The sequence below is a fragment of the Martes martes genome (genome assembly GCF_963455335.1).
Source record: "Martes martes genome assembly, chromosome: 6".
In the NCBI taxonomy this organism is placed as follows: Eukaryota; Metazoa; Chordata; class Mammalia; order Carnivora; family Mustelidae; genus Martes; species Martes martes.
In genome coordinates, this window is record NC_137893.1 from 126,805,624 (window position 1) to 126,866,571 (window position 60,948).

General features: G+C 37.6%; 2 protein-coding genes across 6 annotated transcripts; one reads left to right on the top strand and one right to left on the bottom strand.

The window, feature by feature from the left end:
* Positions 1-9,843: 9,843 nt before the first annotated feature.
* PRP4K (pre-mRNA processing factor kinase PRP4K) lies at positions 9,844-48,445 on the top strand. 5 transcript variants are annotated; one of them, XR_013966979.1, is made up of 21 exons: positions 9,891-10,033; positions 17,863-19,062; positions 21,204-21,380; positions 25,109-25,264; positions 26,863-26,944; positions 28,325-28,535; positions 32,333-32,406; positions 34,326-34,416; positions 35,069-35,216; positions 36,154-36,291; positions 36,911-37,064; positions 40,139-40,253; positions 40,834-40,985; positions 42,337-42,423; positions 43,798-44,075; positions 44,405-44,539; positions 45,046-45,091; positions 45,613-45,698; positions 45,956-46,028; positions 46,477-46,522; positions 48,268-48,441. XR_013966979.1 is itself a non-coding variant. In XM_080805845.1 (15 exons), exons 1-15 carry the CDS (start codon positions 9,894-9,896, stop codon positions 43,999-44,001), a joined length of 3,129 nt encoding a protein of 1,042 aa, XP_080661971.1. In that variant the 5' UTR covers positions 9,844-9,893; the 3' UTR covers positions 44,002-45,296. The 5 variants fall into 5 exon arrangements, 1 of the variants encoding a protein (XP_080661971.1); XR_013966977.1 differs by having other exon boundaries at positions 43,798-44,539; positions 48,268-48,443; XR_013966978.1 differs by lacking the exon at positions 45,956-46,028 and having other exon boundaries at positions 48,268-48,443.
* Positions 48,446-52,500: 4,055 nt separating this feature from the next.
* Positions 52,501-59,664, bottom strand: FAM217A (family with sequence similarity 217 member A; the record flags this gene model as incomplete). The annotated part of the gene is made up of 6 exons (XM_080806879.1): positions 52,501-53,701; positions 56,192-56,259; positions 56,341-56,415; positions 57,032-57,045; positions 57,204-57,288; positions 59,602-59,664. 6 exons carry the CDS (start codon positions 59,662-59,664, stop codon positions 52,501-52,503), a joined length of 1,506 nt encoding a protein of 501 aa, XP_080663005.1.
* Positions 59,665-60,948: the final 1,284 nt, after the last annotated feature.

The following is a 60,948-nucleotide window of genomic DNA, read 5'->3' on the forward strand; positions in this document are numbered from 1 at the left end:
TGTGCTCTGGTAAACTGGCAAAGCTTGCACCAAATATTTAACTAAAGTATTTCAACCAGTCACAACTTGAACTTCAAGTCCTTCCCTAGGGAAGAAAAAGGATTGGGCATTATGATTTCCTCTGATAACTGTCAGGATCTCATGAAATTTACTAGAATTTAAATTTGAACTCATTAACAACACAGACCTACAAATAGAAGAAAAAAAAAACAGAGAAAAAAATGTATGATAAGGCATTTTAAAAGACTGGTATTAAATTCTCTTGTTCTCACAGTTTTATTGAGATACAATTAACATACAAAAGGGCTAATGTTAAATGTAGTAGAGACTACAAGGCATAAAATTTAAAAAATGATCTATTGTGTGAGGCGCCTGGGTGGCTCAGTCAGTTAAGCGTCCAACTCTTGATTTCAGCTCAGATCATGATCTCAGAGTCATGAGATTGAGACCCGTTAGGTTCCGCACTCCGTGCAGAGTCTGCTTGAGATTCTCTCCTTCTCCCTCTGCCCTTCCCCTGCTTGCATGCCCTCTCTCACTCTCATAAATAAATAAATAAATAAATAAATAAATAAATAAATTCTTCTAAAAATTATCTATTATGAATGTGAAGGGAATAATGTTGCTAAAATGACATCTTGTCATCTGTGATTCCACCAACACAATGCTACACTTATATACAGGTCTACCTCACAAATTTGCTAGTTGAGGGCTTTTTTAATAGATTTATTTTTTTAGATCACTTTAGGGTTACAGAAAAACTTAACAGAAAGTACACTATCACCATATACAGTAGTCTCTCCTTATCTGCAAAGAATATGTTCCAAGACCAACAGCAGATGCCTGTAACCTCAGATAGTACTGAACTGTGTGTATACTGTTTTTTCCTATACAAACATTCCTATGATAAAATTTAATTCATAAATTAACACAGTAAGAAATTAACAATAATAATACACTGTAATAAAAGCTATATGTATGTGGTCTCTCTCTCAAAATATTTTATTGCACTGGACTCATCCTTCTTCTTGTGATGATTATAGGATGATAAAACATCTATGTGATGAGAGGAAGTGAGATGACTGATGAAGGCATTGTGATGTAGCGCTAGGCTACTAGTGACCTTCTGAAGATACAGCCGAAGGAGGATCATCTGTTTCTGAACCATGGTTGACCATAGGTAACTGAAACTGTAGAAAGTGAAACCATGAATGGGGGTGGGGAGGACTACTGTACTCTCTCCCCCACCCCACCCTGTTTCCCCTATTATTAACATCTTGCATTGGTGTGGTACAGTGTTCACAATTAATGAACCAATATTGATGAATTATTATTAACTAAAGTCCCTGGTTTCCATTAGGCTTCACTCTCAGTGTTGTACATTCTTATAGGTATGAACAAATGTATAATGACATGTATACATCACTATAGTATCATACTATGCTATAACTTCTTTCATATACTAAGATTTCTTTCACTTAGCAATGTGCATGTAATATTCCTCCATGTCTTTTCATAGCTTGATAGTTCATTTCTTTCTATCACTGAATAGTATGCCATTGTATGGATGTACCACAGTTTGTTTATCCATTTACCTACTTAAAAACATAGCCAAAGAAGAACGTAGGCTACTGAAGACTATTGCATACAGTACACACAGTTGTCTATTTCGTAAATTGCTGCAAATAAAAAAAAATTTTAAATATAAAGTGCTTTAAATTCTAGGCAAATTTATAGAATTTTAAAAATTTTACTGAAATGAAATTTAATGAATGAAATGAATTTAATGAAAAATTAAATCACAATATATTATTGAGTCTGTAACACATGGAAATGTAACATATTTGCTAAGGAGGTGGGTAGGAGCAAAGCTGTACTGGGCTAAAGAAATTATTTCAAATGGTAACATGAACCCACAAGGACAAGAAATGAAGAGAACCAGAAATCATAAATAAGAAGGTCAAGGTCAGGGGTGCCTGATTGGCTCAGTTGATAAAGCATTTGACTCTTGATCTTGGGGTTGTAAGTTGAGCCCCACATTGGTAGAGGTAACTTAAAAATAAAATCTTTTTTAAAAAAAGTCAAGGTCAATATAATAAAAGCTATAAATATGTACTTGCTCTCTTTCTGCTTCTTTAAAAGATATAAAGTAATCATTATAACAATGTATTGTTGGGTTTGTCACAACAATATATAAAATATGTATAACAATTATACCACAAAAAAAAGAGGGAGATATGGAATAAAACTAATTTAGAGTGAGGTTTTTAATCTCATTGGAATTACGTTAGCACAAATCTAAAGCTGAGTCTAGTAAATTATGATGTTTATGGTAAGCCCTAGAGCAACCACTAAAAAAATGTTTTTAAAAAGAGTAAAAAAAAAAAAAAAACAACCCTATGAATAAACTTAACCAAGGAGGTGAAAGATTTGTACTCTGAAAACTAAAATACATTGGTGAAAGAAATTAAAGATGACACAAATAAAAAGAAAGGTCTTCTGTTCTCATGGATTATAAGAACCAATATAGTTAAAATGTTCATATGATCCAAAGCAAACTCAATACAATTCCTATCAAAACACCAATAGCATTTTTCACAGAACTAGAACAAATAATACTAACACCTGTGTGGAAACACAAATGATCCCAAATAGCCAGAGCAACCTGAGAACGAACAAAGCTAAAGGTGTCATAATTCCAGAATCTCAAGTTATACTACAAAGCTATGTAATCAAAACAGTATGCTACTATCACAAAAACAGACACATAGATCAATAAAACAAAATAGCCCAGAAATAAACCCAGGCTTATATCATAAGTTAACCTATGGCAGAGGAGGTAAGAATATACAATGGAGAAAAGAAAGTCTCTTTAACAAATGGTGCTGGGGAAACTGGACATGAAAAAGAATGAGACTGGATGACTATCTTACACCCTACACAAAAATAAATTCAAAACGGATTAAAGACCTAAATGTGAGACATGAAGCCATAAAACTCCTAGAAGAAAACATAGGGAGTAATTTCTTTGACATCAGCCACCAAAAAATTTGCTAAATATGTGTCTTTAAGCAACAAAAACAAAAGTAAAAATAAACTATTGAGACTATACAAAAAAAAAACAAAAAACAAAAAAAAACCAACAACTTTTGCACCTCAAAGGAAACCATCAACAAAATGACAAGGCAACCTAGTGAATGGGAGAAGATATTTGCAAATGATATGTCTGGTAAGGAGTTAATACCCATAATATATAAAGAACTCATATAGCTCAACAACAAAACAAAACAAAACAAATAATCTGATTAAAAATGCACAGAATATCTGAATAGATATTTTTCCAAAAAAGAAACACAAATGGCCAATAGACACATGAAAAGATACTCAACATTACTAATCACTAGGAAAATGCAAATCAAAACTGCAATGAGATATCACCTTACACCTGTTAGAATGGCTAGAATCAAAAAGACAAGAAATAGTAAGTGTTGGTAAGGATGTGGAGAAAAAGAAATGTTTGTACACTGCTGGTAAGGATGCATATTGTTGTGGCCACGTAGAAAACATTACAGAGCTTCCTCATAAGCTTAAAAATTACAAATAGAATGATCCAGCAATTCCACTACTGAGTATTTACCCAAAGAAAATTAAAACACTAATTTAAAAAGATATATGCAGGGCACCTGGGTGGTTCGGTCAGTTAAGCATTCAACTCTTGGTTTTGGCTCAGGTCATGATCTCACAGGTGGTGAGATCAAGCCTAGCAACAGGCTGCACATTTAGCAGGATATCTGAGTGATACTTTTTCCCCCTCTCCCTCTCTCTTTCTAAAATAAATACATCTTTAAAAAAAAAAGATACATGCACCCCTACACATTATTTACAATAGCCAAGATATGGAAGCAATATAAGTGTCCATCCATAGATGAATAGAGAAAGAGGTTGTGATATATATATATACATATATAAAATGGAATACCATTCAGCCATATAAAAGGATGAGATCTTGCCATTTGCAACAACATGAATGGACCTAAAGAGTAAAATGCTAAGTGAAATAAGTCAGACAGAGACGAATACTGTATGATTTCATTCATATGCAAATTTAAGAAACAAAACAAATTTTAAAAGAGACAAAGAAAAAAATAGACCCTTAAATACAGAGAAAAACTGGTGGTTGCCAGTTTCGGTGGTTGCCAGTATGTTAATTATACTTCAATTTTTTTTAAAAAAAAGGAGACAAAGTGAACAAATATCATTAAAGTAACTGCTCCATTAGGAAATATTCACCTGATGCAAAATAAAGCAGTAAAAGAGGGACAGAAGAACAAAAAACACATTAGACATATAGGGAAGAAAGTAGCATGGCAGACATAATCCAACTTTATGAATAACATTGAATGCAAATGAATTAATCATTCTAATCAAAAGGCAGAGGTCATTAGACGAGATTAAAAAAGTAAGATACAACTATGTGCTATCTATAGGAGACACTACAACAGTGATCTATCATGCAAGCAGCAACCACAAAAGGGACATTTTGTAATGACAAAACTGTCAATCCAAATGGAAAAGATTTATAAAAATGAATGCACCTAATAAGAGAAGTGAAAGGAGAAACAACTCAACAATAATTGAAGTTTATAAGACCTCACTTCTAATAAGACACCAAAGTGTGATCTGACTAAAACAGAACCCTTCTTTCCCACTTAAAATCTGTTCCTCCTTCAGCCTCTATCTCTGTAAGCAGTAACTGCATCCATCCAATTGCTCAAGCCACACACCTCTAAGTCGCTGTCTCTTGAGCCCCACATCCAAAGAATCACTGAATTCTATAGCTTGCCCTTCCAAAATATATCCAGAACCCAGCCATTTTTTTCCATTTCCACCCTACTTGAAACCAGTACCATCACTCAGGAGGATTACTGAATTACACTCCTAAGTGGCTTCCATCTTTCCTTTTCTGGTGCCCTGCTGTCTATCTCCACACAGCAGCCAAATGAACCCTCCAAAACAAATTAAATCAGGTCATTCCTCAACCCTAAACTTATTTTATACATTTGAAATGAAATCTAAATTCTACTACCTCCCCTTCTGGCTTTTTTCCTATTCTTTAATCACTGCGCTTTCTTCACACTGAACACTTTGTTTATAATGCAATTCTTAAAAATAACAATGTATGTATGTACATATTAAAGGTGAGAAAGAATAGGCTGTACCATAAAATGTGAAAAATTATTTATAAATTATAGTCAAATATAACTTTTATTGCAAAAAAAGTATTTCTTACTTAAGTTTTCATGAATAATTCATGTAGTAAAGTATATAAAAAGCCTATGTAGAAAAACCCTTAGACACAAAGTGGTGATAGTATTTAACCATATACCAAATCTGGGAATAAACCATGCATGTTACCAAAAAAATCATAACAAAAGAAATTTAAAAATACAAAAATCGAAAAAATTTTACATGTAGAAATAGTGTTTACTAATATATGATCCATGCACTTTCACATTCATTGTTTCAGTTAATTCCCATAAAAACCATTTGTGATGAGAACCATTACCCTCATGTTACTGATGTGTAAAATGAGGCACAGAAAGGTTAAATAAATTGCTTGAAGTGGCAGAGTGGTGAAGCCCAGGTCAACTCCCCTTGAATGGTCATGTTCTAAATACAACTCTAAATAGCGCTTCATCATGGTCATATACAATAGCGCAAAACTGAAATGACATACACATCCACCAACAAAGGAAAAAAGAGACGTCACCTAGTTATAAACATGTTTACTGAAACCAGAATTATGTAAAAATAGGTGGGTGTGTTACATGAGAAAGCGAACTATAGCGTTCTACTCATGAGTGCAAGAAAACTTAGTATTTCATATGGAAATTGGCCAAAATAAGCCAATATGTTAATGTTGGTTCAGTTTGAACAATAGAACTCTGGGTGGTTTTGTTTTGTTTTGTTTTGTTTTGCTTTTTGGATTTTCCAGATTTTCGTGAATGCATCAGAACTGTTTTTAAAACAAAACAAAAAACTAAATTTCATGGAACAAAAGTAAAAGTTTTTGTTTAGTAATAAAAAAAAAAAAATCAGCCTTCAGTGTCTTCCCAGCTACGGATTCCGAGTCTAGATCTAAACTAGATAAAACCTTAAGTATTATCTAAAAGGGATCTACATTTTTTTAACTGACATCTGAGAACTCTCCTCGGAGCAGGAGTTTTCTTCAAAGGATTTTATGATACACTTTTTATTCTGTCGGTAGCCTACGCTAAGACGAGCCAGTTAAGAGCCCATCAGGATTGATGACTGTGCAGCTAAGGCGGTCCAAACGTAATAATCTCTTTCCAAGGAAGGAACATAATTCAGAAGCACTTTCAAACTACCCCTGGAGTGTGTATCTTGAACGAAAATAATAATACTTAAAAGGAACCAAAGATGGTAAGAAAAAAAAAAAAAGTCAAGAACATGCGTGTTCCCAAAACCTTGTCTCTGGGGCAGAACACTTTGTGGTATTGTTTGGTAGCGGGGATCCAAGCGCTGTGGGTTTTACGCTCCCTGTCTGCAAAACACAGTCAACGTCCGCATTTTTTAGTTCGGCCTTCGCGGGGGTCAGCAAAGCCTGCTGGGTCCCCTGGGCCCTAAACCGCGGCTCTCGGACCTACTCACAACCAATCGGATCGGCCCCGTAGCTCCGGAAAACCGTCCTGGCTGGAAAGGTACCAAGAGCGGCGAGGCTGACGGGGGCAAAAGAGCGCAGGCTCAGGGCCCAGGGAAACGCCGCAGAGGTTGGGCGGTTTCTCCAGGCGCGACGAAAACGTACTGATCCGAAAAAAACAGCTCTCCCCCTAGAGCCGCGGATACCGGGCGGGAAGTACTGGGGACCGCGGGCCACTACCACCCTCTGGCACGCCCACCCCTTTCGCCAGACGCACGCACGCACGCACGTACGCACGCACGCGCGCTCTTCCCTAGGCGCGCGGACGGAGTGCCCACGGTCGGGAAGCGCGTGCTCGCCGCACCCCCGCCTCTTCAGGGACTTCCGGCCAGTGGGTTCGGCCGCTACGCTCTCCCTCCTGCGCAGGCAGGGTCTAGCTGTGTCTGCACGTTTTCGGTGCGGCCGTCCCCGAACTCTGGGAGGAAAAGCAGAAGAGTGAAAACTTGGACTTAACATTGTCTCTTAATAAACGTTTGCTGACTTATTAAAGTAGTAAGTGATGTTTGCCTTAATTTTAACTCCGCCTTCTCTAAACCCCATTCTTCCAAAACTACAACACAATTTCGGGAGCACTCTTGACAAATCCCTCTTAGTGCGGTAGTAACCTACTAACTGGTAGTAACTACTAACTGGTAGTAACCGTGTAAGAGAAAGCGAATTGGCGAGAAAATTCTAAAGGAAATTTGCCAGCATCATTTTCTGAAGTGTTTTGGTTTTGCTTTTACTATGCTCTTTTTTAAAAATTTGAAGGGTTTGTCCAAATCTAGGTTTGAACCAGTCATAATGTGGCTTCAAACCTGAACAGCTTAGCGTCTATTCTCCCTACCTGTTCTCCCTTACCCACACTGGTACATCATGGTGAGCATTGTCGGATCACTCTGTTACACATTTGAAACTAATTAAACATTGCATGTCAGTTACACTTACATTAAGAAATTTTTTAGTTGGTGAGTGCAATGTGTAAACCTGACGATTCACAAGACCTGAACCCCTGGGGCAAGTAATACATTATAATGTTAATAAAAATAATAAAAAATATATTTTAAGAATCATACAGCAGAGGTGACAAGGCAGATAATACTGTGGTTGAGGAAATTGAGATTTGCCTATGAGCTCTCAGTAATAAGCTACTCAGCAATAAGGAAGACGCTATAGCCTTGGGACCCAGGGAAAACAAGATATCCGGATGCCCATCCAGTGCTCTTTCCATTACTTTTAACTCAAAACATTTGAATATCAAAGAGTTGTGGGGAGGGGGGTGCTCAACAAGTAGATGCTAAACACATGACATTTCTGTGGGAAGCAGCAGGGTAAGAAAGGGGAACGACGGGAATTAGATTTCACTTCATATCCTAGCTTCACACTTGGGAACTAAGTCATCATAAGTTACCTTACCTCCTGGTGACAGTGTGCTAGGCTTCTTTTGCCTTAAGGTATATTCTACTTTATATCCAAGATGAGATCTCTTACAGATTTGCACTTACTACCAAGAATAAATCTGAAATAGGTTTGCACATACATATACTATGTTCATCTATTTTAATTTTAAAATTTATTTTTAAATAATTTTTTGTTATTTTAATAAAATCTGAGCCAATCTGGATACAATATCACATGGCCTTGCCCTCATGGGGGTTGGGGCAGAGAATATAATAAACCATAAATGTAAGACTGAATTCATGCTACTTTTGAAAAGATATATAGGGATAAGAATTTAGAGGCAGAAAACAATTAGAACTCTGAAATCCCAACCTACACACTATTAGTACATAAATAGACATATGGTTGAATATATAAACCATCTTCAACATATTTCTGAAAACTTTTTCCTATGAAAAATGTCTTCCAAGTTATACCTGAGTCTCATTGTTAAGGAGAAAGAAAAATCCTTCCCAAAGAAAGCAATATAATTAAGGACCATATAAAGAAATGCTACAGTTGGGGCACCTGGGTTAAAGCCTCTGCCTTCAGCTCAGGTCATGATCCCAGGGTCATAGGCTCGAGGCCCTCATCGGGCTCTCTGCTCAGGGAGGAGCCTGCTTCCCTTCCTCTCTCTCTCCCTGCCTCTGCCTACTTGTGATCTCTGTCAAATAAATAAATAAATAAAATCTTAAAAAAGAAAAGAAAAGAAATGCTACAGTGGAGGCAGGGAGGAGAGGGAATCCACAAAAATCAGTACTTATCCAAGGATTAGTGTCCCATATTAATAGAGTCCACGAAGGTAAAACGTCTAACATTTTGAACACGTTTAGGTGTAAGCCAATGAGGGACTCATTTTGTACAAACATTTGTAAATCTTCCCTTCTGAAAACCAAGATATATAACAAGCCCAGATATTCTGAGGTCAAATTTCTATGGTGAAATCAAACTCAGTTGATTACAAGAATAAAAGCGATCGTCACCCTGATTTTGGGCTCCAGAGTATAAAGAAAGATATTTTTGAAGAGAAAGAATATAGAAATGAACGTGGTGTTAAAAGCTCTCCAAGAGCTAGTAAATATTTTCTCATAAAATGTTCCATTTAATCGATTACTGTAGAACTCATTATAGAAAAAAATGACATTAAGTGATTTGGATAAAAAATACTACTGAACCAGCAAACCTAACGATTCCCGAATTGCTACCCCCAAATTAAGCAAAAGCTGAAAGGAAATGCAAAAATGTTTCAAATAAATGTATTAATAATAATTCCATATTAAAAGACATTTACATTCTAGATACAATCCTAACCTCCCAGTATTCTCAAAATGTCTTTCTACAAACTTTCCCTTAATTCCATTTGAGATTGGATTATCTAGCCAGTAACAAGGCATTTACTATGCCCCACGCAACCCAGCAGCAAAATCATTTTGTTTGCCCTCGTTTGAGAATTAACTCGTGGGCCCCTCACTGAAACTTGCTCTCGAGCCCGCACACGAAATACTGATATCCGACTCCCTCTCTCCATTATATAGCAAGTTATCAGAACCAAATGTCCGGTGCCAGTACTGACAAGCGGGTAAGCCTAAATCACTCACCCCTAAACCCTTAGCAGGTGCCGCCTATACCTCCTCACGCCCAACCCCCGTCCCGGAAGTTGCGTCATGGCGCTCGTGCGCCATGTCCCCGGATGCACTTCTATATCCGGATTCTTAGAGCGGAATCAGAGCTCCGAGGTTCCCTTCGCGGTTAGCACATGCGCGAGGGCTCTGCTCCCTCTTCCTCCACTTCCACTAGCTTCTACCGTCCGGGAAGCCGCCGCCGCCGCCGCCGCCTAGGAGTCAGGAAGTTCAAGATGGCCGCCGCGGAGACTCTGTCGCTGCGGGAACAGCCAGAGTAAGTAGTCTCCGCGAGCGGTGCGGAAGGCCGGCGCCCGGGAGACTGCCGAGTGGGAAACCGCGGAGAACTGCATGGGCGGGCGGGAAAGTTAAGGCCTAACGGCGAGAGCCAAACTTTGCCTTTCCCCGCGCGATACGTTGTTGGGCGGGAGGCGTGGGGGGCGGACGGCCTTCGAGCTTCGCTCTCCCGGAGGCCGCGGCTGTTGGGTCGAAGGCGGCCGCGGCCTGCCGCGCGTCGTTGCCCTGGGAGGCGTACGCGCGAGCGGCCTCTACAGGTCCCGTGCGCGAGGCGGCTGCCGCGACTGTGCGGTCGCGCCTTAGTATTCCTTCCTCTGGGACCGAGCGGAGCTCCCTGGCTGCAGCACTCAGTGGCATCGGTGTTGGGCACCCGAGGAGCAGTGGCGGGAGAGGGGCAATCCACAAGACTTTGCGAGTCTTAAGACGTCCTGCCGTCGTCCCGCTGCTGGTGTCCTGAAGGACTTGAAAACAGGAAAAAGGGATGCTAGGGCCACCCTCTTTGACCCTCCTAGAGCTATATAATAGTTTGTCGCTAGCGGGATACTTCATGGCCCCTCCCCTGTGCTTTTACTCCAGCATCATTCGTTAATATTTTTTTTTCCTCTTTTGCCTATTGGCAGCTTATTTGCCAACTTCCAAACTTGAGGCAAAGTAAGATCAAGTTCTTGGTTTTGAGGCCTGACATTTTTGGCCTGAGTTTGTAGGGCTTCTTTGGGAGTGCAAGAGGAAGAAGTAGTAGCTATTTCCAAACCCAAGCACTTTATGTCTATAATTAAGCTAACGTAAGAATCGATGTGGCCAAGTGAAAACATAACTTGTATATGCTGCAAAGTCTAATCGTTGCTTAAAAGTAGTAGTTTGTTCTGTTCATGTTGGGAAAACTCAAACAAGAACCGAAAACAGAGTGGATTTTAAAACAATTCATAGAGGGGTCGTTTTGTGCATTAGCATTATCTGATTTCTTTTAATCCATTTTAGGAAAGAGGTAGATACAGACTCCCAGCAACTAGGGGCTGGGAGGAGAAATTTTTACTACCAGGTGCCCCAACATTTCATTGCTATACATTCTGTTCTAGACTCCTCAATCATTTGCTTTACTCAGAGAATTATACTAAGTTTTTCATTAAGGGCTTTTGAAGATTGCTCTGTTATCTTCACAAATTGACTTAGAAGAGAGCAGATGGATTCTAAAGTTTTAATGAAACTTCACCTTTTTGTTTCTCATTGAGTGCACAGTGTGTCACGTTCCAGTATTTATGCCAATACAGTACAGATGTTATGCAGCTGTTTTTTTCTAGCAACCTCTTCAAAGTTCTGTAGTATCATGTCCATTTATTTGATTTCAGGGACCATTCAGATTTTTTTGAGGAGTGCTTGAGTCATATTTTATATGCATATTCAAATTCTAGACTTAATAATTAGCATTTATTTATGCGTCTGCAGTATGAGTGCCCCTGAAATAAATAGTCCTTAATTCCACCTCGCCTCCCCCACAGAACTCTTGGTATAAATGGAGTATTTGGTCTGTAAGTGTCCCATTTAGTTGGAAATGTTTAACAAATAAAATAAATTTTGTATGAAAGCAAGTCCTGTTGTGTGCTCCTTATAGTGAATGCTGGAATATAGTGTCTAAACAGTTCTTTTAGAGGACACCAAGTAGTTTACAATTGTATGAACTCTGTTCGAAGTGGAACATTTGGGAAGAAATAAAAAATTTTAAGTAATTGAAGGCCTTTTACGTTTGTCCATCTCTTTAGCTCAGCCTCTTTGATGGTTTTAAACATTTAAATTTTTATCTGCATTCACTTATTTGCACTTACCGAGTACCAAATACTGTTCAAAGCACTGAACAAATATCCTTATAACGACCCTATGGACGTAGTTGCTGTTTTACAAATGATTAAACTAAAGCACAGAGAAATTAAGTTAACTTGCCCAAGGTCACATTAAGTGACAGATCCAGGATTTAAATCCAGGTAGTCGAATTCTAGAGCCCTGCTCCTAACTATTCTGTTGTCTAGGCATCCACTATACACTGTGGCTCCTTTTTAAAAACAGCCTTTAAGGTTTGAAATCCTTTTTATTGACTTCCAGTGTCCCAGAAAAGGTCCATTTTATTTTGATGTGACAGCTCTAATTCTTTGAAGCTTAATTTTCCACACCCGATTTGGAAAAGGAGGGGTGGAGGAGTTCATTTTAAGACTAGTTCGTTTTTTTGAATCCATTCTTATTTTTACATCTACATTAATTCTGTATTAAAGTAGTTGAAGTTGTCAGAGAAACAGGCTTAATTACTTTCTTTGTAAAGAAGTAATGGCATTCACTTTGCTCACCATTCTGTTTCCAGAGCATAAATTGAATGCCTCCCAAATAAGATGTCATTAAGAGTATTCTTTTTTAAAAATTTGAAATAGGAAATTAAAATGACAGTAGTGGTTCCTAATCAGTCTTTATTTTAAAGTTGTTTCATTGTACCAGATGCTCAGAGACCCTTGAATGAAGGATGAAACTTACACGTTGCATTTAACAATAAATGATAAAACCAGTCTTTTAATATTCGCATATAGTCTGCACTTCAAATCAGCTTCGTTTCCAAATAATGTGATTTGAAGGATATTACTCAATTCTCAGTAAGTACTGTTTTATGACAAACTTGTTATAAACCGTATTGGTTTAAATGTAGACCTGCTAAATGTGTAAATTGCAAAAGTGTTAAATTGCAGAACATAAATGCTAAAATGTAAATTTGCATATATGGGACTTAAATACCTGTGTTTATTACAGATATGAACTATGCAAGAAGACTATTTTGTTATCAGGGTACTTTTCTGTAAAGTTTTAGAAGAAAGTTGTTGATGTTGAACCTAAATTAGCTGCTTTAGCACAAGCTTGTTATGTTTCATATGCCATCAATTCACTGAGTTCACATTTTCCTGATTTATGTAGTCAGACTTCAGCTGGTATTTTCTATGGAATTTGTATTGAGAGAGCAACTTGAGGGTGAAGGTCTACGAACCCTAGCGTAGGAGAACTCTAGAATTATTAAGGTTAAACTAAAGGGCCGTAAGTGCTTTTCGCATCTTTGTCAGTAATGTAATCATTTCTTTAGATAACATTCATTAAGTTACATCAGGAACTAGGGCCACTCATATAAATAACTCTGAAGTGACACTGGACATCACAATTTAGCTTCTAAATTCTCAGAAGCTTTAGGAGCTAGATTTTCTTTTGAAGGAAATTACTTCCTCTCTGGGTAAACTCTTAAGAATTTTGATTTGCAACTCCCTGAACACTTGTAAATTGTAGAAAGCACTAGAAGAGGGTTCAAAGAGTAGATTTTTCTTGGGGAGGGGGGTAATTAAATTTAAATCATTTTGAGGTACTGCATTCACCAGATAGGTGTATGCAGTGGACATATAATTGAGCAAAACCAAAATGTTTCCTGTCAAGAGATCAGTGTAGTATAGGCAGTGTAAGCCGAGCTGTAGTCTAATGAATACAATTTTTATGTGTTATCTATATAAATCATTTCATTGACACAACAAATTACTTACTGAGTACCTGGTTACTATAGGTTCAAAAGTTTACTAGGCCTTAGGGATAGAGTGGTGAACTAAGTAAATTACAATTCTGCTCTCATAGGGCATATGTTACGATATGGAGAGACAAACAAGAATTAGGTGGTGGCAGTTACTTCAGAGGAAAAAAAATAAGAGAAAGGGGATATGTCTCTGGTAGGGTGAGGATAATGATTAAAATGAATTGGTGAGGAAAACTTGACTGAGAAAGTAATTTAAGCAAAGATCTGAGGCTGGGGAAAGGAACCAGTAATGTATGTCTGGGAAAAGCATTCTAGGTGGAGAAATGGCAAGGACCAGTACCAAGGCCCTGAGATAGGTTTTAACTGTTGTTTAAGGGGAGCGATGTGGCTAAAGCATAGTGAGTGTGGGAGGAAAGTAGTAGGATCAGTGTGTTGGGGAGGTTGGGCAGATAGTATGGGGCCTCGTAAACAGTTTTGGTTTTTACTCTGAATGTGATAGGAAGCAATAATCAAGTGTCACACAGAGTGGTGATATGATCTGACATTTTAATAGCATCTTCAATCAAATGGAAGAACTCTTGACTGACTTGTAATACTAGCCTTCTCACTAGCTTGATGTGTGTTTGACCAAAGGCAGGACCCTTAAACTTCCTTGAAACTTAGTCTCCTCTGTCCTGGAGACTTAGACAGTATTTCTGCAGTAATTTGTGTGGTAGCTTTTCGTATATGAACTTACTGCTATAACCTGTGATTTATCAATACTGTTATTTCCCCAGTGTACAATTAAGAAAACTGAGGCATGGAGGAACGACTTGCCTAAGGTTACACTAGTTGTGTCATGTTGGAAACACCATTTGAACAAGGTAGTTTGACTCAATCCATGCTCTTTGGCCATTTTACTGAAAATAATATTCTTGGTGTCAGCCCTGACAGCTCTGCAGTGTCCTAGTAAGTGAATCTATTTATCCAGTAAGAGTAATCTCTTACTTTTGAGGTACTTGGTTTGTGCTAGGCACTATCATGAGCCTTAATAACATCTGTTAACAACCATGCAATCCTGACAGCTTGCTTTGAGTAGATACTGTTTTCTCCATTTTGTAGATGAGGTGCCTGCAGAGCAGAGATACTGAAATTTGCCTGAGGCCACACAGCTAGTACATATTGCAATCAGAATTTGAACCCAGATAGTCTCACTCTGGAGACTGGTTCCTGAAGACACATTAGAGGGTCTTTAGATAGTTTGAGTTTTAGCTTATCGAATAGAATTTTGTACTTTGGGACTGAGATTTTATATACCTGAAAATCATTGTCAGCCTTTAAGCAAGTTCTTCATACTTTTCTCCATATCTTAAATTAGCCTAATTCAGTTTTTCTCACATGTTTCCCCCTACAAGTCGAGTTTTGGGGGGGGAGGGACATACACCATCACTTTCTAGATTGATGGGAGATTTCAGGTGAAGGGATGTGGTTACCTATATGAGGATACAGCCTATATAAGGAACAAAGTTGAAATGACTTTGTATTGGGGCACCTGGGTGGCTTGGTTGGTTAAGCATCTGACTCTTGGTTTCAGCTCAGGTTTTGATCTCAGCGTCTTGGAACGAGCCCCATGGAGGTCCCCATACTCAGCAGGGAGTCTGCTTAAGGATTCTCTTGCTCCCTCCCCCTTTGCGCACTCTCTCTCTCTCAAATATAAACCTTAAAAAATAACTTTTTGTATCTTCTACTTAAATCTGTGATCTCCCCTCTCTCCTCGCCATAATAGAACCATACTGGGTTTTTTTCTCCCCCATGTAAAGATACTACACTTTTCTTTTTTTAAGTCTTTGAGAAAATCTGATGATCCCAGAGAACCTTGCTGTATTTATTCTGTCATCTTCGTTCCCCATTAGAGAGAAGTCAGTCCAAACTAAAACCTATCATCCAGACGATCCAGCTTTCTCTGCAGCTCTCTTCAGTACTCACAGTTCACAGTACCAAAATGGAGATTGGCGGTCTGACAGAAATTAAGGTTCTTGCTATGTGGTGTGTTCTCCACACCACCTCATTGTTACCAACTAAGAACTTTTCAAGCATACCTCTAGTATGTCACCTCCCTTCTCCAAGCCTTCCAAGTTTACTGAAGACTGAGGCCTGGCTGGGGGACCAGACTCCCGTCTGACCCCTGCTGTAATGGCATTGTCCTTACAGAACACTGTCTAGCAGTCTAACCCTGTAGATCTGGGCCTCTGACCGCAGTGAGCCTCTAACTCTATCTCAGCCATTCTAGGAAGAATCTCCTATAATATCTTTTTATCTCCTGGAATTGGTGCATTTGAGATCTTAGCCATTAGACCAGTTTCTTCACAAGTTTGATGCCCTGGCAACACTGATCTGCTATTTATAACTGTACCTTTTGTCACCTTTTTCCCCCCTATCTAAAGTATTCTTTTCCTTTCTTGTTAATTTCTCACTCATTCTCTAGGACATTATTACTCAACCTTTATTTTCTGATCCATGTTCCTTCTCAATAAATATTTCTTCTCTCCTTTCAGAGTCTCTGCTTGGGTTTTTCTGTGATCTCCTTGATCTTTTTCAGAGTGATTTTAAGTGATCAGTGTTCCATAATGCTCTTTTTGTGTCTTTTATCGCTGCATTCTTCCAGTGTTTCATGTGACTTTCTTTTCCACTGGACTGTAATTTCCTTGAGGATGGCTGGTACTAGTCTTACACATCTTTGTTTTCCTGCTGCCTTCCTAAATGCCTGTATTAAGTATAGTAATTTTAAAAAATATTAAAAGAAATTGAATTCCAGGGTGCCTTGGTGGCTCAATCAGTTAAGGGTCTGATTCTTGATTTCGGCTCAGATCTTGATCATAGGGTCATGAAATTGGGGCGCCTGGATGGCTCAGTGGGTTAAGCCTCTGCCTTTGGCTCAGGTCATGATCTCAGGGTCCTGGGATTGAGCCCCGCATCAGGCTCTCTGCTTGGCAGGGAACCTGTTCCCCCTCTCTCTCTGCCTGCCTCTATGTTACTTGTGATATCTCTCTCTCTCTGTCAAATAAATTAATAAAATCTTTTTAAAAAGGCGGGGGGGGGGTCATGAAATTGAGCCCCGGATCTGACTTTGTGCTGGGTGTGGACCTGCTTAAGATTCTTTCTCTCCCCCTCCTCCCTCCCCTCTCCCCTTCCTTCTCTTAAAGAAAAAGAAAAAAAATTGAATACCTTAGTTCTTAACTTCGGCACAAATCATAAATTTACTGGAAGTACAGGAGTACATAACTGGAAGGACTTAGACAAAATAATCCATATCTTCCTCCAAAAATAGTGTGATTGTCAGAATCCAGATGATTTAATATGTGGGATGTGATGTTTTAGTATGGAATGATTTTAAAGGAGAAGGTTAAATAATGCTATTGTATTCTGTGTTTAGCCTGGGATTAATGAACTGCGGGGATTTAGCAAAATAATTTGGAATCATAAACTCAGCATAGTCTAAACATTTAAGCACCTTTGGTGTAATTAATTTTATTAACATTATTTTCGCATGGCAACAATCAATATGAGCATACTTTGGAAAACTAATCTTTCATTTGAAATTTAAAGAGGTTAAATAAATAGCCCATTGAATAAATACTGGTTGAACTGTAAGCTTTGGCTGATATTGAACTATTGTTGACCTGCAGGAGATCCTTTGATGTGATTCAGTCTAATACCACATGGCTGCTCAGTGGCCAGTACAGGCTGAGCTTCGTAACTCCTGGTCAGATCACTCTGAAATTTTAACCCTTGGAAGGTGTGTTACACTCAACATCAGCCACCACTGCACATTGATAGAATGCCTGTTTTGGATATAGCTGAATATTGGTTGTAAAGATTTTAAAAAGAAAATTATACTTCTTAATTTAAAGTGGAGAAAGAGATGGGGGGGTGGCGCATAGCTTTGATTTTAAGTCTGTGTGGGAAATTATGGTTTAAAAACAAGTTACTGAGTGACTGTAAATCAATATTAACATTTTATTATACTGGTTTTGGATTTTCTTTTTATTAAGTGTGATTATTTTAACCTCCCTCATGTATGTAGTCTGTGTATTTGAGTTCAACCATTAAGTTAAATCACTAAGTCAGTTTTTGCCATATATCTTTGCAGTAAAATGTCTGAAGCTGTTCCAAAAATATTTCAGTGACTAACTTCATGTATTACATTGGGATGTATTTTATTATTATTTTGTTGTGACTAAATGCTTGATAAATGATACAATTTTGAAATGTGTTTGATACATTTATAGGATAGAAGATGCTGATAATTCCGAAAAGAGTGTAAATGAAGAAAATGGAGAAGTATCAGAAGACCAATCTCAAAATAAGCACAGTCGTCACAAAAAAAAGAAGCATAAACACAGAAGTAAACATAAGAAACATAAACATTCCTCAGAAGAAGACAAGGATAAAAAACATAAACATAAGCATAAACATAAGAAACACAAAAGAAAAGAAGCTATTGATGCTTCTGACAAAGAAGGTCTGTCTCCAGCAAAAAGAACTAAACTTGATGATTTAGCTTTGCTGGAAGACTTGGAAAAACAGAGAGCCTTGATTAAAGCTGAACTTGATAATGAGTTAATGGAAGGAAAGGTCCAATCTGGGATGGGGCTCATATTACAAGGTTATGAGTCTGGCTCTGAAGAAGAGGGGGAGATACATGAAAAAGCAAGAAATGGAAATAGGTCTAGTACCAGATCTTCAAGTACAAAGGGGAAACTTGAACTAATGGACAATAAAAATAGTACAAAAAAGCGAAGTAAAAGCAGATCCAAAGAACGGACTAGACATAGGAGTGATAAAAAGAAAAGTAAGGGAGGTGTTGAAATAGTTAAAGAGAAGACAACTAGGAGCAAGTCAAAGGAGAGGAAAAAGTCCAAAAGTCCATCCAAGAGAAGTAAGTCTCAAGATCAAGCAAGGAAATCAAAATCTCCTACCCTTAGAAGGCGATCTCAGGAGAAAATTGGGAAGGCCAGATCGCCTGCTGATGACAAAGTTAAAATTGAAGATAAAAGTAGGTCAAAAGACAGGAAAAAATCCCCAATTATAAATGAAAGTAGAAGTCGTGATCGAGGCAAAAAATCCAGATCCCCAGTTGACTTAAGAGGTAAATCCAAAGACAGAAGATCACGGTCCAAAGAGAGAAAATCAAAACGGTCTGACACGGATAAAGAAAAGAAGCCAATTAAATCTCCCTCTAAAGATGCTTCTTCTGGGAAAGAAAATCGGTCACCCAGTAGAAGACCTGGTCGAAGTCCTAAAAGAAGAAGTTTGTCTCCAAAACAACGGGATAAGTCAAGGAGAAGTAGATCTCCACTTGTAAATGATAGAAGATCTAAACAAAGCAAATCACCTTCCCGAACTCTGTCTCCTGGTAGAAGAGCCAAGAGCCGATCCTTGGAAAGAAAACGAAGAGAACCAGAAAGGAGACGACTTTCTTCTCCAAGGTAACTTGTTTACAAAATGTTAATACTTTTTACCAATGCACCAGATTTTAAAAAGGAGAAACTAAAACTGTGGACAATAAAAAATAAGGTAATATAATCAGTCTTACGGTTTTAAGTAGTCTTACGGTAGTCTTACGGTAGTTTTATGGTTGTAAGTAGTCTTACGGTAGTCTTACGGTAGTTTTATGGTTTTAAGTAGATCTTGTCCACTAACTATATTAATATTTGTACTTTTTCAATGAATAGCTTGACTAAAAGATTTAAAGATTTATAAATATAATCAGTTTTTTTTGTCCCAAGTTCTTAATTTAGTATCAGATTTGCGGTCGCTCCTTTAAATCCGAGTAATTTGGCTGATAAATCATGTATACCCATTTATGTAGTCCCCTTTATGGGAAGTGAGGGGAATTTATATAATACTTTTAGCCCATCAGTTTTTTTCCCTCAAATTCTTGTGATTATCCCTCCTCACAAAGTGAAATGACTCTCATATTCAGTTTATAAGTGAGAAAATTTATAGGTTGAGACATTCCATTTACCTCCCATCATAGAACTAATAAGTATTTAAGGCATAAGAAGGATTTTAGCAGAGTGGGTGGAGATTATTTAGACCAGTCTAAACTACTTTAGAAACTGATTTTTTTAGTATCTTTATGTTGAATAATTGGACATGTGAAATTATCAGCCAGGTTTAGCTTAAAAGGAGGTTTGCTTATACTACGTAAAGATAAAAATTCCTGGCCACGTTGTGTGTGAATATAAATACAAGCTGACCTTGAAGTTTAAATAGTTTTCTGAAAAATTTCAAGACCACTGTTTGCACAAAGTGCTGTATCTTAGATACTCTTAATTCTTCTAAGTGGCATTGTAATTAAATGGCCCCCTTCTTCCTTTAGCTTTCTAAATTGAGACAGTTAGTGTTGCTGATTATGTCCTCTAAAGTGTTTCTAAATCTTTGTTTCTTTCAATTTGCTTTCAATTTGAAAAGGAAATTCTGAGCAGTTTATTAAGGACTACAGTTGAATATTTGAAACAGTTTTTTTTTTAATTACAGAAAAGGTACTAATTAAAGAGAAATTTAGATAAGGCAGAAGCCTGTAAAGTCTTTCCCTTTTCATCTCTCCACTACAAGTGATAAGAATATGTCCTTCTAGTTCTTTTTTTATGCACATACAATTATATGAATGTTCTTTCTTACAGAAATGGAGTCCTACATGTTAAAATGTGATCTGCTTTTTTTCCTGAAACTTTTCTGTGACAGTAAAGATCTCTTTTAGCTCTTTATATAGCAGCACCGTATTTCATAGTATATATATACAAAGTTGAGCTTTGAACAACATATTATGGGCACCGGTCCTTTACAGTCAAAAACGGGCAGATAACTTTTGACTTAAGTTAGAGATAAGAAAATCCTAAGGAAGACTAAATACATTTGTAGTACTGTACTGTAAAAACAGTATGCATGTGAGTGGACCTGCTCCATTCAAACCCATATTCAGGGGTCACTTCTAATCATTTCCTTATTGAAACACGAAAATTTTGGTTGGTTCCAGTTTTTCAGGATTATTTGCAAAGATGTCCATTGTTTATGTGTGAAGTTTTTAATAGAATAGATTCATAGAAGTGAAATCGCAAAGTCTAAGGTAATGTACGTTTACATTTTATAAAGTATGGTCACATGTCTTTCCAGGAAAGTTATACAATATATATTTCCTTGAGTAGATGACTGTCCCTTTCTCTAAACCCTCAGTTACATTTTCTTTGTTCTAAGGTTAAGAGTGATTATAAGATGCTGTTACATGTAATATATTAAAAATAAGACTATGTTACAAAAATGTCAAAATTTAGACAAGTTTTATTTGAGTTGTTTGTCTGGAATTAGAATCAGTGGCTTAACAAGGTGAATAACCTTTATAATTTTTCAAATTGTGAGACCAGAGGAAGTAGACCTTTCACTGTAGTGCATACCATAACACCAAAATGTCATTGTGATTTTCTGAATTCAAGTTTTGTTGCAAAACATGTTAATCTCTATGCACTGTCTTCAGGTTAGTGTGCCTTTCTTAAGATGTCTTTTATGTGCAAAACAAATTCATTAATTTAATATATTTTTCTATTAACCTGTATTTGGTCCCTTTAAGAACACGACCTCGAGATGATATCCTCAGTAGACGTGAAAGATCAAAAGATGCCAGCCCGATCAATAGGTGGTCTCCAACCCGAAGAAGAGCAAGTAGATCTCCCATTAGAAGACGGTCTCGTTCCCCACTCAGACGTAGTAGGTCACCCAGGAGGAGAAGCAGGTCCCCTCGGAGGAGGTAGAGATATGTTATGTATATTGACCTTTTTAATTCTTTAAACTCTGTATCCTTCTCATATTAGCTCATTTGGTGGGTTCATATTAGCTCCTGTGGTGGGTTTTCTTAAAGACCATTTTTCTCTGTGAAAAATTGTAGCTGCAGTCCCATATGGTTTCCTTTTTTCCACCTTGTGATATTTCACACACACTGATTTTCCTTTATCTTTTTTTCAAATTTAAATCAGTGGTTCATTAAAAACAATCTTTTGAAAGGGAGACACTTTTTTCCTACTTCTTGAGAAAGATAAATCCTACATGAGCTATGCTTAACAGGTTTGTTTTGTTTTGTTTTAAGCAGGATGGATCATAAGGTAATAAATAAGTAGCCCAGTTTCCAGTCTTTATGTAATTGCGGCTCTCCATTTCTCTATTAACTTGTATTTGGTCCCCTTAGAACATGATCTCAAGATGCTATCCTCAGTAGTTGTGAAAGACTCTTGGGCAAACACTTGTTTAACTCAACAGTAGTAGAAACCATTTTTTGTGAAGCACACGTAGAGAGTTGGTTAATCAAAATGTTGGTTTGTAAAGCAGGAATCATTTTAAAATATATGCATTAAAATTTTTTTAAAGGTATATCTATTTTAGGGAAAGCATGCAAGTTGGGGTGGGGGGCAGAGGTAAAGAATCTCCCGCAGACTCCCCACTGAGCACAGAACCATCCTCAGGCTCCATCTCACAACCCTGAGATCAGGACCTGAGCCAAAACAAAAGTCCACCACTTAACCTTAGCCAGCTGAGCCACTCAGGCAGTCCTGTGTTTAAACATTTTAACTCAGACTTAAGGGGACTTTCATTTGCCAATTTTTTTAACGTTTTCAATTGAACTAATACATTAATGTAGTTTAAAAAGACAGCACACCAAAGGCTTATATTCCAGTTGGTGGATATATCATTGCATTATCTCTGAGTATTTTTGTATACTAGATTTCTTGAAGCAGAAGTGCTTTGTTGGAGGTTGTGTATGTTTAAATTTTTGAAGTTATTGCCATATTTATTGATTTCTTAGTTTGGGCAGTTATGTATGTTTCTTTTCTTTTTTCTTTTTAAGTGGACTCCATGGTCATCATGGAGCCCAGTGTGGGGTTTTAAACTCAAACCCCACCTGAGATTAACACCTGAGCTGATACCGAGTTGGGCACTTAACAGACTGAGCCACCTAGGCACCCCAGCATCTCCTTTTTTTTTAATTCCACCCATCACACTTTCTTTTCTACCTAATTGTATAACATTTTTCTATGTTGCTGTTACGGTCATTGTGCTCTTGTGCGTATTGCTCATTGTTGAGCCAAGTAGTCGGGAAGGAGGCAAGGAAAGACCTTACTCCTAATGCTTCTGACCTTCTGGCTCCAAACTGACTAACGGGCCTGCTTATACAATTACTGTAGAATTTGTTTTCCCTTTACTGTCCTCCGGATAGACCCTTATTTCTGTCTTATTTTGTGATTCCCTTTCCTGTATCCAGCATCATCAGGTTTTACTTCCTTGCTTTGTTAATGCATCTCCAGTAGCTTCCTATGAAAAGGATATTTTGGGGGACCTTTGTTTCTCAGAAGCCCCCCCCTTTTTAAATCCCCATTGCTGATTTGATTTGTCAAGGAGTAGAATTGCAAGTTGAAATAATTTTTTCTTAAGAATTTTGAAATTGTTACTCCACTGATTTCTAGTTTCCAATACTGCTAGTGAGAAGTCCTGTTCTGATGCCTGGGCATTTCTTAAAGGACTTGCTTTTTCTCTCTCCCTCTCTTTATAATAAATGTCCTGTGTTCTTGAATTCCATTATAACGTGCCTTGGTGCATGGCTCTTTTCTTTCCATTAATTTTGTTGGGCACTACATAGGCCCTTTAAAGCCAGAATATTATGGCTGCCTATTCTGGGAAATTTTATTTCTTTGGTTTTGGTTTTGGTTTGCTTTCTTGCCCATTTGCACCGCCCCCCCTTCACTGGACCTTCTGTATTGTTCCATTGATTTCCCCCCCCCACACAGTCCTCTTTCCTGTTTGTCCTTTTGTTCCACTTTCAGTCTAGGAGATTTTCCCATTCACCCTTCTTACCTTTCTTTTGATTTTTTCCCCCTGTGCTCATGTATATTTATTTTTTATTTCTAAGACTTGTTGGCTGTTTAATTTTTTTATGCCATTTTACTCATGTTTTATAGAAGTAACATCTCTTGGATCAAAGGTGATGATAAGTTTATTTTATGGAATTTTTGTTCTTAATAGTTATCTTACCTATGCTTTGTTTCTTCCCATATTTCGTTTGTTCCTTTACCTTTTTCATTTGAGCACTTTACTCATAAACAGCCGAATCTCTTGTTGCCTATTCTCATTTAAAACTTAGCCACTGTGAAAGCTGAATGGAGGCTTTCTTCCATTCTGAGAATGTAGAATTTGTGTATTCCTGGGTATCACTTCAGTGTAACTAAATCTCTTTAGCATATCAGTGACTGTAGCCCTATTCTTTTGGGCTATCAGTTTTCCAGAATTCTCTCATCTGCTGGGGAATATTGACATGGCTGCTAGGAGAGTTGTGGTTCTTCATAATGTAGACTTCCCCTTAATCCTTTAATGTTCAGTACTGTGCCTCCCTGCTACCTTGGGTCAGTTTTTATAACAACCTACACCTCTCTATAAAATAAATTTTAAGTATTATGCCAGAAAGTGAAGGGGAATGTTTGGCATTTTCTGTTGAGTAAGGAATGGGACTGTACAGAGACAAGCTGTTCCTAAGGCTTTCAACCAGTTCTTTTAGTTTTTACCTCACACTGCATCTAACAGAATATGTTGTCTCCAATTCCTGAGGCTTTCTTGGGTTTTGTGGCATGCATTTACTGGTTTCTTACTTATTTGTTTGTTCCTATTGGACTAATATTTAAATTTGATTTGTTACTATTCTATCCAGTTCACACATCAAGATTTTGTTGACATTTCTGTTGTCATAGATCTTCGCATTCTCTTTGCCTGAGGATTTTCTTTTCAGTTGTTCTTTTCATGTTATTTTAGGAAGGTTTCTTCAGAAATGTGACATAGCTCGGTAGTCAGATGTGACATTAACTAGGAGTTTGCCAATTCTTTGTAGACTTAGCAACCTTTTCTCTTTGGAGTTCCATAGCATCTTTCCAACATAAACTTCACCTTTAATGCTTGAGCCATGATAGCAGTTTTTGTTAGACATGAGGCAAGACCTTTATGTACTTACAAAAACGTCTGAAGGCCATATTAATTAGACTTGGAATTTTTGTCACATTTATCTTTTCTATACCTTATTACCAGTGATCTCTTTTTAAATTCGGTTTTATTTAAACATTCACATAAAATCACCCTTCTTGGTGTAAAGTTATATGAGTTTTGACAAACATAATCACCATAATCAAGAACATTTCCATTGCCCCTAAAGTTCTTTTGTGCCCCTTTGCAGTCCAGTAAGAACAATAGCTGTGTTTTAGTTATCTTCAGTTAAGCTGATTACCCCTGATCTTTCTGATATGTTACTTAATTTTAAATTTTTAATTGATCCTTTTTAAAAGATTGCATTTTTAGAGCAGTTTTAGGTTCACAGCAAACTTGAGCTTTTGAAAAGTACAAGTTCCTATATACTACTGCCCCCAACACACCCACACATTCTCTACCTTTAATTGATCTTTAAAATGTGTGTATGTATAATTCCCGCCCTCCCCCCCAAAATAGGGACAGAGGTCGGAGGAGCCGGTCACGCTTGAGAAGGCGGTCTCGATCACGGGGTGGTCGTAGACGTAGGAGCAGAAGCAAAGTAAAGGAAGATAAATTTAAAGGAAGTCTTTCTGAAGGAATGAAAGTTGAACAAGAATCTTCATCGGATGATAAGTAAGAATGGAATTTCCCATAATTTCCTTTTTCCAATTTAGACAAGTACTGTTGGACCTGGAAATCTTTTAATTTCCACCTGGATATTGTAAGTGAATCTTAATTAGGTCCTGAATTTAAAAGTTTATTTATTTATTTTTTTAATTTTATTTATTTATTTGACAGAGAGAGAGAGAGATCACAAGTAGGCAGGCAGGCAGGTGGGGCGGGTGGCAGGGAGGAGCAGACTTCCCGCCGAGCAGAGAGCCCGATGCGGGCCTCAGTCCCAGGACCCTGAGATCATGACCTGAGACGAAGGCAGAGGCTTAACCCACTGAGCTACCCAAGCGCCCTAAAAGTTTATTTTTTTGTGCATATTTTATAGGTAATGTGGCAGAGATCATGGTTTTCTGAATTTAGAGGTTTCAATTTTGGCTGGAGTAAATATGAGCCTTCCCTTTTTCATTTTTACTAGAGACAACAGATCTGTTAGATAGCCCTACCAGTCTTGATACAAGTTTTGCAGTGGTTGGGGATGGAGGGATATAGTAATTTTTAAACTTTTCAGTTTGTGAAAATGGTAACCTATTTTGCAGTTGAGGCTGTCTGTTGTTAGGAATGTCTATTACAGTGTGGAAAATACAGAAACATTTCAGTGTCTAGTGAGAAAATTTTTTAATGTGAATTTAGTTGTCTGGTTGGAACATCTCAAAAAATAAGATAATTTAGAGCAGTGATCCTCAGCTGGGAGTAATTTGCCTTTCTGAGGACATTTCAGCAATATCTAAAGGTATTTCTGGTTGTCATCTTGTGGCTAGAGACCAGAGATACTGTTCAACATCTGCCAGTGCACAGGGTAGCACCCTCTCCCATAACAAAGAATTGTCAAAATGTCAGTAGTGCTAAGGTCATGAAAGCCCAGTCAGAGCTATGTGATATGCAAATTAAGTGAACGGTGTTGAACATAGGTCCTAATACCTTTAGAGTACAGTTTGCTTACTGGTCTCTAGTGAATATTCAGCAGATCATAAAAGAGGCTGTGTGGGGAGGGATTGTAAAGATTTGGAGGTCTTCGGGAGGAAATTGGGACAAGTCAGGGCCAGTGTCTGGAGGTAGAGCCACATTCCCTGTCAGATTGTATGCAAATATTTACATCTGCATTTTTTATAGGAAAAGGATCCATAGCTTTCCAAGGATCTATAGCTTTCTTTGACCCAGAGAATGTACTAGTTTTATGTGTCTCACTCTTGTTCTGTTAGGGGTTAAAACTGAGCCTGGCTAGGTGAAATGACTTTAGTAATACCAAGGTCATGGTAGAGCCAGGGGTCACTTTTTTGAACTTAAGGATCTTTCTTTTGTTCCCTAGTTTGGTGCCATGAAACAAGTGAGGAGAAAAACGAGATATAGAGGGTTAAATTACTTGCCAGGATTCTAAACCAGGCAACTGAGAGAGTTTATAAAGAGGATAAAGAGAGTAAGATGGCTTAAAACTTTTGCTGGAACTTGTGGATGACCTACGTTTTCTAGTTTTTATTTTAATACTGTTTAACAGTTACGATTTCCTAATTAGGGATATTTGGAATTAATTATGTGTATATATGTGTATTTTTTTTTTTAAGTCTTGAAGACTTTGATGTAGAAGAAGAAGATGAAGAAGCCCTAATAGAACAGAGAAGAATACAGAGGCAGGCAATTGTTCAGGTATGTGATATTAGTAAAGTGTTGAGTAATCCTTTTTAAATAATTACTCTCCAAGTAAAAGGGTTTGTACTTTAATGAAGAATCAGTGGTAGTAGCAATTGAGGAAGTCTTAAAAAATGTGTATGTGAAATTCTCTTTATGAGATTTGAAAAGGTAGTTTCTTAAGTTTAAATGGTTGTCCGTTTTTGTTATATATAGGATTAAGATATAAACCTTTTATTAAGACAAAATTTGAAGTTTTTTTTTTTTTTTTAAGAAAACCCTCATAAATGAGTATAGAATAAATTGGAGGAATTTCATGTAGCAAAAAATTATGTACTTGTTCCTTTGTGGGGGGGAGAAAAACCATTTTAATGTCTAAAAAAAATAAATATTGTATACAGATTCTTGTGTAAATGTGATGGCTTAAATGGAACATCTCAAAAATAATTTTAAATGTAGTTTAGAAGTAAGTGATTTAGAAAATGGGGTGGGGAGAGGGTATTGTACATAGGTCTTTGTGTGGTCATTTAATAATAAGATTACCTGCCTTGGAAGATTGTCCATTATGTCTCAGGCATCCTGAGATAGAGCCATGGCCACTAGATCCTTTGTGGATGGCAGTCCCTGTGAAGTGTAACACCTTCTCCTGATAATGGGAAGGTGAGTGATAAAGTTGAGAACACATTCTGGAAAAAGTGAAAAATGTTTAGATGCTATAAGGAAGACAATAGGCAAAAGGAAAGAATAGTTTGTGCCAGCTTACCTGCACATACATAGCAAATCATAAATCAGGCACTGGTAGGTCAGAGCAAAGGAAAACTTGAATCACCAGAGGATGTAGGGCAAAACTGGAATTCCAGGAGAAACTTTTCTGGGGCACTGATGAAATTGTTGTTACTAAACTGATATCCCTAGAGACTTGGTTGAATCTTTTTTTGCTCTTGCCCAGGTCCACAATCCCTTATCTCCAGCCCTTGGGGCCAGATGTGCTTCAGAACTCAGAACTATTTGAATTTTAGAAAGGTAATACGGTGCATCTATGTATATTACTTAGCCCCATCAGTGGGGTCTAGAACAGCACCCCACTATCAAACACATTAGTATTTCTACAGTGAGACATATTATGTTCACTCTGGGGGAGATAAAAAATAAGACTACAAATAGTATCACATCTGTTCAGGTGAGGTTTTATCACCTAATGAATGTGCACCAAACATAGAAGAACTTTTTCAGAACTTTGTGGATTTTGGAAATAAATGTAAGGGATTGTGGATCTGATTCAGTCAAGACATCAATACCTTTAAAAAATTTTTAACATTGACAGTCTTTTCAGTGTAATACTTCTTGGCAGATATGCATCAGATTTTATGAAAATAATATGTTGTATTGTTGTTACAGAAATACAAATATCTTGCTGAAGATAGCAATATGTCTGTGCCATCTGAACCAAGCAGCCCCCAGAGCAGTACCTGTACACGGTCACCTTCTCCAGATGACATTCTGGAAAGGGTAGCTGCTGATGTGAAAGAGTATGAACGGGAAAATGTTGATACATTTGAGGCCTCAGTAAAAGCCAAACATAACCTAATGACCGTTGAACAGAATAATGGTAAGTTAGATTTTTGTTTTGGTATGTTTTTCACTGAATTTTTAGCTCTAAATAATGAAAGAGATTGGGGATGGGTAAAAGTGAAAGGGATTAGAAATTTTGCCCCTGCTAACTCTTAGAGTAACGCAATATTAAATGTGTCCCAGTGAATGTCCTTTATAAATGTTTTCAGTTAGTTTGCATAACCTAAACAGTATTATACTGAACCTCATGTATTCATTACCTTCTGTTTGGGGCACCTGGCTGGTTCAGTCAGTAGAATGTGTGACTCTTGATCTCAGGTTTATGAGTTCAAGCCCAGTGTTGGGCATAGAGCTCACTTTAAATACTTTTTTTTTTTTTTAAGTTTTTTTATTTATTTATTTGACAGACAGAGATTACCGGTAGACAGAGAGAGAGAGAGAGAGAGGAGGAAGCAGGCTCCCTGCTGAGCAGAGAGCCCAATGAGGGGCTCCATCCCAGGACCCTGGGATCATGACCTGAGCCGAAGGCAGAGGCTTAATCCACTGAGCCACCCAGGCGCCCCCATAGAGCTCACTTTAAAAAAAAAAAAAAAGAAAATGTCATTTCCTTCTGTTTTGCTTGCTAGAGTAATTTAAAGCAAATCCCAGCCATGATTTGATTGATTTCATCTGTAAATACTTCATTGTGTAATCTCTTCTAGATAAGGATTTAAAAAAAAAAAAAAAAAAAGTGTTACTTGGGCACCAGGGTGGCTCAGTCTGTTAACTGTCCAGCTCATGATTTTGGCTCAAGTCATGATCTCAGGGTCCTGGGACTGAGCCCCATTTCAGGCTCCATGCTCAGCATGGAGTCTGCTTGAAGCTTCTCTTTCTTCCTCTCTGCCTCCCCCTGCTCGTGCTTTCTAAGTAAACAAAATCTTTAAAAAATAAAAATAAAAAACATTATCTCTGAAGAATTGGTCATTTTTAAGTCTTTCTAATTACAGTTGGTTGGTTTGAATCAAAATCCAAGTAAGATGCACATACCTCTTTTAAGATTTTATTTATTTATTGACAGAGATCACAAGTAGGCAGAGGGTGGGGGTGGGAAAGTAGGCTCCCTGCTTAGCAGAGAGCCCGATAGGGGGCTCGATCGAAGGACCCTGGGATCATGACCTGAGCCAAACGCAGAGGCTTTAACCCACTGAGCCATCCAGGCACCCCAAATGCACATATCTCTTAATCTCTCAGTCTTTAATAGTTATTCTCATCCTTCCCTCCCCCACTTTCCATTTTCTTGTGATGATACTGAGGCCGTGTGTCCTATAAACTTTTTCTTTCCAATCTGATTTTGCCACGTTCTTGTTTCATTTATCTTGTTTCCTCTATCCTCTGTGTTTCTTGAAAACTAAAAGAAGTGTTAGAGACCTGAGTAGATTCAAGTTAATTTTTGGGGGCAAGAATACTGCCTGAGTAATGGTGTGTACTTGCATTGCATCAGGTGGCATATGTGGTGTGTGCTTGTCCTGTTTTGACTGAGATTGAGATTGTGTGTTTAGGTAAAATAATCACATCTGTCCAACATGAAGTTACCCTTCAGCTGTTCACCTGGCAGTTTCAGCAGCCATTGGTGATCATTCCTTAGATCCACTGTTTTTCATGGAGGGTGAGGGCACGTGGGCACACTCCAAAGTGGCGATTCTTTAATTTCCATAATTCTTTTTGAGTTATTAGCTGTAATTCCATAAAAGAAGAGATTTCCATTCTTTGGTTACCCAGGAAATACAGTTTGTACAGGAAAGTTGGGATAAATGCTTGGTTGTTTTCTTTTATTGACTAATACTTACCATAGAATAGAATTGGTACATTAACAACCTCTGGAGATGACCGGTGAGATTGGGGTTGTTTTTGTCAGGTTTTTATTATTTGGTATCATGTACTTAAATTCTCTCTCCAACTGAGATGGGGAGGGAGGGAGCCTTTTTAAGTTGGTTTCCAGTGTCTTTTTGATCCAAACCCTACAGGATATATTGGTTAATATATATATTAATTAATATATTTATTAATGTGTTTCTTTCTAGGACTGGTTAGCAACTAAGGTCAGGTAGTATTTAGGCTTTTGTAATTTATGCACTTTTTTGTGTGTTCCAACTACTGAACTCTGCTGTTGTAATGCAGAAGCGGCTGTGTTCCCAAGAAAACTGTGTGAACACCAAAATTTAAAATTTCATATAATTTTCACATGTCACAAAGTATTCTCTTGTTTTTCCCTAAAAGCCTTTAAAAATGTAAAAATGGGCCATATAAAAACAAGCAGGGGACCAGATTTGCCCCACTCTGTAGTTTGCAAACTACCGTTCTACTACATTGGAAGGTATCACAGGATCACCTTGCACATTATCATGTTCCAGAACAGAAACAGCTATTGCTCTAAGGAACCGTGGTTCCATTTAATAGCAAATGCCATTTAGACTTCGCAAAGCACTTAGGAGTGCTCATTATTGATGGGATTTTTCAGTGGACAAAGCTAGGACATACATAAATTTTTGGAAAGGAGAGGTTCATACTGAAAAATTGCCATTTCAGACTTGAGATTAGAAGGGTTTTAACATTGATTTTTTATTTTTTTATAGTAAAAAATGTGATCCTTAATAACATGATTATTTAGGTTATTTTGAAGCTTTTTTTTTTACATAGTTATCAGTATGATCATCAATATTGAATGTAGTGAATGCAAATTGAAAATTTAATGATTCTTTTCATCCTTGAGGTACATTCTAAGGTGTAAAGTCATTTGAAATACTTCTGTATGCTTATACCACACATTTGATAGATTTAGGTTAATTTTACTTGCTTTTGATTTTTAGTATCTTCTGTTTGATTATTAAAATGTCTTTCACATGTGTGTATATTTTGCCTACACAAGCACACACAGAAATTTGCACACTTAGGGGTATGAAAATATCTTCATTCCTTTTTATAGTTATGTGCTATTCCAGTGTGATGAATGTGCCAAGGTTTATTCAAACTGTGTCTTCTAATGGTGAATGTTTGGGTTGTATCCAGTTGTTGATTATTCATTGGAACATTAACTATAATGGCATTGCGCTCATTTTTTTAATGCTTACCACTGTGTCTTTGAAATGATTTCCTAGAAGTGAGGTTGCTGGGTCAAAAGAGTGTATAATTGTGCTGTGTTTCCTTACTCTGTAAGGCTTGCACAGTTTTTGCCTCCTGCAAGTAATGTCTGAGTACTTGCTTATCAGGGCCTTGTTACCAAGATATTGTCCTACTTTTCAGGTTTTTTAGCCCATCTCAAAAGAGAAAGGGTATTTTGTTGTAATTTTAATTTGCATTTCCCTTACTATAAGTGAGATTGGATGTATGTTCATATACTTAAAGCCATTACATTCCTTTTTTTAAGGAGTTTCTTTTATTTTGCCCAGTTTTTCTCAGGGTTATTGGACTTTTTAGGGGATACATAGAGATCTAGATCTATAGTGGGGTTATTAACCTTTTGAGATTTAAGTTGCAGTTTGGAAATAGAATTTTTTAAAGAGGAACTTTGATTTTAATACATAATCATCATCTAGCTATTAGCGTATTAATTTAAATATTGGAGAAAAACAGTGGAGAAAGTACTATCATTAAGCCTTTCAACTTTCTGAAATGCATCCTTTTAGTAGAAAAATGCATAACTTCATACATCTTAAGTGTTACAAAGTGACTTTAAGTTGTGTATTAATGAAAAACATGTACAAGTTTGAATTGCTAGTGATACTACATTGATGACTTATTTGTGTTTTAATTTGTATCTCTTCTTTTTTCAAATCATTACTGTCAATTTCCATTAAGGTTCATCTCAGAAAAAGCTCTTGGCACCTGATATGTTTACAGAATCTGATGATATGTTTGCTGCCTATTTTGATGTAAGTAATTTTAAATCCTAAAAACATAACTCTTAAACAAAATATATATAGGGGCACCTGGGTGGCTTAGTTGATTAAGCGGCTGCCTTTGGCTCAGGTCAGTGATCCCTGTGTCCTGGAATCAAGCCCCACAGCAGGCTCCTTGCTCAGTGGGGAGCCTGCTTCTCCCCTGCCTGCTGCGTCCCCTGCTTGTGCTTGCTTTCTCCCTCTCTGTGTCAAATCTTTAAGAAAAACGTACATATATATATATATATGTATAAACACGTGCTTACTATACATATATACATATATACGTATATACGTATGTATACATATATGTATACATATACATGTGTTTATCCTTTTTTCTCTTTTTGTACAACATAAACACATACTATACATGCATATATATGTATATATACACACATATATACATATATATACATATATACGTATATGTATACATATATGCATATGTATACATATACGTATACATACATATGTATATATGTATGTATACGTATATATACATATATACGTATGTATATATGTATACATATATGTATATGTATACATGCGTATATATGTATACATATATGTATACATACGTATATGTGTGTGTGTATATATACATATATATGTATGTATAGTAAGTATGTGTTTATGTTGTACAAAAAGAGAAAAAAGGATAAAGCAAATTAATAAATGTTAACATTTGGACAGTCTGAGTGAAGGGTATCTGGAAACTCTGTACTAGTGTTGCAACATTTCTCTTAAGTCTAAAATTAGGTCAAGATTTTAAAAACAAGTATGGCAGAGCAGTTCAAGAGCTTCAGGAAAGTTAAACACCAAATGACTTAAACGTGTATTTTTTTGAAACAACTTTTTTTTGGTTTTACAAACTGGGGTTGGGGGGAGGGTTGTGGTGCATAGTTAGCTGAAACAAGGTGATGTAAGTAATTTCCAGGCCTGTATTAGAACAGAGTCTACTTTGGACTTCGATACTGTGGGTGATTGAGAACTTAGGATTTGGATCCTAGTACATTCACTGAAGAGTTGGGAATGTTATTACAAGGAAGTGATTAAGAAATTTTGGTTTCTTAGCTATTTGTGACTTTTCTTGAAAAAAATCTTAAAAACAAAATTTAAAAGTATGAGACCATTTACATTATAAATTCAAGAGAACATGAGAAATAGGGAAGCTTTAGCAAGGGAAAGTGGACGTAAGATAGAGAAATTAAAAAGAGAGTAAGATTAAGCAGTCTGTGTCCAGGACCCTGAAGACGTTGGTCATTGGCTTAAGTAATGTATCTGTACTTTGCAGCAGGAACGTCAAAACGAAGCTTAGGTTAAGAGAAAATGAAATGATTAAGCCAGTGAAAGTATCCGTGCACATCATTTGCTTGGACCTGGAAGGGTCTTCTGGGTATCATGGAAGATGGTGCATCATACTCTTCAGAAGTGCAGATACTCTTAATTTCCCACACGAACTGTTAGTGCAGCATATATGTGAAGAGAAATCAGGGGGTGTTCCATGGACAAGGCAGTAAAAGAAATGTGAAAATTGGTAGGAGAGTTGAATACTGTTAACTGAATGCCCATCTGTAATTTTTGTCCTCCTTTGTCTGTTAATAGCTGTAGAAAACCAGATCTGGTTTTTGAGTTTTTATTTTCATTTATAATCCCCTAGTCATATTCCTAAGAGTTTTTGAAGATAACTTTGTTTATTTTTTTCCTGAACATCATTGTGATGTGAGACTTTGCTAATTGTGTTTCCAGCTACATTGCATTTACGTAGGTGATGGTAAGAGTTGACTTAATTTGGCTAAAATGTTTTTATTAAATTATAGCTGGTTTTCCCCATTTTGGTTTTAAAGGAAGTGCTTTAAATGTCTGCCTGATTAGTAGGTAAATAGCTTTTGTTGCCTCTTTCATTTCAGAGTGCTCGTCTTCGGGCTGCTGGCATTGGAAAGGATTTCAAAGAGAATCCCAACCTCAGGGATAACTGGACAGATGCAGAAGGCTATTACCGTAAGTTCACAGTTCTGATTAATTTTAGGTTTGTTAACAACATTTTTTAGAAGTATGTTGCTTGATGCAGTCACACGTTGAAGAACTCTGAAAGTCACATCACAGTGCCATCACTTAAAATGGATGGCACATCTAATAGCTGCGTGAACCCATGTTGTATTCCAGTAAGCAGCTCAGGAGCTTCATGCATAGAAGTGAGGTAAAGACTTGATGTGCAACCTAAATCTATTCAAAGTTATTTTCAGCCATGAGATAATCCTCCAGGAGGAAGGGGGAACGTCACTTCCTCGTCTTGATCTGAAACCAAGAAAAACGACACACAAGGAACTTGGGATGCCAGTCATGCAGTATTTGTCATTCAGGACTACAGTTGGAAACACTTCAGTGAGCACATTTCTTCCCTACTCAATGTTAAAATCCTCAGCAGTTAATAGGAAGTGGGCATGCAGCTTGAACCACATTATGAAAGAGTGACTGATGGCGGCTCATCTTTGATTCTCTGTGGTGTCTAGGAAACCAGGCACACAGTAGAGATTTGACACTTTTTTTAAGTGACTGCACTGTGTTTCTTTGTGCTTTATTATGTATATCTCATAGTTTTGTTAAGTATCTATTATGGTCAAAATTCCCATTTTTTAATTTACTTTTTTAGGTGTGAACATAGGTGAAGTCCTAGATAAGCGTTACAATGTGTATGGCTACACTGGCCAGGGTGTCTTCAGTAATGTCGTACGAGCCAGGGATAATGCAAGAGCCAACCAAGAAGTGGCTGTAAAAATCATCAGAAACAATGAGCTCATGTAAGTTCAGAAGATCTATGTAATGAAACCTAAAAACACAGGTATTCACAAGTGAACATTTTTAAAAAGTAACACAATCTGTAAAAGTATTGCAGTATGACAGAAGGCTGGTAGTGAATCTGTTGCCTTTTTTTCTTTTGTATAATAGAGGTAATTGCCAAACCCATAGGTTTTAATAAGCACAGTCTGTACCACACACTGAGCTGATGTTAAAGTCAGCTTGCCATCAGCTTTAAAACACTGAAAAGAACTGTTATATTATAGATATATATTAACATCTTCAGCTACCATAGGCTTAGAAAATATTTTTAAAGCCATTTTAAAAATATAGCCTATTTGACAAATGATAACTAAAATTCTAGAGGAAAACCAAATACTAATATTTGGTAAGACATCTGTTCTTAGACTCTTATATAGTGTGGTTCCATTTTTGTTAAAATAGCATTTATATCAAGATGTCTTTGAAATAAAAATAGGTAAGATTGGGGGCACCTGCGTGGCTTAGTCATTTAAGCATCTGGCTCTTGATTTCAGCTCAGGTCATGATCTCAGGGTTGTGAGATCAAGCCCCATGTCTGGCTCCAAGCTGGGTGTGGAACCTGTTTAGGATTCCCCCTCTGCCCCTCCCCTCTCCCTGGAAAGAAAAAAAAAAAAAAAGAAAACGTGCAAGATTGAATACCCTTCAGGCAGGGTGGTTTTATTACTGCAGTATTTCTTTCTGTTAATTATTGTGGAAATAAGCTCCCGGGGAACAGTATTTGACAAGTATAAAGTATTGTGAGTGACATACAAAATTGTCATTCCTCAACAGATTTACTATTAGTACTTAGAAAAGTACGAGCTACTTACCATCTATGATACATCAAACTGGAACTAGTAAATATTATTTAGTTTTCTTCTGTATTCAGTTTTGAACTAATTCTCTTTTTCTTTTCAGGCAAAAAACTGGCTTAAAAGAACTAGAATTCCTGAAAAAACTTAATGATGCTGATCCTGATGACAAATTTCATTGTTTGCGACTCTTCAGACACTTTTATCACAAACAGCATCTCTGTCTCGTATTTGAGCCTCTAAGGTACACTGTCAACCCTGTACATTACTAAAAATTTAGATAAACAGCGTGAGAAATTTCTGTGTGTTTATTTTTACTAGTTAGCTCTGGTTTTGTTGTTTACTTTTGGTTAAGAACTAGCTTTGTGACAATCATTAATGTAGACAGTAATTGACCATATGCTGTGTGTCAGACACTAACCTAATGTAGCCTTCGGCTCACCAAGAGATTCTCTGAAAGTTAAATAATTCAAGGAAGGATCACAATGTAATAAAAAGAAATGGGAGTAGTGAAGTAGAAATATAGTTTTGATCTTCAAAAGTATGGCTTCAGTTTTGGACTTCGAAATGTAAACCCATTCTAAAATCAATCGGAACTTTACCACTGTATGTCTTCCCTTCCATTTATTTTGAAAATTGAGTTTTATTGGAAAATTGTCTTACATACACACAAGTTCATGTGCTTTCATTTCAGTGTAGAATAATTTGTTAAACATCTGAAAGGGCTCATGAACAGATACTTTCATTTTAGTTAATATTTTGGATTTGATTTTACTTTATGCTTGAACATGTTTTTGCCTTTTTTATTTCCATTTTGCATTTTAACCCCTAATTTTGTGGGTTTTTTTTTTCTCTCCTAAAAGTATGAATTTACGAGAGGTGTTAAAAAAATACGGTAAGGATGTTGGTCTTCATATTAAAGCTGTAAGATCCTACAGTCAGCAGTTGTTCTTGGCATTAAAACTCCTTAAAAGATGCAATATCCTACATGCAGATATCAAGCCAGACAATATCCTGGTAAGTTAAACAATCAGGCTGCCTTGTACATCCATATAGGTTACGAGTAATGTGATAACCACTGTATTATTCTAGAAATGATGTCTTAAAAGAATAACTCAGCATATTACCCATTACAAAGGACTTAGCCAGTGTTTACTTTTTTAGAAATCAGTCCGTGAAATTTTTATAGTAAAGTACAAAGAAAGAGGAGATAGGCTATTATCTCAGTTTTATCCTTTAGATTGATGGATTTAGAGTACACACAAATCCCAAGAGGGCCTTAATATAGTAATGATGGGCTTCCTCTGATACCTAAACACAAAAAATGCACATCTTGCTGATTTGAAATAGTGTTCACAGCTCTTTGTTCTCTGATTTGTGGTCTCGCAGGCTTAGAGACATTTAAAGGAATTCTCTCTTAAATAGTTGTTTAGAGTAGTGTTTTTATAGGTGCCCAGGCAGGAAGGGCCCAAAGACAGAAGAGCTCAGTTGTGATTAGGTGTTAAGTTGAAAGGTGTTCCTTTCACATTCTTCACCTCTTAACTAAAGACTTCTAGAGTGGTAATATGCAACTTTCACAGGGTTTGTGTTTTTTAAATTTAGAAATAATACATTTTCATAGGGGAATGATGAATGCACACAGTGCATACATACCGCTTCCTTCCCTGGCCCCATTTCTTTAACCCTGTTCTGAGGTATTCAGAATTGGGGGTATGTTCACAACTTGGGGAATTCCTAGCTTGTCTGCTGATAACATTCTACACTGTTTTGTTTTTTTTTTAAGATTTTTTTTTTTTAATTTGACAGAGATCACAAGTAGGCAGAGAGGCAGGCAGAGAGAGAGGGAGCTACAGGCTCCCCACCAAGCAGAGAGCCTGATGCGGGGCTCAATCCCAGGACCCTGAGATCATGACCCGAGCCGAAGGCAGATATTTAAGCCTCTGAGCCACCCTGGCGCCCCTAAACTTTTTTTTTTTTTTTAAGATTTTATTTATTTAAGACAGAGAGTACAAACGGCGGGGGTGGGGTGGGGGGCAACAGGAGAGGGAGAAGCAGGCTCCACTGAGCAAGGAGCCCAATGCAGGGCTCGATCCCAGGACCCTGAGATCATGACCTGAGCCGAAGGCAGATGCTTAACTGCCTTGAGCCACCCAAGTACCCCGTATTCTACCCTTTTAAAAGATTAGGATCCCATTAAAGTTCATTAAGGACACCTCATCAATAGTTTAGCTCTTATTCAGATTTTTCTTCTTTTTTAATACCTTAAAATATTTCCTTCCAGATGACCACGTTAGTTATGAAATATGCTGTTGTAATGGATTTTATTTGACTTCACAATCTGTTGCACATCTAATATAACTTGGGTGTAGAGGAGCTAAATAATTACAGTGAAATAAATGAATTGTAGACTTCATGTTACAAATGAATTGTAGATTTGTCTAGTCAGCTTCATAGTTAATTTTTACCTCAATTTTATTTCTCTTTTAAATTGTGAACTATATCATCTGTATCAAAGCATGTATACAATATGTAAAATTTAAAGGTAACTATGCAGTGAACATCTGTGTAACCACCATAGAAGTTAAAGAATAAGACATTTGCCAGAATCTTAGGAGCTCTTGTTTTTAAAACTTTGTTTTCCTTAAGTTAATGTTACACTAGTATAGGTTTACACATGGACTTCAGACACTGAATGTTGTCTCCTTCCTGAGAAAGGGGGAAAGTAGACATCAGAAACTAGAGGGAGCTGTTTGTGAATGAAAATCCAAAGCTTTTAGCCCAGAATCAACCCTCAGTGTGGTAAGGAGTACCATGTTCCTCAGGGAGGATAAATGTTGTCTAGCCAAACTGGTGGAGTGCATGTAAGTGTGGATACCCAGCAATTGTTTAAAGGCATTTTAGCCAGCCCAAGAATCCTACTGATAGGTTCTAATCTTAAAATTGTCCCAGGATTTCTCTGGGTTTTAAACTGCATCCTTAAGTTGCTGAATGCAGTTTATACCTTAAAAAGCTTCAAAAGTACTTTTGCATTTGAAGATACTGATTTTCCTGGTCCGCCAGGAGAAGAGAATGGTTATGGATATGGCAGTGAGAAATAATCTTTTCCATTAATAGCTTAATTCCATGGATATCATCTGTAATGGGCCAATCTATAACACTGACCAAACTTTATGATATCCCAATAGAAAGTGCCTAAGGCTATTTATTTAAAGTGTTTTGTTTCTTTGGTGTGGGAACGATAGGCCCAAGTTCAAGTCCCAACTCGGAATTTGTGTGTGTCTCTTTTGAAGGGGGGAAGGGACTCTGGAATATGAATTATCTTCACTTGTTAATCCTGAACATGCTTCTGACTCATGAGTGGCAGCAGCCATGGGAGCAACTCCAGCCTTTCTCAGCAGATGTCACTGTTACTGTGTATGTTGAAGTATTTACAAAGGAAAAAAGAAACAAATAACTAATATAGAGTTCATATTTATCAGTTGTGCCAAATGTATTTAACATTTTCTTGACTAATACCTTCTTTATATTTAAGGGATTTAATATTTTTTTAGACTTGAAGTGATTGCTAAATTTGGGATGGTCTAGCAGCTACGGATGAAGAATGTTTTTATTCTGTTTTTGTCCAGATTTAATCTGAATCATCCTCTGCTTTCATTGCTATCATAATTTTCTGGCAACTGAAAGTTAACTTCAGTCAGTTGAAAGTTAATCTAAGTGATTGCTTATTAATGAATTATCTTCATGTTCCTTTAAATAGCAACTCAACTTTATTCAGGTGTTCTGGGGATTTTTAGAAGATGCTACTACCCCCCTTTTCAAAGTAACATTGGTTAAAATTGAATGTACTTGATATTATCCCATATTTCGTTACTGAAAAAAGTTCTTTTACTAATTATGTTCAAATATTTGATAGCTCTTAATTTTTTATAATTAGGAAATTGAATTATAAGATAATTAGAAAAGGAATTATAAAATGGGTAACTTTGTTTTCAGTATTGGAAGTAACTTCTCAAAGCCAATTATTTTTATCTGATTACTTGCCTTAATTATTTCTGGCATGAATTAAACTTCCATGATAAAATGTTTTGCAGGTTAATGAATCAAAAACTATTTTAAAGCTCTGCGATTTTGGGTCGGCTTCACATGTTGCGGATAATGACATAACACCTTATCTTGTCAGTAGATTTTATCGTGCTCCTGAAATCAGTAAGTTTCTTCAAATGTTTTTTGACCTGGGCCATCATACACAGTGGAAACAGCATATTTAATGTCTAAGTACTGTTTTCCATCGCACTTCAGCAGCTGCACGAGGTCATTGATGAGGAAGGGAACCATAGCAAGTTCATCCTCCTCAGGTGGAATGGTGGTAGTTGTGACAGGAGTCTTGATCATGTCTGGCAAGAGTAGCAAAACAGTTGTGGAAAATCCTCGGCTTTAGAAGACTGCTCTTGATTACTCAAGGTCTGATTATCAAATTTATGGATTGTATGGGACCTTTGTTTTTTGCTCTTCCTGTTGCCTTGGTTGAGGCTGGTTAGCACCTCCACCAAAGGTGAAATGAGAAAAGAAATATACATTTCCTTCTACCCCCCCGCCCTTTCAATTCCTTCCTCATTCCCTCATTTTTTAAGAGTCTGTTAAGAATTAGTGGGGAAAAAACATGAAGCTAATGCCAAAGTGAGGTATTAAGATTGCAGTTATGTAGGCCAAGCTAAAGTAACCCCCTATTAACGAAAATAGTTGATTGTTTCTGTCATTGTGTATTAAACTTCAGTTTTGTTTTCAGTTATAGGTAAAAGCTATGATTATGGTATAGATATGTGGTCTGTAGGTTGTACCTTATATGAACTCTACACTGGAAAAATTTTATTTCCTGGCAAAACCAATAACCATATGTTGAAGCTCGCCATGGATCTCAAAGGAAAGATGCCAAATAAGGTAGGACGTTAACATGAGCTGTTTTTGGTGGTTTTTCAAGGTCTTAGCAATAGTTTACTGTAGACCAGTGGATTGCTGACACTTTACTCATCACTAATGGCTATAAAACCATTTCAGAAAGGCAGGTGTATGGTTACTGTGATTGCTTAGCTCTTTTTCATTTCTGCTATTTAAAAATAGTGGTTCTAATCATCCAAGAGCTATCAAAAGTGATTAAGAGAACTCCATTTTCCTGTTCACCTCTAATGTCTCTTTGCTTTTCTTTACTCTGTTAAACAGGAGGGTAGGGTCCTACAGTTTAGAGTAGAAGTGGAGTTGAGGAAGAGAGATTGATGAGCATAAATTTGTTAAGCACCATACATGTATATATATGACTGTTTCATATCTTTGTTCTTCCCTTGTTCCATTTATTATCCTTTAATGATGGGCAGAGAAGCAGCCTTGGGAGCACACCGTTATTGGTAACAGCACCAAACATGCTTGAGAGGTGGAATGAAAAAAGATGCAGGTCAGGTTAGTTCAGATGTGAAGAAGAGCTCAGTTGTCAGAGAATGACGGGGTGAATATTGGAAAAGGAACTTGATGGCAAACAGTTTATCAAAGATTGAAAGTTATTTGGAAAAGGTACCAAGAAAAACTCACTTAAAATTGACCTCTTTCTAACATAAAACTCACCCTTAATGCTTCAGGTACAATAATTAGTTTCAGAAATGAAGCAGAAACTTCAGGCATTTATAAACCTGTCTCAGGGCCATATCTTAAACTTTGATAATTTTAACTTATTTGCTGAATTTCTGAGCGAGTATGGATTTTGCCCCATATAAGTCAGAAGCCATTATGTTTTTTAGGTACTGTCCAAATTCTCTCATGTTGGACTTGTTTAGAATAAGTTACACAGAAATTAGTTATGTTGGTATTTGTTTTAACAAGGTCTGACCTGTATCATTTCAGGGCTCTTGAAACATAATTTGTAAATCGTCATCGGGTTTCTTAAACTGCCAAGAGAAAAGGCCCCAAATGTGTAATATTTTCCCTAACAACAAATGATTTCATATTTGAGTCTCAGTTTTGAGTAGTGAAAGCATAATGTGGTACTATAATTGGTTTAAGTCATTGCCTGGGAAAATATAATTTCAGGTTATTAAGTAGTTTCAGGCACAGCATTTATATTAGCTTTTTCGAATATGTTAAACCCTCCAGAGCAAGGAATCTAAGAGATTCCTTAAATGAGAAGAGAAATCCAGAGAGACTAAATAAGTCTTATTTGTGACTTGTTAGGTATTAAATTGTTGGTAGGCCAGACTGTTTCGTAATAGTTCGAAACCCAAGTTTTATTTTGCTTTATTGCCAGATGATTCGGAAAGGTGTATTCAAAGACCAACATTTTGATCAAAACCTCAACTTCATGTATATAGAAGTTGATAAAGTAACAGAGAGGGTAAGTCCCTTTTAACTGTGCTATGTTAAATGATTGTCTTTGTAAACAAGCTGAATACTGGGTGGTACTAGGAGCTGTGAATATTTAAAACACTAAAAATAATTTCTTTTTGCTGGTGGCCAATTCCTGAATAAAACACAATAAGGTTATGAGAAAGAGGAAGGGAATTAAAAATGTTTGTCTAGTATAATGAATCTATTTTTATGATAGGTCATATTTAGGCCCTCTTCCTCTGTTCTTGGGAGCATTTTCTTTCTCTGCCCTCCCATCCAGCTTCTGGACTGCTTACCAGAGTGATGTTTTTGAAAACAAATCTGATCATGTTATTCTCGGTGCTTAAAATCCTTATCCTTTTGTTGGGTTCCTCTCTGATGAACTCTGCGGTCTTGAGCAGTTTGCCCATCCCCTCAGGGTCTCTGTAACCTCCCCCATTCCACACTTGGCAGTCGCTGAAGGGCGTGCCCTGTCATGTCTCTCTCTGCCTTTGTTCACATTCCATCCTGACCTTACTTGCCTCCTCTCCTTCCTCATCCCCTAAAAATAACTTATCCAACTTCAAGCCTCAGGAAATACATACTCTATATGAGCCTTTCCAAATCCTCTAGGTTGAAGTAAGGACTTTTCCCCTTTTTTGCCCCATTATATTGTCTGTTCCTAACTTTGTCAGAGCACTTACCAGCACACAGTTCCATGTCTGTCACCACTTCAGGGCAGGGAGAGGAGAGTTGAAATAGGAAGTGCTTACTGGTTACAAATTACTATTATTGCTATTAATCATATAATTATTATTAATTACGTAACAGTGTGGGGATTTTCATAGACTTCCTGTTAGCAGTTTGATCTTTTTACAAACTTATAGTATGTTTTTTTAAAAACCTTCATAGCTAACTTGGGGTTGGTTTTTTCTTTTCTGGTCAGGGGGGGTGTTGGTTTTTTTCCATTCAATTTTTTCAGTTGGTTCTTAAAAAGATATAGAGAATAGGGGCATCTGGGTGGCTCAGTCGTTAAGCATCTGCCTTCGGCTTGGGTCATGACCCAGTGGTCCTTGGATCGAGCCCCATGGGCACCCTGCTCAGCAGGAAGCCTGCTTCTCTCCCTTTCCCACTCCCCCTGCTGTGTTCCCTTTCTCTCGGTCTGTCAAAATAAAGTCTTAAAAGAAAAAAACAACAAAAAGATGTAGAGAACAGAGGAAGCCACATAGAAGTTTTAAATGAATAGATGATATATGTATCATTATCTATATATATGTGTATATGATATATATATATGTACATATATTAAAATTTCTGATAGACCAAAGCAGTCTGATTTAAGATACATATGCTCAGTAACTCTTTAAAAGTAGACATACACATCTTTAAAAATTATTTTTAGGAGAAAGTCACTGTCATGAGCACCATTAATCCAACCAAGGACCTGTTGGCTGACTTGATTGGGTGCCAGCGACTTCCTGAAGACCAACGTAAAAAAGTACACCAGCTAAAGGACTTGTTGGACCAGATCCTAATGTTGGACCCAGCTAAACGAATAAGCATCAACCAGGCCCTACAGCATGCGTTCATCCAGGAAAAAATTTAAACGAGATGAAGAAGCTCCAAGGGTTTGAGTAATTAAATACAAAGACTGAAGAAATTTCACAGCAGTTTATTAATGTATATAAACTTATAAATATTTCTCCAGCAAATTTGAGGAAGCATGATATATTTGAATTAACACCAAGGGTGATATTTCTTTTAGAAATGTTAGTTAATCTGTTTTGTGTCTTATGTGAAATTTTACTGTAGAACTGTTTTAATTGCCAAGACTGCACAAAATTACAGTGCTAATGTACATGGTTGCAGTTCACATAAAAGACAAAAGCATCTGTTATAAAATGAGTAGTAATACTGGGTGGTTGATTTATTTTTAGCAAACTTGGCTTCATATTGGTCTTCAGATAAAATGGCCAGCATAAATGCTGTTTATATTCACGTTTTCCTAGGTGTGTGTGTGCAGGCCACAGCAGCATGCCCTTGGTGTAGTCAGTGCCGAAAGGGGTCTGTTCCTTCTTGAGCCTGCCTGCAGGGATGGTCTCCTCTTTTAAAGCAGGTTGTGTACAACATTCAGTACACTGAAGGTAAGCTAAACCATCAACATCACTGGTGTTTTAAGATGTTATTTTATTGGAACAGTTGACAATGAGGGATATTAGCTTTGTGGCGGAATTCCCTGCATGTGTGATAGCTGATGTTGTGTTATTTTTGGCATTGCAACTGTGGCATAGTTACAGTTTCCTTTCTGTTCATCGCATTTAAAATCGGAAGAGTGTGCGCTTGATGGACACAGCGCCTTCAGTGTACTGTTTCTTACTGACTTTCAGTTTTTTAGACCAACTTGCTATAGACTTTATATACATTTTGTTAGATACAGTTCGTAGTGACGTAGAGACAAGGCATCGTTTTCCTTTACTAATGACACATGTTGAGGCCTAATTCTGAAAGTCCTCATATTTAAAAGTTAGACAACAAAATGAAATTTTTAACTATTTGTATGTCATTTTGAAAGTGTACTGCTTTATGGTAAAAGTGTTTTTCATTTGTTCATTGTTTTCATTATTTGTGATCATGTTGTCTTTCAATACAGGCATAAACCTTCCACTCTTGAACAAAGCAGCTGCTTTTTAAAAGCGGTAATTGCTTCTTTACCTTTTATTTCTTTTGTAAATGAAGCTTTTCTTTAAGAATGTGACTTTAAAGTGTTGTCTATTGCATAAAACAGTTGACACTCACTTATTGTAAAGTGAAGATTGTTCTCCTGCATGTGAAGTGGACCATGCAGATTTCTGTATGTTCTCAGTATGCATCACTAGATAATAAAGTCTTTTGTGAACAAGGCATTTGTAGCCATTTTTAAAAGTTTTTGTCTTCAGTGCTGGTAAGTCAGGTAAACCATAAATAGTTAAAAAGCAACCTTTCATTTCTTCCTTTAAGTCTTTAAAAGATTTTTTTGTTAAAGATTTAAGCTTAGCCACAAGTTGATTGTTTTATTAATAATCAGGATCCTAACTATTTCATCAAAAAAAAATAAAACCCTACAAATATTGTCAGCTTTCAGTGTAGTGAGATAATTCCTGTAGGTTACGGGGTGTAATTCAGGATTTAACTAATGTTTCTGCTATTTTCTCACTTTTCCTTTTGATGGTGCGGAAAGAGAAAAGGAAAACGGGGCACAGGCCACTCACCGCCTTCTCCAAGGGGTCTGATTTGCTGAGACACCAGCTTCACCTTCTTAACAAGGTTATTTCTGACAGCATGTGTAGATAAACATTTAGCAACAATTTAAAACCAAATCATGTAAATCAGCTTGGTTTTGCAACACAAAGGAATTTGTATTTTTAACATGGTAGGAGAGAATTTTCAGAAATGTATGTACATCTTTTCTGTTTGGGTGGTAAAGTTAATGCTTATCTTCCTGAGCATTGTGGAAAATAACCAGATTTTGGGGGTTTAAATAATATTTTTAAATTGTAAATGGGATTTTTTTATTCACCCAGGCACCTAATTACAACAAGCATGCACATTTTGGTGCATTCAAGAATGGAAAATCAGAATAGCAGCATTCTTCTGGTGGGTTTTGCTCCATTTAAAGACATGAACTACAGCCAGGAAGGTGATAGATGATATAATAAGCCAACTTTGAATCTACACCCCGTCTCTTCATGGTTTAGACTTACTAAAAATAAATTAAAGGTGGTTTCCATCTTCAGGTAGAGTGAAGCCTTTTAAATAAGGCCTCACGGTGCAGCTTGTCTAACTTACCAAAATGGGTAGTGATTTTCCCACCATGACTTACTTTATTTTGGTGATAATATGCTGCATATTCAAGTTTTTTGTAGTTATTTTCACTCAAAGTAGTAAACATTTTGATGCTTCTGGTGATTTTCATGGCTTCATTTTATATAATTATTTAATAAGTAAGTTAACTTCCACTAGAAACAGTTCATCTTATGCCTTCAGAACTATTATCTATTCCTTAAAAAACGAAGTTGCTTGTTACTTGTTCTTTGTGTTTTAGGTGCAGTTCAGTGGAAGATGATGACAGCCAGAAGACATGAGCTAAGGTTTCTGTCCTATAAAAGATTTAAAAAAAAAAAAAAAGAAAAAGAAAAAAAGGAATTCTCCATTTAATTTTTGTCTAATTTTTTAGTTTTCAGCATTATGATTTGGGTTTCATTAATGTTTGGCACTTTGAGTAGTAGTGCTATTGTGGTGTTCATCTGTAAAGTGCTTGTTTTATCATACTTCCTGCTTTCCTCCCTCCCTCCCAATAAAAACAGTGGTCAAATGTAGTAATATTATGAAAGGCTCTTGAATGGTGAGAGTCCACATAATACATAGCCATCAAAATTGGTTCCTAGGGGTTATTAGAAAAATAGAAACCAACACAATCACATACATCAAAAAGTAGTTTTTAGCTTTAGGTATCTTATCTCCTTGGCAGATGCAAAAGAATAGAAAGTGGAACTTTAAGAACACTGTTGCCCAACTCCTTTTATACTCTATTCCCTGACTTTCTCTTTTAGTAACTATTTTTGCAAGTACTTCAGTCATGGTCTTAAGATAGATAAAATATTTAGAACCACTGTCGGTTTTTCTTCTTAAGTGAAAGAAGTAGATCTTTGTTCCCAAATTTAGCATTCCTAGGTTTGTCTACTCTAAAGGAATCCTGCAGATGTTCTTTGTATACATATACATGATTTTATTAGAATTAGTAATTTTGCTGAGGCAGAGATTTGGAACTCTGTAAGACCTCTATTAGATGGTGGTCATAATTTAGTGAATTATCTTTAGCCTGCATTCATTTTTCAAAGTAGCTGTATAGTTTTTAAATAAGTTAATCTCTAATAAAGCATTTGGGTTTTTTTAGACTTCACAGCAAAATATCACATGGTTGTCAGACGTCGGGGTTCCTAAGTCTTAGGACATAACCCTTGAAAAGGTCATAGTTCTTTCTGTAGTTAGGGGGTAAGTGAGATCCAGAAAGCAGATATGCTGTAGTCCCCGTTCTCTATGTAGACCTTCTTCTAAAAGGTACATCAGGTGGGAGCATCAAGGTTTTGAAGGAAGGGAGTGTATCTTGTCATAAATTTTAAAGACCTTTCCAGTATTCCTGTTCACCTCTTAGTCCTTATTAGTTGCATCCTTATTATTCCCCAATGTAGAACTCATTCCACTCTACTACTTTCAAAATAAGTTTTTTAAGATACTCTAATTTTTTTTTTCATTATAGTAACCACCTTTTTTTTTTCTCCAAACAAATACTCAGGACATTTCTACAATACAAAAAATGTAATGTTTTATGGTATATGGTAGAGGCAGAGAAATGTAATATTCTCAGATCTGTTTGATATTTGCATTCCTCCTACTATGCTCTACCTGTTCCTTATTATTTTGTAATGCTAGCTGGTTACGTAGAAATAAGGTCTCTGGAATGAAACAGAGGAATCACATATCTTCAAATTTAAGCCAAATAGTTAAAGAATGCCCTTTTAAATGTTGGAGATAGGAAAGAAATGGATACTCAAATAAGTAATTTCCTTTCATTAATTATGATGACATCATTGGAAATTGGGCTTCATAAAAAGTGTTTCTTTCCTTTTCATCTCCTAGTTCAAGCATATATTCAACATGAGTTTTATCATCCTCCTAGATGGGATGTCTTCCTTATGGAAATGTTCACTACAAATTCATTTGTGTTTTTTTACATGTCAATAATGTACACTAAATTGACTTTTAAAATGTTTTCCAGTTATTTGATAGATATCATCATGGCATCTTTAATTTTTTTTTCTCCTTCTATATGTAGGGTAAGGGACTGTTCTTCTGAAGAATCTTTCCGTTTAATGATCAAGATATGGAAGCTGGTCTCTGAAAATAATATGTATCCCAGTTACTGTGGTATCATGTGAATTGTAACTTGCATCTTAGCAGCAATGTTTCCAATTATTGGAAAACTTAATAAAATATGCCTCTTGTTACCATACTGTTTCCTGATTTTTCCTTTGCTGGGGTTTGCTATTTTACGTTAAGTTTTAAGTTAGAACAGCATTTCCTCTCTAAGGTTTCTGATGTGCTATTTCACTGGTGTTCATAGATGTGCTTTGAAAGGTATTCTGTGCCCAAATATGATTGGCAACTGTCAGATTAAATATTTATGTTAAACGTCTCAGAAGATATCTGATATGCATTGTGAACCTCAGTGAAGGAGAAAGGTGTAGAGAGAAGTTTACCAAACCACTTGGCAGAACCTGCTGCATGGAAACAGCCAATTTAGTATCTTCCTTACAAACATCAAAATACTTCTAGCAGCTAAGTGCAGAACACGTGCCAAATAGAAACATCATAAGTAAGGAGGTAACTCCCTTTTCTGTAATTATTTAAATCAGTTGGTTCATTGTGCATGGGGAAGCCTGACAAATATGGACCATATCCTTAGTCTATCCACTCCTCATTTTCTTCTGAGGAAATGTCCTCAGCTTAAAACAAAAACCTGTAAAATACCTAAGAGGGACAATGAGAACACAAAGCAGGACTGGAGGAGGCAGGGCCAGAGTGTCTGGCTGTGTCGGGTACATCCATCTAGCAGGTGCTATCTTCTCTACCTAGTGGTTGAGTCCTGGTTTTTCTAAGAAATGGGCCAGAATGGCAGTGGCTCTAGACAGCCGCCCTGCAAAGGCCCCAGCTGTAGTGTTCTACTTGTGCTGGCAGAGGATGAAGAACTACATATTCTGTCTAAAGCAACTGACAAGGGTCATGAGATCCTGCTTTTTATTAGGGAAGGTAGTATGCAGGGTGGATTTGGTTTGGCAGGGGCTGAGGGTGAGGCAAACTTTGAAGAGATTTTTCTCCCTGTGCTTTCATTGATGAGAAAGAATCTGCCTTGGGTAAGATCCAAAAAGGAGCCAAGACAAGGTGTCAGTACTGGACAGCCAAAGTATGGGGAATTTTTAAGCAAGCCAGAAAGCCAAATTCAACTAAAGTTTCCTGAATAAGAATCACTTCAGTTTATAGGTATCTGTTAGAAGCTGCCAAGTGTTTCTTCAAAAATAGTGGTGGAAGTTGACTTCCAACAGCTTTGAAAAATTGCTAAGTCTTCCAAGTTTGTTGGTAACTACAGTGCTCCCAACCCCCAATGGTAAGTTTTTCTCTTAGCCAAATATTGCCTGTTCTACTCCCATCGTTTTACAAGATGAATTTAGGATGGCTACATCTACTTCCCATGTATGTGCCTTTTCTGGCCTCATATTAGGAACTCCGTTTAAACAAAAAATTCCACTATTTTTACTAATCATATTAAAATAAGTACCTGTGCCTTATAATTGAAAGCAGCATTGCTGCTAATGCATTTTTTACATAGTTAAATTTAAAACAATTTGGGACTAATAGGAAACTGATAAGTGTTTCAGTAAGTAGTTCCTCTTTTAGGCCTAATGGCATCCTAAATAAAGTAGCTTGGTTATGTTTCTAGTAAGATTTGCCCTACCTGTCTCTAAGACAGCAAAGCCTCCCACCCTACGAAAGCAATCCTTCAGTGCAGAAATCTGTTTCTTGGAACTGTGGACACACTGATCTTTCATTACCTCTACCCCTGAAATACTCCTTCCTACCTCCTGTTTCCTGTCTCCCATGTCCACTCCCACTCTTGGTCTTCCTGGAAACGAGGGCTTGTGTCTTCACTCCCCAGCATGTTCCTGATGGTGGACACATGTCTTGTAAGAAGCAGGACGTGAATAATCTGAGTTGTTACTCCAGTGACAGTTAATTTAGTCCTGAGGCGGCCCATTCCATCCAGTCTGCCCTCCTGTGTCATTCATGTCTTTCCTCTGATTTGTTTTTTAATTTGCCAGGCACTTGATTCAATCCTCACATGATTATACGTGCTAAAAGATCTGCTACCTACCTGACACATTAGGAAAGTGAAGAACAGGTTAAGGAACCTGCCTGAGATGCAGATCTGTCACGTGGCAGAGCCTGGCTGTGGAGGAGGCACTCATGACTGCTCTCACAGAACCGTCCTCGAGGCTGGGCTGAGGCCGTTCCCTAACCCAGGGTATCTACATACCAGGCAATGACTGGTTGGGAAAGTGGTGAACAGTACAGGCATGTCCCTCTCCTGAAGCTTTTACAGATAAAAATTACATCATTATGACCCTAAAAGTGAAGGGATAAGATCCAAGCAGGTAAAGAAGGTAAAAATGAGAATGGGTGTGAAGGCTGCCAAATAAGGCTCGGGACTCGTTAGAATTGTAAGAACGAGAGGAAAAGTGGTTGAGAGGGGAAGCTGGGATGGTGTGAAAGCACGAGTCCATTTTTACATGCTGTTCTGGGAAAGGGATGTTCTACCACTTGGGATAATGACACCAACTGTATGGGATTTAGGTAAAATACTGTTCTATGGTAAGTTATCCTGAACAGTTTATTTTTCTATTGTCGTATTGATACAGTTCTAGAAAGTTCTTTGAAATTAATCTAAAAACTAAACCTACTCTCTTTGACCTCTGCTTCTAAGAAAATTCTTTGAACCTTATTCTTTTACTAAAAATAGAATAGGGGAAAGTGAAACCACAGTTGCTTTCTTCAACATGTATTTGAAGTATCTTTTAGTTCATCTCCCCTATCCCAATCTTGAATATTTCACCTTGCTTTTTTTGGGGGGGGGGGTGGGCAGTGCAGCAAAGATGATACACAATATTGACCATGCCTTGGCAGTGGGCTGGGAGCAGGGAGAGATTTTTACTTCTCATTTTCCTTTGGGCAATGCTTCAAGTTTTCATCGTGTTATTTTTAATGTTTACCAAGAACTCATTTGAGGGCAACCCTGTTGGGACCCCTCTCACTCCTGAGAGCTTTTTCTGTCTCAATTAATAAAACTATTTCTTTCCTCACAAAACAAAACAAACTCATTTGAATTCACCAACCATCCACTGAAACCAAAGCACACTTCACCGCCCCCCAAACATCCATTTTACATCAACTTTTTCCTTTAAGACGTTTTTCAAAGTGTGATCCAAGAACCACCTGCATTAAAATCACCTGGGAGGTTTGTTTACAGTGCACGCCCCCCAGCCCCACTCCTGGATTCCACGTCCTTGGGGCTGTGAGAGAACCCCAGACTCAACTTTTTTTGTTTCCCTGATTAGGTGCAGTAAGGTGTGTCAGTCACATAGTCTCCCCTACACCCACACACTTTTCTTTTGAACGAGTTAAGATGCTTTCCCTTCTTGCGTTTCAACTAATGGGGCGGGGCAGTTAAGACTTGCAAGAACAAAGAACTTTGGAAAAAGTTCCATTAACATGACATTTTGGCTGCTCTGTGTACATCAACCTTTTCTCATTTTTCCTTTGACATTCCAAAACTGTTGTTAGGTCTGAGTGGAAGAGGGTTGTTTCATGCCTACAACTATCATTTGGCCCCAAGAGAATGAATCTCGCTTTCATGTATGTGACAGAAGACCTGGGAAAGGAACAATTTTTAAGATACACTGGAGGATCTAGAGGACCTTGCATATTAATTCAACAAAATCACAAGTAGTTTCGCTTTTAATGGCCAAGCAAATACCAAAAGATAGGTCAAGATGATAGACAAAGGAGATTTTTAGAGATAGTAAAGGAGAGAAAAAAAAAAGGTATCAGAGTGGGAAGAACTAAAAAAATAAATTCGCTAAGAGGTAATTTACTCTTAAAACTATAACAGAAAACAAAATACACCAGCAACCAGTCGATTACAGCATTTACTGATGATGGAATTCTACTGGGAAACACAACAAAAGAATAATCTTTTGAATAGTTTACTAAGAGAAACATTCCTTTGAAACACGACATGCAAAAGATTGTCAAGTATGTCAGGATGGAAGCTCTTGGATTTATATATAGACATCTCAGCAGTGCTTTTCACAAGTTCCACTCCACAGCACAGCAAGTTATTCATGTGTGTAATACCTGTATCTCGGCATGATGAACCATATTTTAGCCAAGCTTCTTGGCAATAGATTTGCTCACATTGAGATATAGGAGAGAAAAGTTACTTTTGATCAATGGGTCAACACTTGTCCTTACCTACAAAGGAAGGCGATAAACAGTTTAACTTCTGAATATGGAATGGTTTGTTCAATTCTATGTTTTTCTGATAAGGTTTCTTTTTGGTCCTTGGTGCCTTATTGTCTTCTCTCTGATTTTCGGGAAAAGACAGAGGTATAGGTGAAACTGGTATTGGAGACCTTGGTGGCAGACATCTTGTTGAGACCATTTTAACCAATGATTGAGTTGTTTGGGAACTAGTGGGCTTGGCTGAGAGCTCTTGGCATGGATTTAAAATGGAGCTTTTGAGATTCCTAATGTCATCACAAGTTGCTATCAATTGTTTGGTGGTGGATGAACTTTTTAGAGATGGTGGTCTAGAAGTCCATTTGTATGTGTTGCCAGCATTGCTCCAATTCCATTTTGAAGCATTTTGTTCAAGTTTGCAAGACCCAGAACTGCTTTTTCTTTTTTCGCGACTTTTATCTACACAAGTTGTCTGAAGACTCAAAGAGTCCGAAAGTTTTGGCTGTCTCATTTTGGCGATAGTTTTGGAGGAAAAGGGTCGTTCAGCAGCTGCTGGAGCACAGAAGGTAGTTTGTAGTCTGGGCCTTTCTTTTTGTATAGTCGTGTGTTGTAATCTTTCCATTTCCAGTAAACGGGTTATCAAACGTTCAATAGAGCTTTCTGGAGGTTCCACTGTCGCTTTCCAATTTTCAGATTTTGAGAGGGCTAATTTGTGCAAGTCCAGAGTATTGAAAGGAGAAGGGAGAAAATCAGGATATGGAAATACTTCACTTGGTTCCTCTGTGAAAGATTCCTCAACGTTTTCTATTGTTTCTGGCTTTAAGTTCAGGTCCATCTTTTTAAAATAGCTGAGCAAACTATCATTTGCTTTTTCACTTTCTGATAAATCACTTTCATCTGTTAAGTTTTCTTCTATACTGCTGTTTCCATATTTCAAATTCCAGTTTGGGGTAGATAAAGTTTCACCATTATTGTTTTCCACGGCTGAACATAAATTAATATAAGGCTCATTCCTGTCCTTAAAAAAGTCTCCATCAGCATAGGGCCAGCAGAGGCCCGATGGCACCTGTAGGCCAGGGTAAGAACCAACTTGCTTATCGACTGAAGCAGTAGTCAGTGAGTGGTTCAGTGTGAAGAGCCTCATGGGATTATTGGTTACGGTGAAGCCAGTTTCCACTGCAGACTTCTTGAAATCCCTTTAAAAAATGATTTAAATAGTGACTGGTTTGTGGACTAGAATTAAAATCCTGTTAAAATGATAATCAATCAGCAAAATCATCAAAGACTGGGTAATGTTTAGTTTCTAATGGCCTACGTGTATCTATCTGTAAGAGATATATATTCATTTCCAAATATGCTCAATTATATAAAACTACATACATTTTCTAAAGTATAGATTAGAATATTAACTAGACAACCCTCTGTACATGCCCAGGTGACTAGATCATTCTACCCACAAATGGCTAGCTGTTTGTATGAATGCCCACTAGGTTAAAAATGGTAATTATATCTGTTTGCCTATGAATATATTGTACATGCAGGGATGATGTCTGAGAAGGGGGCTCTCCAACTCAAACTGAAATTATAGTGAAACGTTCAGGGACCTAGGATTAGATGAAAGGAAACTCAAAGAATGTAATTAGGTTACTCAATAAAGTCTACTTTAGCCACCGTGGTTTTAAAAAATTGTGTGAACATAAAAGGAAGCAAAACAATGTTTACCAAAAATCATCCCTTCGTAGAAAAAGGAATGAAGGGAGGAAGGAAGGAAGAATGGAAGGGAGGGAGGGAGGGAGGGAGGGAGGAAGGAGGGAACGGAGGGAGAGAGAGAGGAAGAGAGAGAAAGAGAGAGAAAAAGAAACTACACAATTAAAAAATTATCCCGTAGTAATTTTCATTAGATGGTGTTCTTTTATGAGTAATGCTTCTAGGTAGTTTATTAGAATGAAACTGCAAAAGAGAGATGCCATAGAATATTGAGTTTATAGTTCTTTTTTTTAAAGCTTATTAGAAATACCGACATTGGAAGAGCTGAAGCATTAATTGACATATATAGTCTCACTCTCTTCTCGCTTCCTTTAATGCCAGTTTACAATAAAGACAGCAAAGTATTCTTGAGGGATTTTGAAAAACACTTTTATTTCTATAGAAAATAATAAAAAATTATTGATTCAGGTAAATATTAGTTAAACTCACTTGCCTTTGTAAAGCAATAGGAAAGTCACTTAAAATTACAATTGAGAAGAGACAGGATCCATGTTGTTTAGTGAAAAGAGCATGGAATCTGGGGGTGAGGACCTAGGTGTGAAACCCTTTGCCGCCAGAGGCAATGATAGTACCAAACTTGGGGTGGTCTGAGAAGCAAAACAATTACATGAATGTACTTTGCAAAAAGGTTAAACGCTAAATGAAAGGTATTTTATTCTTGATGGCATACTGAGGAGAAACATTTCGGACACGGAATATTTCACTGATACGGGACTTCCAACTCAACAACATACTCAGGCTTCCCCAGGATTAATAACAAATACCTAACAAACACCGGATTCTGTTTAGTTCTCACAGCAACCCCGCAAGATAAGCACTTTTATTTTCTTTCATGGGGAAGGGAACTGAGGCACAGCGTGGCTAAGGTCACACATGCAGTAAGGGGTGGAGGTGGGATTTAAACCTGAGTGGTGGCGCCCCGTGCTGGTAATCCTAGCCACTGCCCTCCACTGACTCAGTTTACGTTCGCTGTGTGTTAGTAGGATAACATTCAATTCTTTTCATTTGACCTCTGACCTTGAAACCCTTGGTCCCAGCAGAGTTCGTTCTAGTCAAAGTAGCCTTTCCTATGCCGCTCACACTGACGTTCCCTTAGGACATGAGCCACTGCGGTCTCTTTAGCACTTCTTGGATTCACGCTTCGAATTTCGGCATGACATTGAGTTTTATCCTGAGCCTCCCGGAAGGAAAGTCCTCCGACTGGGAGACTGCTCTTCAGAAGCAGGGACAAAACTGAGGAACTAATTCTAGTTCTGATCCAGAACTTGGGCTCTCCATTAAACAACACACTGTATGTTAAAGTGACCCGGTGTTCAATAACGGAATCTCCACATGTTAGTGACCTGTGTCTGTGAGACACGCTCCAGCTGGTTCCCACACCCACTAAAGTTTAAGAACCAAAAAATAAGAATTCAAACCCAAGTCAGGTGTGCGAAGCAATATACTGTAGCACACAAGAGCATGAATCTGGTATGACTTTGGGTAAGTTACGTGCCTCATCACCCTGACTCAATGTCCTCACCTGTAAAATAGGGATGCTGACAGCAGTGCCTTACACGATTGTTGCGACAGTTAAATGAATTAATATATACAAGGGACAAAAATCATTCCTGCCCTGTGAACTATTATTTTTCTACTACAGTTCCCCTTCCCTTCGATGAGAAACCCCAACTCTATCCATGGAAGCTCTCATTATAAGGGCACAGGGACCTCTGAATTCTTCATATACACGTGATCTCTGTGGTATATACCAGCTACTTCCTATTTTACAGTGAGTTTCCATAATTTCCCACAAGTGGCACACAATACTTTTTCTTCTGGTTGTTTTTTCTCCTTGTCTATCAGAGGACTAGTTAACTTATTTGTATTTAAATGTATCTCACTAATTTAGGGGTTTATGGAAATAAATATTCTCTCACCTGTTCTCCATGGTACTTCCTTCGTTAAAAGGATAACTCCACAACTGAAATATCCCTTGTTTACTATTCTGATAACAGAACAACATAGACATTTTAGTAACTGCACATGTTGAAAGAAAAATACTTTGAGTATGATGAGTAAATCTCACCTGTGTTCTTTTGTGAGCATGTTCTGACAAATTTAGGTCTAGCACCAGTTGCTCTATTGGAATTTCCAAATGGTTCTATAAAACAGCAGAAGACTTTTAAACACAATATATCTCTATTCCCTGTTATTGTTCTAAGAATGTAGAGTTCTTGTTCTAACCAAGAAATATATAGTAAAGTCATTTTTATACATGCAGATATCACTTGTTTTTACTGACTTCAGCAGGAATTAGCATAATCTGTTACAAATACCAACAGTGTGAACTAATGAGCCTCAAATATCATTAAGATTATCTTTATTTTACTAACCGTTAAGTGTTTTATATTTTGCTCAAAAAAAGTAGATGAAAGATTAATTGCCTCACCACTTCAAAACAAAACATTAATCATTTTAACTGCCTCACCATATCTTAAGAGCTAAGACTACTTTTCTTTTGGCAATGACTACGAAACACTATAGTCACTACAATGTTAATTTCCATTTCTGACATTACTATATTGAAAAAAATATAATAAAATATTAACTTAATGACCAGTTTGCAGCCCTGTGGAACAGAAAAGGCTTTGACTTGTTTGAAGAACTCTCCAGAAATGAAATTGAAATTTTTAAAGAAAGAAATTTTTTTAATGAACATACATATAATTTCAAAATAGTGTTTTGTGAATTATTTAAAGCCAAACATGTATCCTTACCTTGTTAATTTTGCCTGAAAGAATGTATATGGAAAAAATGACAATTAATAGTTACATAAAACTGGTTGTATGAAAAACAAACCCCCTTTAATATGAGTGGTTATTCATATTATAAATATGAATGAACATAAATTTGCAGTATTTATAAATACACACATCTAGGATTTCTTACCACCTGCTGCACTATCCTTTCCAGGTGGGAGATTTTTATTTTCAGGAGCAGGTACTTCTGAATCCAAATTCCAGTGAGACAAGTTCTAAAACAATATTTGTTTTAGGATAAACTTAATGTTAAGAACACTTTAAAAGCTCAAGTACATAATTTTTCATGTCTGTGGCTAAAATATGAGAAAGGCATAAAGTTTTGCGATCCATTCTCCTTTATATAAGGACACTACCAGTATTTTGAGAAGCATGCAGTGTTCTCTTCTCAAATTATTATCAGCTTGACAACACCTATTAGGAGATAGGCTTTTACAATAATTTGTGGTTTTGTTCTCATTTTGTTAAAAATAATGACACAGGTTTTCAAAATTCATTTAAAATTTTTAAAAGTTTAAAAATTTTAAATTTTAAAAATATAATAAAATACCTAGTTCAGTGTGTCCCTGGTACACAATGGCACATTCAGCCAATTTCCTGTATCTGAACACCAGATCTATAAAATCTTTCCATCCACCAAAGAAAATTCTCTGATCTTCAAATTGTACTCAACACTGACCAGCCTGCTACTCATTCTAGATTCCAGACATTGAAACGCACTCAGGAAATATTCAAAAGCAAGCGAAAAAATGAATAGGAAATGGTACTAATATGTACTGAGTATTTATGTTCCAGACATTGTGCTGAATGCTGTGGGGGAAAAATGTGGAGTGTGTGCAGGAGAGGATTATAACAATTTATCCCGGAATAGGGAAAGTGAAGAGGTGAGGAGTTGTTTTTTTTTTTTTTTAAAGTAATTTTTAAAGAGCAAACTCAGTTGTTTTCTATCTCAATGGAGAAAATCCTTTGTAAATTAAACTCAGCAACACACAAATAAAATGTTAGGTATCACCCCCAAACTAAAGCAGGAACAGGGAGAATCAGCTTAAACACAGTATGAGGATGTAATTGGCCCACAAGAAAATTATGTCCTGGGGCACCTTGGTGGCTCAGTCAGTTAGGCTGCTGCCTTTGGCTCAAGTCATGATCCCGGGATCCTGGGATCGAGCCCCACATTGCGCTCCCTGCTCAGTGGGAGCCTGCTTCTCCCTCTCCCTCGGCTTGCTGCTTCCCCTGCTTGTGTTCTCTCTCTGTCAAAAAAATAAATTAAAAAAATCTAAAAAAAAAAAAAAAAAAAGAAAGAAAATTATGTCCTGCTGGGAAGGTAGCTGAACATTGGAAGGTAGGCTGCAGATTATCTTTGGAGATTAATTCCCTGTTCCCCAAGATGACATGTAATTAGGTCTAGTCTCTGTGAGAATCACCTGGGGAGCATTTTAAAAATGATACTTGAGGGGCGCCTGGGTGGCTCAGTTGGTTAAGCATCTGACTCTTGGTTTCAGCTCAGGTCATGATCTCAGGGTCATGGGATCGAACCCCAGTTGGCCTCTGCACACAGTGGGGAGTCTGCTTGAGATTCTCTCACTCTCGCTCTCGCTCTGCCCCTCCCCCCGCTTGCGCTCTCTCTAAATTAAATACATCGATAAAAAATGATACTACTTGATGCGGCGCCTGGGTGGCTCAGTGGGTTAAAGCTTCTGCCTTTGGCTCGGGTCATCATCCCAGGGTCCTGGGATGGAGCCCCACATCAGGCTCTCTGCTCAGCGGGGAGCCTGCTTCCCTCCCCACCCTGACCCTCGCCTGCCTCTCTGCCTACTTGTGATCTCTGTCTGTCAAATAAATAAATAAACTCTTTAAAAAAATAAAAAATAATACTACTTGAAAAAAATTGCTGTAAGGTCTGACTCAGTAGGATGAAGGTTAAGTCTCAATTATTTATATTTTTAAAACCATCCTGACAGATTACTAGACTTCTTTCAGCTCTCTGATCCTGGTTCACTAATGTACAAAATAACATGTGGCAGAAATACCCTTACAGTGACACGGAAAGGGAAGCTTATGAAAACTGCAGATGAGATCATATAATAAGATTAATATAACCCAATCTGACAACTGGTAAGGGAGGCTATCAACTACACACGAGGTCTGCTGGATTGCGAACTCCTTACAGGTTGGGAATTGATAACACTTTCTGACATCCTCCCTGCCTTACCCACATTTCTTACAGAATATGTATGGGAGAATAAAAAAAGGTGAGCACAACCTGAGAAAGCAAGGTAGCATCTTTCAGGAAATCCAGTGCAATAAGAACTGTTTTGAAATTTGGAGAGAAGCTGGTTAATTTTTCCTTTGTTAAAAGAAAGAAAAAAAATCCCATTTGATATTCCAAAAAGTGCCAAGAGGAAAACTCAGGGCAAAATGCTCACAGAGAGAGAAAGCTGCAGGGATGTAGGCAGTCAGATTCAGTGGGAGTGAGGTCTTGACCAGGGGAGGGGTCCAAATGCTCGGGTTAACACCATTAGCCTTACCTCATGGGAGATGTTGGATGCACGCGGGTTGGTACCGCTGTTCTCACCATTTCTTCTCCCCATTTTGCTCCTCTGTTTCCTTAAAATTCTATACAGGTTATGGGACAGGCACATTTATGGGTAAGGTATAACAACGATTGTTTTAAAACCTTGAGCTTTGGTTCCAGTCTAAAGGAGGTCCAACAATGCTTCAAGTGCAGAACAGGACCATGAGGGCACAGGAAGGCTCAGAATATGAAATCAGCCAGAAACAAGGGGCAAGCCAGTCCGAAAAAAAAAAAAAAAAAAGAAGAAAGAAAGAAGAAGAAGAAGAAGAGAAAAGAAAGGCACCGAGAAAAGCACATTTTAAGATCTGATGGAAGATCAGGAAATTAAGGTCTTAGGTGAGAACAGAGACATTATCAGACAAAGATAAAATACAAATTAGAAAGAACATGGTGAATTATCCGGAACTTATAAAGCAGGGCCATGAACTCTGCTTTTAATTATTCAAAACAGGTGCTACGTTTGAAAGCAGGATTAACCTTACAGGCAGGACAGGCCCCCTGTGTGGGTTTCGGGGTCACTAAAGGGCCCACAGGGCCAAGCACTACTCTCCAAGCCCAGCTACCGCGGTATGTAAATCCACTACTGTTTAAGGTAGAAGGATCAGAGAACTACCAGATAATAGGTAGAACGACCACTGGGTTAAGGTAGGACTATCCGGAAAGAATCACAAATTAAAGCCACCACAGTAATCAGTGTATTTGCGAATTGTTTACAACTTATTGTCTCCTAGAGGGAAAGGTATATCCTGAAGAAACAGAAAATACAGTTCAGGTGAGTTTTCAATCAGTAAGTATTGCTCCCCCTGCTCCATGCTAGGCCCTGGGATGCGACAATGAAGTTTGCTGCAGTTTGCTGAACAGGTGTCTCTGCGTGGGGACACCCACCTGTGTGCCACGGAGTAGGACACCGGGCGTCTGGAGGAGGGCCCCGAGGACACGGGGCCTTCGTGATAAGGGGTCAGAAAAGGAGCCTCGGGGCAGGAGGGCAGGGAGGTGCAGGTGGGCGGCCCACAGCCCGCGGGCGAGCAACCCCTCCCGCTCGTACCAACCCCTCCCCCTCGCCCAGGCCGGGCCGCTCGGTCGCGAGCGCGGAGCAGGGGGACAGCAGGTGGGGCTCGCGGGCGCGCCCCGGCCCCGGCCTCTTACCCCACAGCGCCGCAGGCCCACGTGTCGTCCTCGGCGTCGTCTCCGAGGGCGCTGCCGCCCCGAGGCCCGGGCACCTCTGCGTGCGGGGCGAACGGCTTGACGGGCGCCCCGTCGGACTCGGCCTTCCTGCGGCGGGAGGACAGGGAGGGCAGCG

Excerpts from the sequence above, each read along its gene's own strand:
- PRP4K (XM_080805845.1), top strand. The coding sequence starts at position 9,894 with ATGCGCGAGGGCTCTGCTCCCTCTTCCTCCACTTCCACTAGCTTCTAC. Across the intron at positions 19,063-21,203 it reads AGACGACTTTCTTCTCCAAG|AACACGACCTCGAGATGATA; the intron begins GTAACTTGTTTA and ends GGTCCCTTTAAG. Across the intron at positions 34,417-35,068 it reads AGATGCAGAAGGCTATTACC|GTGTGAACATAGGTGAAGTC; the intron begins GTAAGTTCACAG and ends TTACTTTTTTAG.